This window comes from Xenopus laevis, chromosome 8L (assembly GCF_017654675.1).
Source record: "Xenopus laevis strain J_2021 chromosome 8L, Xenopus_laevis_v10.1, whole genome shotgun sequence".
Classification (NCBI taxonomy): domain Eukaryota; kingdom Metazoa; phylum Chordata; class Amphibia; order Anura; family Pipidae; genus Xenopus; species Xenopus laevis.
In genome coordinates this window covers 129,605,068-129,677,156 of record NC_054385.1, presented here as the reverse complement: position 1 = coordinate 129,677,156, position 72,089 = coordinate 129,605,068, and the positions used below count along the sequence as shown (strand labels likewise).

Sequence of the window (72,089 nt, the reverse complement as noted above, 5' to 3'; positions counted from 1 at the left end):
AACACTACTTCCTGCTTTTCAGCTCTCTTGGTTTACACTGACTGGTTACCCTGGTTACCAGGCAGTAACCAATCAGAGACTTGAGGGGGGGCCAAATGGGTCATATCTGTTGCTTTTGAATCTGAGCTGAATGCTGAGGATCAATTGCAAACTCACTGAACAGAAATGTACCATGTGGCCCCCCTTCAAGTCGCTGACTAACTCAGAGTTAGAGAGCTGAAAAGCAGGAAGTAGTGTTCTGGCTATTATGTTACACATCCAGTCACTCCAGCCTTTATACATTACATTTTTGGCTAACTAACTATATTAGAAATGTTTTTTATTTTGCACAGCCTATCTATTTACCCAGTTTTTATTTTCACACTGAACTATTCCTTTAATAGGCTTGTAAATCTGTAAATTCTTTGTAATTCCAGACTCATTCCATAGACTCAAACAGATTAATCTTGAAATGGAAACTATACCAAGACAAATATATTAATTTTTTAGAGCTCTTCTATTACCCACAAATAAAAGTGAGTCCAGATCAGGTAACAGAAGGAGACCACATGACCATAACATGTGACACAAAGCTCAGCCCACACAGAGAGACTACAGAGCTACAGTTTGTTTTCTACAGAAATGGGCACAATGTGCAGGGATTCAGTTTATCCAACCAATATGGAGTCCCCTCAGCTCAGCTAGAGGATTCTGGGAATTATTCCTGTGCAGCACAAACTCCAACCAGCAGTGTGAGGAAGAGGAGCAGCATGACGCATATCTGGATACAGGGTGAGCACTTCAGGAGGGAACTGCTTTCTGACAGGCTGTTGTTTCTCCTACTCAATGTAACTGAATGTGTCTCAGTGGGACCTAGATTTTACTATTGAGTGCTGTTCTTAGATCTACCAGGCAGCTGTTATCTTGTGTTAGGGAGCTGTTGTCTGGATACCTTCCCATTGTTCTGTTGTTAGGCTGATGGGGGGAAAGGGAGGGGGTGATATCACTCCAATTTGCAGTACAGCAGTAAAGAGTGACTGACATTTATCAGAGCACAAGTCACATGACTGGGGGCAGCTGAGAAACTGACAATATGTCTAGCCCCACATCAGATTTCAAAATTAAATATTAGAAAATATGTTTGCTCTTTTGAGAAACGGATTTCAGTGCAGAATTCTGCTGGAGCAGCACTATTAACTGCGTTTTAAAAAAAAAAATTGTTTTCCCATGACAGTATCCCTTTAATTTAGAAATGGTACTAGTATACATATATTCTTTTTTTATCTAGAGCTAATCTCTTACTCACAAATAAAAGTGAGTCCAGATCAGGTGACAGAAGGAGATCACATGACCATAACATGTGACACAAAGCTCAGCCCACACAGAGAGACTACAGAGCTACAGTTTGTTTTCTACAGAAATGGGCACAATGTGCAGGGATTCAGTTTATCCAACCAATATGGAGTCCCCTCAGCTCAGCTGGAGGATTCTGGGAATTATACCTGTGAGGTACAAACTCCAACCGGCAGTGTGAGGAAGAGGAGCAGAGAGGCACATATTGAAATACAGGGTGAGAGAAAGCTAACGCTCCTTCTAAACAATACTACCTTAACAGTAGTTTCCTTAATTCTGCTTCTGTGTGTGATGTCAAATATAAAGTAGAATTCTATTTTATTACATATGTAATTTAGACCATTACTTTCAAAATAAACGTAAAGCATTTCTGATGAAAATGTTCATTAATCAAACTCCATTGTAGACTGCAGGTTACCATACCTAAATTAAAACATGTTCAGTTCCTTTAGGTTAAATCAATCTTGTTTGTTATACATAACCAATGAGAATAGGCAGTGCAGAACATTTCAGTCTTCACAGGGACCTTCTTCAGGGTAAAACTAGATAAAGTAGTTGATAAAGAACACCCAACACCTTAACTGCTAAATCTTCTGAGGATGCGGTAGGAAGGATGTAACTGGGAAGTGTCATACCAAAAACTGGAAGTGGCATGATGTCACTTTCTCCTCGGTGCATCAACTATGGGGCAGATTTACTAAGCTCGAGTGAATAGTTCGAATCAAAAAATATTCAAATTTCAAAGTAATTTTTTGGATACTTCGACCATTGAATTGGTCAAATTCGATTGAATTCGATCAAATCGAATGATTTGAACAATTCAAAGCAAAAATCGTTCGACTATTCAACCATTCGACCATTCGATAATCTAATCTTTAAAAAAACTTTCGACTCAATACTTCGCCAAATAAAAGCTACCGAATTGAATGTTGGCCTATGGGGACATAGTAGATTGGTTTTGGGCACTTTTTATGATCAAATAAAAATCATTCGATCGATCATTTAAAATCGTTCGAATCGTTCGATCGAACGATTTTTATTCGATCAAACCTTTTGTGCTCAAATCCTTCGAATTCAATATTCGAATTCGAAGGATTTTACTTCGAGGGTCGAATTTGAGGGTTAAAAAACCCTTGACCCTTGATAAATCTTGTCATGCTGAGGTTTCTGGGATTTGATGTCCATTCCCTGACAGCATCCTCTAAAATAAAACTAAACAATACAGAGGTATTGTATGTATCTCATCTTGTTTTTTCTTATGGCGACTTTTTTATCCAAATGCATTAAAGTGAATGGGCGTTTTTTCTTATGGCGACTTCTTTGTCTTGGCAACAATCATGGCAACTTTTTTGTCATGTGGAATTTTTCCGCAGCAAACTTTTTCCACAGTTTTGCGAAAAAAAATTAGCAGATGGTGATATGTGAAATTTCACTGCAAATCCATGGCTGGCAAAAAAATACACTCATCATGAATGTTAAATATTGTCATCCTATCCTGATGAGGTATGGGGGCTCATGTAAATTTAATAGCTAGCCATAAAACAGTGGTAGCCTCATCCAAAAGACTGGCTGCTCATTGAATGCTTACCAGAGAATGTGGGATGTTGGGATGTCATATTTGTAATGTGGTACAGTAATAGGTGCAGGAACTGCTCTAAAGTATTCATGGTACCCATTCTCTCCTTTAAATTGATGTTCACCATTCTACCAAAAGTATTAGAGCAACAGCACTTTCCATTTTTACAATATGTCTATTATAATATATTATATCTATTAATTATTAAGTACTGGGGGCCCAATTTATCTGTTGGAAAGCTAAACAGCTAATACAATAATTGTTTGTGCATTGTTGGTTAGGCTAAGGCCACACTAGGCGATAGTGCCGCGATTTGACTCGCGGCGACTTTTCGCCGCGACTTTTAAGCCGCAATCGCTGGGGAAACTTTTGCGCTGGCGTCTATGGGGAATCGCGAAAAATCGCCAGTGTAAAAACACACGCGGCGATCTTTTCTCTACTGTCGCTCGAAATTGCCTCGCTAGGCGATTTCGAGCGACAATAGAAAAAAGATCGCCGCGTGTGTTTTTACGCTGGCGATTTTTCGCGATTCCCCATAGACGCCAGCGCAAAAGTTTCCCCAGCGATTGCGGCTTAAAAGTCGCGGCGAAAAGTCGCCGCGAGTCAAATCGCGGCGCTATCGCCTAGTGTGGCCTTAGCCTAAGAGGGGGTCACCAACCCTGAGCTCCATTTACTTATGTTATGCAGATCACATACATTGAGGGTAGAAGACTCTTTGGCCTCAAATGTGCACATACCCCTTCTTCTCCTCTCATCCCCACACTTTGACTGGCTGCTTTAGGCTTTCATACACTACTGAGTTTCTGCCTAGTAAGATAATGACAGGAAAAAGAAATGAACTCTGCTCCAAGGATTGTTTCGAGGGTTGCTATTGTAACCCCTTTTTGGCCAGCCCCTGTGCCATAGGTTATACAGGTTATATCATTACCTTCTTACCAGTTTCAGTTCCTGAGTCTGAATACACCTGCTGGTGGCTCCATTAGGAAAACAATAATCAAACACACTGTTGCAGTAAAAGTAAAGGCAAAGTAAATATGCAGTTCACATATTACTGACCCACTACCCTGGGGATGTGCAGTCCTTTCCTGGCACCTCCTTGCCAGGCAAAGGCCCACACTCCACTCCTGGTGGACAAAGAGTCTCAGTCCCTTTTCCCCAAAGAACTCTTAAAAATACGAAAAACTTTAACTATGCATTCGGTTTAAATAACCCAACCTGTTCCACCATGTTACTCCATTACACACTGAGACTTATTTATCAACAATGCATATAATTAGTAACCCATAGCACAGCACGGCTAGGGACAAGGCAGCCCATAAACAAACAATAAGTTCAGGGTTCTGCTGCATCTTTGAAATCCTACTATATACTGCATTCCTGAGCTAATCCCAGTTTAAAATTCAAAAATATAAAAATATTTCATGGTTTTCATGGATTAAAGCCAAATGCATAAGCAAAGGGGAATTAACATTTCTGTGAGACACAACAAAGCCTGGACTCAGCAAAGGTGTCCAGTGGGTTTGAAAAGTTGGTAGATAAACAACAGCTTAACAGGGTATTTATATTGTTTATTTCCTTATGAAGTTGTTCACATATTCCCCAGATGTCCATATTGTGCCCCTTAGGGCTCATAAACCTAAGAATGACCAAAATTCAGAAATTTGTTGAAATTCTTCCTACAATAATAAAGCTACGTTGATATTGTAATCAAAATGATTACTTTGTATTTGGATGCAATTTTATTTGTTCCTGTATAGGTGGATATCTGTCTTACCTGGTGCCATCTCTCACTGGGATACTGGCAGTGTCTCTTTTAATTACTGTAATCATTGCCTTCAAGTTCCGACACAAACCCAAAACAGGTAAGTAAGCAGTTTATTGAACTCTAACCGCAGATAACAAACTCCCATGTAAATAGTACAAGAACTGACCCTAAACTGACACACTGCTAATGATAATTGTAACGATTGACACCCTTAAGTCAGAACAGATGCTAAGCACCCTGGTCTTGGCTCGTGCTTCCGCCTGTAGCAGCCGCCTTTGGCCTCGGGAGGAGCCCTCAGCTACTCAGATGCCGCCAGGTCTTATAACGAGAGGCGCAAGGCGAAAGGTTCTGACCAGGCAAAAGGGATACTATGGTATGCAAAGTCTTTGGGCAGAAGGTCGTAGTACAAGGCAATAGGCAATAGAGTAGTCAGATCAGGCCGGGTCGGGGCAGGCAGAGAATAAACATAGTCAGGCAGGCAAGGGTCAAACCAGGAAGTCAATCAGAGGGTTAAGCAGAATCAAAGTCGGTAATCAGGCAAGGGTCAGGATTTAGAAGTCAGGATCGTCAAATAGCTAGGCAGGGGTCAACAACAGGAATCAAACAGGTTCAAACAGAATAGCACAAAGCTCAAATAGCACCAGGAACAAACTCCTATAACGGGCAGTGTGTAAAAAAGAAATTGTACCTTTAAATACTTTTAAATTTCGCGCCATTGCACACTGACGTCATACGTCAGCGCGCCTGCGCCTTTAAATCACCAGGAGACACGCTGCGCGCGCCCTAGGAAACCGGCGGTGCAGAATACAGACATGACGGGAGTCCCCGATTGGAGTGCAGCGGGCGTCCCCGCCGACCCCCACGAACCCCACCAGGGTAAGCTTTAATTACAATAATAAAGGTATTTCTAATGAAGGATGCTTAGGCTGATGGCACACAAAAATGAGTTTATTTTGTAGGCTGAGAGAAGTGGATCTGCTCCCTTCCCCAGCTCAGTTTATCTGCACTGAATAGTACAGCTTCTATGCAGTCACACAGAGCAAAGTGGAGGTTGCTCCAAAAATACCTGCTTTCGCATTTTCGGCCCATCTTCAGCCTTGGTATTTGTGAACATTGGCTGTTCTATGGCTAGGCTACATTAACTTGGAACAGGGATGGGAAAACCAAAGAAGCTGGCACCACATCAAATTGATTGGAATTTCTTTAACACTTTTTAGTGTTTCCAGCTCACCCAACCTAGACCAAACAAATGCATTTGCAAGTCTACCGTTCTTTATTAGCACATCAACAAAAGAGGAAAATATATGAAACACTGAAAATTATCATTAATAGGATTAGCAAAATTATCTAATTGGTTGTTAGAATTGAAATGGCATTTTGGTCTCAAGAATTGGTTGAATGATAATCTATGTTTTTTATCCCTATACTTTTCTAGATGAGAACTCTCCAAAAGCCTCTGTAAGGTAAGTTGTTAGACAGACTATTCAGCACACAAATACCACGATTCCCTTAGAATTAGAACCTTATTATTAAAAAAAAAAAACTTTACCTGACACATCTAAAAACCTCCACAAGATCACGTAGCTCATGCTCATAAAACTTCACAAAAGGAATAGATTAAAAGCTAGGATGAGAATCTTTCAAACATAGATCAAGAGCAATAATGAATATTGTAATTAATTGTGCCTTCGCACAGAACAGGGATTGAGGAAGAGATCCACAGCCCAGCAATGTTGTATGAAGATATAGCAGACTTGGGTAAGGAAATTAAAAACTTTAAATAAAGAGAAAATAATTCGGGATGAGCATTTTTTTTGCCTGATACAGTTTTGTAGCAGAATTTGCTTCTATGTCATTCTTATAAATTTGGCAAATCTGCAAACATTGCCCTGCATTTAGGATGTGGGACAACCATAAGCAAAATGCCAATGGCAGTATTATAGTTTTTTTAGCTATTTGAAAATCAACTATTAATTTTTTTAGCCAGGAGAAATGCAATTCTTTGCACCAGACAATCAGCAACAGCATTAGAATTACTTCATGCATTTATTTCACTGGGAAAAAGTAAAAAAAAAAAAACCCCACTGACTCAAATGCATTTGGTGCAAGAAAAATGCCCAATAAATTCAATGCATTTGGCGCAAAAAAAAGGGAAGGTAAATTGGCAAAATTTTGATGAAATTTTGCCATTTCACAATTTTTTTGTAATTTTTTCAAAGAAGCCAAACAGGACAATTTAGTTCATCATTAAAATAATGTTTTAAATGTCTTCTGATATTTGTTATGCTCTTAGTGGCCTTGGCTTGGGCCACACCAGATAGATAGGTGACATAAGAGTGTAGATTTTATGAAAATGGCAAAGATATAATGAAATAATTTAGAAAGTCTCTCTTGTGTCTGTGCAGCTAATATCGGCTCCCATATGGAAGAAGATATCTGTTATGCCTCCATTTATTTCAGTCATACCCAAAAAGGTGAGTTTTGCTAATATCCGTGTTTCCTTAAAGGGATACTGTCATGGGGAAAAATTTTTTCAAAATGAATCAGTTAATAGTGCTGCTCCAGCAGAATTCTGCACTGAAATCCATTTCTCAAAAGAGCAAACAGATTTTTTTAGATTCGATTTTGAAATCTGACATGGGGCTAGACATATTGTCAATTTCTCAGCTGCCCCAAGTCATGTGACTTGCGCTCTGATAAACTTAAATCCCTCTTTACTGCTGTACTGCAAGTTAGAGTGATATCACCCCCCTCCCTTTCCCCCCCCCCAGCAGCCAAACAAAAGAACAATGGGAAGGTAACCAGATAGCAGCTCCCTAACACAAGATAACGGCTGCCTGGTAGATCTAAGAACAACACTCAATTGTCAGACTCACCAGTATAATCCAGTCGTAGAAGGAGCTGGAACAGTAGATATTGAACCCACAAGCGCCTCACACAACCGCTACCCACCTGGAGTGGAACAGGGAGCAGGGTTGTGGAGAGTAGCCAATGAGACGATTAGCGAGGTACAAGGGATTAGGCAGAGTCGTAGTCAGGAGGTCCGACGTCAGAAGGCAGGCAGCGAGATTCGTAAATGATGAGACAGGCAGATAAGTTGAGACAGGCAGCAGTAATCAAATCCGGGTACAGGCAAGGGTTGATAATCAGGAATTCAGAAGTTCAGAGACGCTAGGGTTTCAGTTCAAACAACCTAATAACCAGGCAACGCATCTCAGTCAGAACCAGGTTTAAATATTGTTACTTTGGCGCCAAACTGGCGTCTTTATGCTGATGTCGCAGAACTGACGCCAGCACGTCCGTCATAGGCGTTTACGCGCGTGTCCTTGCGCCAGCGGCCGGCGCCTTCGCGCCCGCGTCCGTCGCCGGCGTCCCACGTCACGCGCCGGACAGAACGCAGGGGCAATTTCTCACACTCAATAGTAAAAACCCATGTCCCACTGAGACACATTCAGTTACATTGAGAAGGAAAAACAGCAGCCTGCCAGAAAGCATTTCTCTCCTAAAGTGCAGGCACAAGTCACATGACTGGGGGCAGCTGGGAAATTGACAAAATGTCTAGCCCCATGTCAGATTTCAAAATTGAATATAAAAAAATCTGTTTGCTCTTTTGAGAAATGGATTTCAGTGCAGAATTCTGCTGGAGTAGCACTATTAACTGATGCGTTTTGAAAAAAACATGTTTTCCGATGACAGGATCCCTTTAATAATCAATGTTCCAGTGGAATTATTTACTGTTAACAAATTTGATGGTCAAAGTTTTTTTACTTCGAAATTCGATCCTTGATAAATATAGCCCTTATTTTTACATAAACTTTTTTCTTGGGTATTTTTATTTACAGTCATTCACTTTAATACAAACACATACATATTCTCATGTATGTGTCCAACATGCAAGTATTATTACTTGTTTATTTATATATTGTAAGCTTTATATTTTTTATATTTTTTTTAATTAGATTCCTCTTTGCCAATGAATAAAACTGTAAGTATAACTTAAAACTTTTCAACAGGTTTTAGCTGAAATTTAATAGATCTGTTTCACAGGTAGTTTTTAGAATGTTTTCTTACAGTTTTTAATACAGTTATTTATTGTTTGTGAGTTCCTCGACCTAATGTTTTTGTCTGGACTTCATGTGGCAATTGTTGCACTAAAAGAATGCTGTGCTGAGGAAGCTCACTAATAAATCTTTTATATCTAGATATCTATAAGAATAAAATAGCCTTTTTGTGAAAATGATAAAGCTTTTAGTACAGTTTATTACATTTTATATTAATGGCTAATTTATTTTAGCTGTACTCAAAGTAAAAGGAGTAATAATTATATAAATATCAATAATACATAACAGAGTTACAACAAAACATGCATTTTGTTTTGTGTTGAAAAAAATGATAAAAAAGCCTCAACTCTAGGGATGGGCGAATTTGACCTGTTTTGTTTCGTCAAAAATTTGCCGCCGTTGAAATGACGCTGATGCCCATTAAAGTGTATGGACGTCCAAAAAAAATTTGACGTTTTTTTTTTTTACCATACAAGTATATGGGCGAAACAAGGCGAAAAAATTCGCCCATACCTACTCAACTCCAATGCATTTTGCACGGAAAAAAAAATGCAGGAAAAAACTGCTCATTGGGTAAAACACATTTAGCAAAATGTTTACAAAATTTTTAATATTATTAATGTTTCCCCAATTATGCTTATTTTTGGTGAAGCAATACATACAGTTTTGCTGATTACTAATTATGATTCTTTGTATTATTATTGATAATAATACGTATCATAATAATACAGATGTGGGATCTTTCATCCAGAATGTTTGGAGGTTTTCTGTATGAGCTATTTTCTTCTTTGTGGAGCACCCAGAACTAATGCAAATTAAGTGAATTAAATATTGGAAACATTTTATTATTTCTGGCATTATTGTATGATAAAATAATTTATGTTAAGAATGAACTTAATCATTAATATTATTAGGGTAATTAAAAATAATAATAGCGGGCACATTTACTATGGGTCGAATAACGAGGGTTAATTAACCCTCGATATTCGACCATCGAAGTTAAATCTTTCGACTTCGAATATCGAAGTCGAAGGATTTACCGCAATTCGTTCGGTCGAACGAATAATCCTTCGAATCGAAGGATTCGAAGGATTTTAATTCATCGATCGAACGATTTTCCTTCGATAAAAAAATACTTAGAAAGCCTATGGGGACCTTCCCCATAGGCTAACATTGTACATCGGTAGGTTTCAGGTGGCGAAGTAGGTGGTCGAAGTTTTTTTTTAAAGAGACAGTACTTCGACTATCGAATGGTCGAATGGTCGAATAGTCAAACGATTTTTAGTTTGAATTGTTTGATTTGAAGTCGTAGTCGAAGTAGCCAATTTGATGGTCAAAGTAGCCAAAAAAAACTTCAAAATTCAAAGTTTTTTTTTTTTATTCTAATCCTTCACTCGAGCTAAGTAAATGTGCCCTTAAATGTTGAGGTTAATAATAAAAATAATAATAACAACAACAATTATAATTTGACATTAAGGGGCCGATTCACCAAGGGTCCAATATCGAGGGTTAATTAACCCTCGATATTCGACTGGGAATTAAAATCCTTCGACTTCGAATATCGAAGTCGAATGATTTTAGAGCAAATAGTTCGATCGAACGATAAAATCCTTCGAATCGAATCGAAGGATTTTAATCCAACGATCTAAGGAATCGTTGGACCTTCCCCATAGGCTAACATTGAGTTCGGTAGCTTTTAGGTGGCGAACTAGGGGGTCGAAGTTTTTTCTTAAAGAGACAGTACTTCGACTACCAAATGGTCGAACGATTTTTAGTTTGAATCCTTCGATTCCAAGTCGTAGTCGAAGGTCGAAGTAGCCTATTCGATGGTCGAAGTAGCCCAAAAAATACTTCGAAATTCAACGTTTTTTTTTACTTCGAATCCTTCACTCGAAGTTAGTGAATCGGCCCCTAAAACAGTTATTACACTAAACTGAACTATTACTGTTTAATTATAAAGCTTCTGCATATTCCTTGGTGCTATACACTGAATTAGGAAGAATAAACAGACAAAGCCAAATAGAAGGATGACATAAATATAAATTGAGATCTATTGTCAATGTACAATCCATAAATTAAAGTAGTTCAATAGAGTAAGAACATGCTATGTTTGGAATACTATTGTAGAGACACTATCAGCAAAAATATAGGTTGCTTAAAAATAATGAGTATAGTTTGGTACAATAGGTTTTAAAAAAAAAAAAACATATGATTTATTCCACTGCTGGATATTGAGCCCTTAACAGGATTAATCAGGAGAACAACTGAAACTTTGCAGCTCTATAGAAATTGAAATAGAATTTGCAACTTTCTGGTACGGGGATTATTCAGAAACCCATTATCCAGAAAGTTCCTATAGACTCCATTTTATCCAAGCTATCAAATTTTTTAAAAAATAATTTCCTTTTTCCGTGTAATAATAAAACAGTAGCTTCTACTTGATCCCAACTAAGATATAATTAATCCTTATTGGAAGCAAAACCAGACTAGTAGGTTTATTTATAGTTTACATGATACATACCTGGATTTCTAGTTTTGATAAAATTGCACATATCTAATTAGAAAGGCATGGAATGAAAAATAAAATATTCAAAAATTTCAGAAATTTGGGATGAAAGCATCTGTTTATTAGGATAAATATTTTGACTCCCTGAATTTAGTTGCAGGCCAACTCTTACATCTCTGAGTATCTTGAGCAGTCAGGTTGTTCTATCTAATAACTGCTTGGGATTTTATTCAGGATAAACACTCTGTTACATACGCTACAGTCAAGTGGGGCAACAGCAAAAGAGAAAAACTAAAAACCCCCAACCAAGAGATCTCCAACACCTCCTGCATCTATGGGGACATCAGCTCCAAGTAAAGTCAAGAAAAGCTTATGTGCTGATATAAAGAACGGAATTCCTTGACTGGCCAACACATTTAACGTCTTTCTAAAACCAAATAAACACAGGAATAGTAATTATAAGTATAAAAAGGGGAAATAGTTTTATAATATTCACAAATACACGGAAACGTAAAAGACAATAAAAATAAATGAATAAACCTGTCGATTTTTTACCATTAATATAAACGAGAATGTCACTGTCATATAAATGAGGGAGCGATACAGTATTTGGGAAAATGTGTTTCAACATTAAGGGGCAGATTTATCAAGGGTCGAAGTGAAATCGAGGGAATTTTCTAAGGTAAAAAATTTGAAATTCAAAGTAATTTTTGGATACTTCGACCATCAAATAGGCTACTGCGACTTCCACCTTCGATTCAAAGTAAAATCAACTATTTGATCATTCGATAATCAAAGTACTGTCACTTTAAAAAAACTAAAAAACCCCAACCAAGAGATCTCCAACACCTCCTGCATCTATGGGAATATCAGCTCCAAGTAAAGTCAAGAAAAGCTTATGTGCTGATATGAAGAACGGAATTCCTTGACTGGCCAACACATTAAACATACAAACAAATAACAAATACAGGAATAGTAATAATTAGTATAAAAAGGGGAAATAGTTTTACAGTATTCACAAATACACGGAAACGTAAAAGACAATAAAAATAAAGTCATAAACCTGTCGATTTTTTACCATTAATATAAACGAGAATGTCACTGTCATATAAATGAGGGAGGGATACAGTATTTGGGAAAATGTGTTTTAACATTAAGGGGCAGATTTATCAAGGGTCGAAGTGAAATCGAGGGAATTTTCGAAGTTAAAAAATTTGAAATTCAAAGTCATTTTTGGATACTTCGACCATCGAATAGGCTACTGCGACTTCCACCTTCGATTCAAAGTAAAATCAACTATTTGATCATTCGATAATCAAAGTACTGTCACTTTAAAAAAACTTCGACTTCAATACTTCGCCAACTTAAACCTGCCGAAGTGCTACGTTAGCATATTTCTAAGTTTTTTGTATATGAAGGAATACGATAAAATCGTTTAAAACGTACGTTTCGAAGTACGATCGTATGATCGTATGAACGCACGGAATACGATCGTACGATGCGAAAAATCCTACGAATTCGACTTCGAGTTTCGTAGTATTCAATTTGATGGTCGAATATCAAAGTATTTTCCACTTTGAAATTCGACCCTTGATAAATCTGCCCCTAAAAGATGTGATAGGCTCTAGTACATAGACCCTCAACAAAATATAAGGCAAAGTGTGAGAATTCATTCATTTTCTTAATCTGAAGGGTAGCATGCAAGAATCACCCTGAAAATACTTAAAGATATTGCACCAGAGAAAAAGTGTAAAAAGGGTAACCTTTATGAGAAAAGTGTGTTTCAACATATTACATTGGGTTTGAACATGATATTAAATTGTGATTTTATTATAATAAAGTGTGTCTGGATATTTAATGCAATGCTGTCATCTTCTTTTCCTGAAAACATCATCCCTGGTTTATTTATTTTAAAAACATTTTAGCTTCTTTAGTCCTTGTTCTATGATAAATCTTTGCCTGTTTACTGTTTATGTAATTCTATCACATTCTCATCTAAAGAAGAATCAAGTCAGTGGGTTATTTTCTCCCTTAGGAGAAGACACATGGCAGAAGAAGGCATTACTTAAAATTTTGTAAAATGTTGCATGAAAGAACGCTAATTTTGGCCAAATTGCAGTTTTAGCCTATGGGGGACCTCCTAGAACCGATTTGGAGTCAATTGGTGGACTTTGAAAAAACTTTGAATAGAATTTGATAGAATGCGCTATTAATTTGATTCGTAAGATTCGAATTCGACCGAATACGGACCTATTAGATTGAAAACTGACCTATTCGACCAAAAAAAAAACTTTGACTTCATTTCGGTTTTTTGAATTCGAATTTTGAAGTTTTTTCAATTCGAAATTCGACCCTTGATAAATATGCCCCCAAGTGTGAATGTGACAGGGACCTTAGATTAAGCTCCACTAGGGAAAGGGCTGATGTGAGTAAAGTATAAAATCAGTAAATCACTGCAAAATATGTTCACTCTCTATAAATGAAGTATAATAATTATATTGCCGTAAAATACATAAATACACTACTTGTATAACTAATGGACTATTGGACAGCAACAGAAGCATTGGATTAAAAATAGCTAAAAATCTACTGATTATAGTATAGTAAGAATGTAAAACATTAGCTATCTCTATCCGTATGCACCATATAATGGTCATGCCAAACAGAATAATTATCCACCAGATCAACCTTTGCCAAACCCTGGCACCAGCAAAATGCTTGACTGTCTTTCTAATAATGGAGTGACTTATAATCACACATCCTGGTCTTATTCCTTCACACTCTCCAGTGTCTGGTCTCCTGACCCCATGTAGAACTGCTATTCCTGAGATCACACTTCCATGTTTCTTGCACAATCTGGGATGCACATACCTAGTATCAGTCTCCCTTTAAATGTTCCAAACACTTAGCGGCAGATTGATCAAAGGTCGAGGTGAATTTTTGAATGAAAAAAAATCGTAGTTTGAACTATTTTTTGTGTACTTCGACTAGGGAATAGTCCAAATTTGATTTGAATTTGAAAAAAATTTGAATATCAAAATTTATCATGTACTGTCTCTTTAAAAATATAACTTTGACCATTCACCATCCAAAACCTGCTGAATTGCTGTTTTAGACTTTGGGGGACCTCCTAGAACCTATTTGAAGTCAATAGGTGGACTTTGAAAACTCAAAGTTTTTTTGGGAAAAACTTTGAATCAAATTCGATCGAATGTGATATTCCTTTGATTCCTACAAATACCGACCTATTCAGTCGAAAATGGACCTATTTGACCAAAAAAAAACTTTGACTTAATTTTGGTAGGTCTTTTTAATTCAAATTTCGATTTTTTTTTATTTGAAATTCGTCCCTTCATAAATAGGGGCAGATTTATTACAGCTCAAGATGTTTTTTCCATGAAAATTTGAATATTCAAGTTGTATTTTTTCATCAAAACTCACATTTTTGGGGTTAAAAAAAATAAAACTCAAATGATCGAGTTTTTTTTTTTTTTTAAGTAACATGAATATTCGAGATTTATTATACCTCGGCCCTAGAAATAGCTCGAATTGGAAAATACACCACGTAAAACCTGTCAAGGTTCTGTAGAATCAATTAATGGCAGAGGTCCTTGGAACCATTTGAAGAGTTTAACAGCCTGTTTGATATTCAAGTTTTTTGGAGGGTTTTGGCCGAAAACTCAAATCGAGATCTAGATTCAATTTTCTTTCCACCAAAAACTCAATCAATTAGAGTTTTCGGGTTGCAGGACTCAATCTCGTAGAATCAGGTTCTTGCCATTTTTTTCTCTTAAGTAAGATACCATTCGAGTTTCGAGGTGATTTGAGTTCATTTGAATTAAATAAAACTGTAACACTCAATCATTGATTAAAAAAAAACCCTAAGTATTCTTAGTCTTGTTTAGCTAACTGCTTTATCTTCTTGCAATTGATTTCCATACCATGAACCTGTCCCAGCTAAGGACCCACTGGGCAATTACCACATCAGGACTTGCAGGACTTTCAAATGTGCTGATAGATATCCGGTCAATATTCAATGATGTATTAAATATGTATGGTTTCTTATGAGCACTCACTTTTTCTGTATGATTTATACAAATACATTAAGATTTATACATACTCTTTATAATGCCATTAGTCAGAAAAGTTACTGTTATATATATATATATAACCACCATACAACACACCCTGTGACTATGGGAGTCTTGGACCAAGAGGTCTACTATATACAGATGCAGCCACTTTGGTTTGTCTGTTTGACACAGAATAACTAAACACAGATATCCCATTTATCTCATTTAACACAGAAAACTGCGTCACAACATCCCATCTAATTAAGGCATTCACCATTGTTCACAATGGTGCTTTGGTATGCTAATGGAAAGGTTAAATGCATTAAATGAGTTAAGATGACTTTAGATAACGCAGTTTCTTCAATTAACCATGAGTCATGACGCATTTATCTCACAAATCCAAGTGGCTTCATCTGTAGTAGTCCCACTCCTCTGTTTGTTCTAGTTACAACCACAGGAAAGACAAGACAGAACAAGGTGATAAACATCTAGGGGCACATTTACTAAGGCTTGAATATCGAGGGTTAATTAACCCTTGATATTCGACCATCAAAGTAAAATCCTCCGACTTCGAATATTGAAGGATTTACCGCAAATACTTTGATAGAACAATCGAAGGAAAAATCGTTCAGTCAAACGATTAAATCCTTCGATTCAACGATTCAAAGGATTTTAACCCATCGATCGAAGCATTTTCCTTTGATCAAAAAAAGCATAGAAAGCTTATGGGCAAGGTCCCCACAGGCTAATTGATGCTTGGTAGGTTTAAAGTGGCGAAGTAGGTTGTCGAAGTTTTTTTTTAAAGAGACAGTAGCCGAACGATTTTTAGTTCAAATCGTTTGATTCGTAGTCGTAGTCGAAGATCGAAGTAGCCTATTCGATGGTCGAAGTACCCCAAAAAAAAAACTTCGAAATTCAAAGTTTTTTTACTTTGAATCCTTCACTCCAGCTTAGTAAATGTGCCCCGTAGTGCTGAAATTCTATATATAAAATGACTGCCACTGATGGTGTTGCTGTAGTATTGCTGGAGGTCATCTACTGACAAACTGACTGAAGCCCAATGTCCATAATAGTGATGGTCCTAATCTGTAAGCACATTTTACACTCAATAAAAAGCAAATAATCAGCTTGGTACTGCAATTGTCTGTTCTGTGTGCTGACTTGGTCTGGTATGAACTGTACAAATAAGGGGAGCTAATGTTTTCATCAGATTTGACAAGACTTTTTTTATATGAAACACTGGATCAGATCCAATTTACTGTGCTGGAATTTCATCTATACGCAAAATCGCCTCTGCACTTAAAAATGGACGGCCTGTATCCCCATGATACCCAGGTTGGGCAGGCAATTAGGACCCTATACTTCCCACCTGCCCTATGGCAGCAAGGAAGGGGTGCATTGTGTTGGATGAGACTTGAGCTTCTGATCACAACTCTCTTTTGTGCCCCTAAGTGCTCTTCCAATTCTGTCAGGTGTCATAGTAAATGACCCCTCATACACTGAATCTCTAGGCAAGTCTACCGCAAATTCATTTGGCTTGCTGATTTAAAAAACAAAACAAAATGTACTTACTTTCATTGAGCTTTGATAAATTTGCCCCTAAGGTAGTATCTCCTAAGGGGGTAATTTACTTTGACCCCAACTGCAAGTGCTATGGGAATAAGTGGCAAACCCTCAACAAGGGGGCAATATATACAAAAACCTAAAAAATTAAGCTGGCACCATTCCAGAACCCCAAAAAATTAATTAAGTAGTAGGAGTCTGAATATTTAATAAAGTAGTACAAAAATCTTTATTTACTTCTTGTATAAAAAATAATCGCCTGACGCATTTAGTGTCCACACAGAAGCCTATGATTAAGTGTCCTGTGGGGACACGAAACGCGTCAGGCTATTATTTTTTATACAAGATGTAAATAAAGATTTTTGTACTACTTTATTACATTTTCAGACTCCTGGATTCTACTAATTAATTCATTCATTTTTTGGGGTTCCGGAATGGTGCTAGCTTAATTTTTTAGGTTTTTGTATACAATATTGCATGCTTATTTCATGTATCATATTAGTTAGCAAAAAATAGCTTCACAAAAATGCAGGTTCTTAATATTTTTTTAGAATTATTTGGAATGTAATCTTTATATTATTTGCTCTCTGCTAAAATATCAAAGGTTTTAAAAAACAGACATTAGCAAGGTTGTGGTTAGAACACGTACGTTGCAGTAAAGCTTTAGTGCTCATGAACCGGTAGCCTTCCAACTGACTAGTAGAATTAAGCATGTAGATAAATAATACGAGTTGTTCCTATTTGTTATTGCCTCCAGATCTTTGTCTAGTGCAATGCTGTCCAATTGGCGGCCCTCTAACCCCTTGTGTGCCCCCCACATGAAAGTCTGCCTGCTGTGTCTGCTTGCCATGTGTAAGATTTAAAAGGTATCACTACAGAGATTAATTGGCCCCTGCCTTGTTTCCACCTCAAATTCAGACGGTGAGATTCACACTTGTAATTTCCCCTGCACTGTTCACATGACACCTCTATTGTTCACACCCCTAAAGGCCTGTACTGTTCACACCTCAGACCCAGACTGAAACGTCCCACATTGTTCATCTGTTCACGCCTCACAAACTGCTGAAGGGGCACCAGCACCGTGTCACTGTATGTAGTATAGTATGAACTGTTCATCTTAGAGTCCTGATAGGTTTCCATGTCTCCTGATGTTTTCTGCCTGCCCTATACTCCCTGTGTGTGCCATGCTCTGCCTGCCCTATACTCACTGCATTTGCCATAATCTGTCTGCCCTATGCTCCCTGTGTGTGCCATACTTTGCCTTCCCTATGCTCCCTGTGTGTGCCATACTCTGCCTGTCCTATGCTCCCTGTGTGTGCCATACTCTGCCTGTCCTATGCTCCCTGTGTGTGTCATAATCTGCCTGTCCTATGCTCCCTGTGTGTGTCATACTCTGTCTGCCCTATGCTCCCTGTGTGTGCCATACTCTGTCTGTCCTATACTCCCTGTGTGTGCCATACTCTGCCTGTCCTATGCTCCCTGTGTGTGTCATACTCTGTCTGTCCTATACTCCCTGTGTGTGCCATACTCTGCCTGTCCTATGCTCCCTGTGTTTGCCATACTCTGCCTGCCCTATGCTCCCTGTGTTTGCCATACTCTGCCTGCCCTATGCTCCCTGTGTGTGCCATACTCTGCCTGTCCTATGCTCCCTGTGTTTGCCATACTCTGCCTGCCCTATGCTCCCTGTGTGTGCTATACTCTGCCTGCCCTATGCTCCCTGTGTATCATACTCTGCCTGTCCTATGCTCCCTGTGTGTGTCATACTCTGTCTGCCCTATGCTCCCTGTGTGTGTCATACTCTGCCTGTCCTATGCTCCCTGTGTGTATCATACTCTGCCTGTCCTATGCTCCCTGTGTGTGACATATTTTAAATTCAATGCATTCAGTAGTTTGTGGAACAAATCCAGGGCAGCAACTTGTCTGCAAAGTTCTTTATTGGGAAACTGAGTTGATAAAGGGCGTAGGCCCAAAACATGTTGTGTAACTCAGTTTCCCAATAAAGAACTTTGCAGACAAGTTGCTGCCCTGGATTTGTTCCACAAACTACTGAATGCATTGAACTATTGGGTATTATACACAGAATACCTGTGGAAGAAGCCAACAACGAAATTTTGTGAGCTTGCTCTGAATATTATATTTGCATATTTTACATTCAACAGTTACAATATATGGACATACTTACTTTTTACATCTACATGAGCATGTGAATATTGCATTTATTCTTAGCAACACAATGTTGCATCGATTATTTTCCTCTCATACCCTTTCTTGTTATCTTTTGTTTAGTTTATTGTGTGGGCCACTACCTTCATAGTTTAAATTGCCCATTTTCCCACTGGTTGTTCAATGCATGAACAATTCAGTTACTTTGTCTTGCACAAATGTTACCGACAATCATGTAATGGTGCTTGAATGTTGCTGAACCAATGGAGACCACAAACCACATTTTTAGTTTTGTGCGACAATAAGTTTCCGTGCTGTGAAGTTGCCCATTAGATATACTGCATGTAAGAAGGCTGCAAAATGCTCTGACCATAGGAAAAACATTTTGACCTACATTTAGTTGCACAAAGTCAATTAAAAAATAATTTTTATAACATTATATTCTTTGTCATGCTATCATCATCTTCCTTCTATGTAGGCATAGCTTATTAACTTATCAAGGTGGCACAAAACAAGTCATTACCCAGAAGAACCGTGCCAAAGACTTTTCAAGAAAGCAGGAGACAGACCTAGCTGCAATGTGGAAAGATGTTTTGTGGTCAGATGAGATAAAAGGCCTATTGGTCAAAGAAGTAGGTAGAAATGTTGTACATGATGTTTTGTGCTTCTGTACCAGCCCAAGGCAACCACAGCCCTTTAGCAGTAAAGATCTGTGTCTCCAAAGATGCCCCAGTAGCTCCCCATCTTCTTTTCTGCTGATTCACTGCACATGCTCTGTGCTGCTGTCACTTACTGAGCTTAGGGAGCCACTCACAATATACAGTACACATAGAATAGAAATGTCATGAAAGGGATAATGTACCCCCTACTCTAAATGATAAGGATATTAGAAGTCACTGAGGGGTTGTTCTGTGACCATATAAAGGCACAAGGCTGCAGGCTGAGTTATACAGGGAACTCTGAGTATCACTCATGTATTATAAGGGATAATGTACCCCCTACTGTAAATTATAAGGCTATTAGAAGTCACTGAGGGGTTGTTCTGTGACCATATAAAGGCACAAGGCTGCAGGCTGAGTTATACAGGGAACTCTGAGTATCACTCGTGTATTATAAGGGATAATGTACCCCCTACTGTAAATGATAAGGATATTAGAAGTCACTGAGGGGTTGTTCTGTGACCATATAAAGGCACAAGGCTGCAGGCTGAGTTATACAGGGAACTCTGAGTATCACTCATGTATTATAAGGGATAATGTACCCCCTACTGTAAATGATAAGGATATTAGAAGTCACTGAGGGGTTGTTCTGTGACCATATAAAGGCACAAGGCTGCAGGCTGAGTTATACAGGGAACTCTGAGTATCACTCATGTATTATAAGAGATAATGTACCCCCTACTGTAAATGATAAGGATATTAGAAGTCACTGAGGGGTTGTTCTGTGACCATATAAAGGCACAAGGCTGCAGGCTGAGTTATACAGGGAACTCTGAGTATCACTCATGTATTATAAGGGATAATGTACCCCCTACTGTAAATGATAAGGATATTAGAAGTCACTGAGGGGTTGTTCTGTGACCATATAAAGGCACAAGGCTGCAGGCTGAGTTATACAGGGAACTCTGAGTATCACTCATGTATTATAAGGGATAATGCACCCCCTACTGTAAATGATAAGGATATTAGACGTCACTGAGGGGTTGTTCTGTGACCATATAAAGGCACAAGGCTGCAGGCTGAGTTATACAGGGAACTCTGAGTATCACTCATGTATTATAAGGGATAATGTACCCCCCTACTGTAAATGATAAGGATATTAGAAGTCACTGAGGGGTTGTTCTGTGACCATATAAAGGCACAAGGCGGCAGGCTGAGTTATACAGGGAACTCTGAGTATCACTCATGTATTATAAGGGATAATGTACCCCCTACTGTAAATGATAAGGATATTAGACGTCACTGAGGGGTTGTTCTGTGACCATATAAAGGCACAAGGCTGCAGGCTGAGTTATACAGGGAACTCTGAGTATCACTCATGTATTATAAGGGATAATGTACCCCCCTACTGTAAATGATAAGGATATTAGAAGTCACTGAGGGGTTGTTCTGTGACCATATAAAGGCACAAGGCTGCAGGCTGAGTTATACAGGGAACTCTGAGTATCACTCATGTATTATAAGGGATAATGTACCCCCTACTGTAAATGATAAGGATATTAGAAGTCACTGAGTAGTTCTGTCGCCATGGTAATAGCAATTAGAAATATGCATATGGCTATATCATAGACATTATTTATGGTTCATGTGTATTATATTGATATCTGACAGTGTGATGAAACATGATGTTTTGCAAATCACAAATTATTTTGCAGATGACAAAACACTGAAATAGTGATGGGAACAAAATGTCTCTAATCAATTGAATGCAAGGCCACTGAAAAATTATGCTATATTCTGTGGTAACAAAATAAATAGCGTAGGTTTGTGGTTTGTCTTTAACAGGAAGTTGCCTTAATGTTTCAGAGTTTTGTTTTACTTTTTCATTTCATGACATTCACTGGCAGTACCATGTCAGCCCTGGCATTGATCACCCTAATATGTAAGTACAATCTTTTATTCTAAATTATTTCTACATTTTTTTCAGCAAATTATTAATTATTTCACATTTATTTTGTTATATTTCAAAAAAATGCTATGTCAAGAAGTAAGAATACCGTTGATGTAATAATGCAGTTTTAAAAAGGAAGTAATGAAAATACTGCAAACTCATTTGAAGGCTTCATTATCCATAGTGGGTTTGCTTGGATTAAAATACTTTTTTATGAAATAGACAAAAATTAAAGTGATTGTTCACCTTTGAGTTAACATTTATCAGCAGATTTATCAAAGGTCGAATTTCGAATGTATGTGAATTTTTTACTCTAATAAATTCAAAAATACTCGTAACTCAAATGAGAGGTTATTTAAAAGGGATACTGTCATGGAAAAACATGTTTTTTCCAAAACACATCAGTTAATAGTGCTGCTCCAGCAGAATTCTGCACTGAAATCCATTTCTCAAAAGAGCAAACAGATTTTTTTATATTCAATTTTGAAATCTGACATGGGGCTAGACATATTGTCAGTTTCCCAGCTGCCCCATTCATGTGACGTGTGCCTGCACTTTAGGATGGAACTTCTTTCTGGCAGGCTGTTATTTCTCCTACTTTCTCGAGTTTTCCCTCTGAAAAAAAACTTGAATGTCGAGAAGGCAATTAACATATTCAAATAGTTCAAGGGACCTCTGCCATTGACTTGTAAATGAACGACACGTTTTAGGTGGTGAATATTCCATGGTTGAGGTTTAATAAGTCTCACATTCAAATTTACATTCAAATTGGGGGATTAAAATTCGAAGTGTAAATTTTGACACCAAAAAACTATTTGAAAATTCAAATTTGCATTTAAATTTACTATTCAACCCTTAATAAATATGCCCCTTAGTATGATGTTGAGAGGGATATTCTGAGACAATTTGCAATTGGTTTTCATTTTTCTGTGGATTTTGAGTTATTTAGCTTTTTATTCAGCAGCTCTCCAGTTTGCAATTTCGGCAATCTGGTTGCTAATGCCTGAAATCCCCTAGCAACCATGCATTGATCTGAATAAGAAACTGGAATAAGAACAAAAGATGAGTAATAAAATGTAGCAATAACAACAAATGTGTAGCCTCACAGAAGTTTTGGCTTAAAGGTAAATGTGTAACGCATTCTTAATGGCATATTTTAAAATGCATTCTGTTTATAAATGTTTCTTCTCTCATTTGCAGCACTTTATGCTAAATATATAGGTAAGGATAATATTATTACTTTACTGAATATTAGTATAGTCGTTAATACGAGTTGAATGTTTATAATTATTTTTTTACTCGAATAAATTTGAATGTACTCACAATTCGACAGGGAGGTTATTTATGAACAAATTTGATTGTCTAAAATTTGATCGAATGGGAACAACCTGAAAATTGTATTCAGATTTGATTTGAATACAAACGAAACTCGAATCAAATTTTCCTTAGAAAAAAACGTGAATGTCAGGAAGCCTATTGACATCTTCAAATGGGTCAACGGACCTCTGCTATTGACTTGTAAATGAGTTTTTAGGTCACGAATATTCAAATCAGAACTGTTTCCATGGCCGAGGTGTGATAAATCTCACATTCCAAATTACATTTGAATTGGGGATAAAAATTTGAATTCACTATTCAACCCTTAATAAATCTGCCCCTTAATAATCTTTTTAAATCTTTTCCCTTCCCTGTTTTTTTCTGCATAAATACAGGAAAAAATGATTGAATAAATTTGTACTGTCCCTTATCGGCAATACTAAATATTATACTGTATTGGACCTGTTATCCAGATGCTCAGGTCTTGAGGTTTTACAGATAACGGAGATTTTGATATTTGGATCATACCATTTGGATCATTTCATACCTTAAAGGGCACCAATCATGCCCAAAATCATTTACTAAGTAAATACACTATGTGAAAGTTCAAGAAATCCGATTTTTAAAACAGTTAGAATTGTTTGTATAATGTAAATGATCAGCTCACTATTCCTTCTGCAAGATCTCCCCTATCTCCCCTGCAGTTCTAGCTGAGGCAGCCATCTTGGATTTCACTGGCTCCTCCTACCTATATCTTCCCAGCCAACTGTAGCTCTGAAATCTCGCACATGCTCAGTTCAAATTCCTTGTTTGCTTATCAACCCTTCTAAGCTATTTTCAAATCAGCCAAACCTGTGTGTTAGCTGCTGTACAGTAGTGCTGCCACCTGCTGGAAGTTAGCAGGTGGCAGCACTTCTAGTGGATACTTCTAGTGGAGGAGTTTACTAAAACAAGGCATTCTGGGTAGAATACTCAAAGCAGTGTTACAATCTGAGCATGCTCCTGAAATTTGCATATTAGAGTCTCTGTTAGAGTCTCAATATGGCCTCCCTCAGTGAAAGAACCCATTTGACAAAGTAAGGGATTTTTTTAAAACCTGCAGTTTTTTCAAAAAACTATATATGTAGTTTGATTAAACGTGTTTAGCTTGTACTGGTCAGATTGTTAATATGTGTTTGATTTTGGCTGTGATTGGTGCCCTTTAAGGGGCCGATTCACCAAGGGTTGAATATCGAGGGTTAATTAACCCTCGATATTCGACTGGGAATGAAAATCCTTCGACTTCGAATATCGAAGTCGAAGGATTTTGTGCAAAAACTGCGATCGAAAGATCGAAAGAATAATCTTTCGATCAAAAAAACTTAGGAAAGCCTATGGGGACCTTCCCCATAGGCTAACATTGAGTTTGGTAGCTTTTAGATGGCGAACTAGGGGGTCAAAGTTTTTCTTAAAGAGACAGTACTTCGACTATCGAATGGTCAAATAGTCGAACGATTTTTAGTTCGAATCCTACGATTCGAAGTTGTAGTCGAAGGTCGTAGCAGCCCATTCGATGGTCGAAGTAGCCCAATTCGAAGTTTTTTTACTTCGAATCCTTCACTCGAAGTTAGTGAATTGGCCCGAAGTCTACCAGAAAATCATGTAAACATCAAATAAACCAAATATTTGATTATAATGGAGTCTATGGGAGACGGCCTTTCCATAATTCGGAAACGGGATAACGGTTTCTGGATAACTGATAGGAATACACAATTCCTGTAGTGTTAATTTTACTTTATGTTAGGAGAATTCCACTTCTGCCGTATAGCCCATAGCCATAAAGGGACATGAGCCGCTCATTGCGTTTCAGTGCAAAATTTGAAAATAAAAAGACCCCAGGGACCCAGGTTCAATTCCTGAATATAATGTAGGTTCTACTTTAGATTATTCCTGTGTATTCTGTAATTCTGCTGTTGACTAATTTCTGGATTGTCAACCTACTGCTTTCCTCCTGACTACGCTGATTGCTGTCTGCCCTTGAGTCTTTACCTGGATTTTGACCTTGAACTTGTTTATCCCCTTGTGTACCACAACCTGCAGTTTTGCCATAGGGATACCAGGAAAACTCCCTGTGGGCCCAGGTGTCAGTGGGCCCTCTTGCTTCAAAAAATTTGGCGTATTTCATGGTCATTACCTATTTCTATGAGAACAAAGAGACTAAATAGATTGAATAATAGATTATAGCATGTGAAAAAAAGAGACTAGCAGAATAGAGGTTGTGTGAGGAGAGGAATAATAATAGTACTGAGAGTGGGCCCCTGATCTAAGGTGTTTTGATGGGCCCCTGGTCTAAGATTTTTGGGTGGGCCCCTGGTGTCCCAGTCCGACACTGCTGATAACTTTCATAGAAACTTCCTTATTGGTCCTAACTCCAACCTACAAGTGCCACCAGGCTTTGACACTTCCTTACTAATCCATCACAAATGTCTAGGAAGGTTTTTCATCCATCTAGGTCATGATATACAGTATCTAGTAGTGATAAGTCTAAAGCAACTGCCTTGCTGAGTAATCTTAAAAATATTTCATCACACATCCAAGTGGAGATTACTCCAGTTGGTCCAATTGCTTTAGCCTTGTCACTACTAGATACAAATAATGCTCATTTAAAGCCCATGCATGTTTATATCAGTAATGCAGGTAACAATATATTATGGAGCACACAGACCATTATGTATTAACCACTCCCTGCATTGTGGCTGAACTTTAATAATTAGGACAATTAATCATCAAAATGCTACTGACTGTCTTCCTCAACCAGGGTAGAACTGTCTGTAGATGTCTAAAATGGCATGAAGCCTCTGGTAATTGTCATAATTCAAAGCACATAGACTTGCAACATATCATTAATATACCAACACTTTCTCTATATAAATCAAGGTTGAAGGAGACTGCACCCCCACAACATTGGTTTTGCCACTTCAACATTTTCTAAATCAAACTTGCCATTAAAGGGCAGGTCACTTCCTCAAGAAACAATGGTGCCAGCCATATGTCCTCAAATAGTTTGAGCTTTAATGGTTATCTATTTGTTTTGCAGGAGCTACAGTCAGACCAGTGATTTCCCTATCGCCAAACTGGGCCACAATATTTAAGGGGGAATCAGTTAATCTAACATGTAATGTAGACTCTGATGTGCAAGAGAATCAGTATTCTTGGTACAAGAATGGTCAACAGATACATTCTGCGAGGACCATTACAATCCAAGCCGCAAGGGAAACCAATAATGGGAATTATCAGTGCCAAACTGGTGCTAGTGAGAAGAGTGACGCCATTAGATTGGTTGTTAAAAATGGTAAGTCAATCCTTAGAGCTCCAGACAAAGAATAAAATGGCCTTTCTTTTTCTGAAATAATATTTATTTCGCTAAATTGTTGAATATATAGTTACCATGTCGCAAACAATATTATAATTTTAGGATAACTGCAGTTTTTTTAATCTTTCATAGGATCAACGGTACTTTGGGAGGGTATTTATTAAAACTCGAATTTTTCTCGTTATTTTAAAAAGAGACATTTGACCTATCTCCCAACTACGATTTGGCTTAATTTACTAAAAAAATGAACAGAATTTGTGCATGCAGGAAAAGCCTCAACAAAATTGTGAACAATTTTCGACAAACCAGCTCCAAAATATCCAAAACACATGAAGATCATGAAGGCAAGAAACATCTTCCAATTGTAAAAGGGACATCTGCAATTGACTTCTACATGACTACAACAGGTTTTAGCTAGTATTTTCGGATTTGGATTTTTAGCAGTGTTGGGTTATAATAAATCTCGAAAAGTTCACGTTTCTTTTACTCTAAAAATTCAGATTTGCCCCCTAAAAAACCTGACCAGCAAAATTCAAGGCTTAATAAAAAGACTCTTAAGTAGGCTTTATAGCAGAGGATTGGTGAAGTAGAGGGTTTGCCTCCTGTATTCTCTGTAAGCTTTGGGGGCCGATTCACCAAGGGTCGAATATCGAGGGTTAATTAACCCTCGATATTCGACTGGGAATAAAAATTGTTCGACTTCGAATATCAAAGTCGAAGGATTTTAGCGCAGATAGTTCGATCGAACGATCGAAGGATTATTCCTTCGATCGAACGATTAAATCCTTCGAATCTAGCGATTCGAAGGATTTTAATCCAACGATCGAAGGAATATCCTTCGATCAAAAAAACTTAGGAAAGCCTATGGGGACCTTCCCCATAGGCTTACATTGAGTTCGGTAGCTTTTAGATGGCGAACTAGGGGGGTCGAAGTTTTTTCTTAAAGAGACAGTACTTCGATTATCGAATGGTCGAATAGTGGAACGATTTTTAGTTCGAATCCTTCGATTCGAAGTCGAAGTCGTAGTCGAAGGTCGAAGTAGCCCATTCGATGGTCGAAGTAGCCCAAAAAACACTTCGAAATTCGAAGTTTTTTTACTTCGAATCCTTCACTCGAAGTTAGTGAATCGGCCCCATAGACTTACAAATAACTACAGAGTACTGAGACCATTAAATGCCAATCTTAATACAGCAAAACAAAGAATGAGATATTAATAAAGCAGTGCAACGGGACTTTTTTATACTAGAGGGAGCTTGGTAAAGGAATAAGTCAGGTTTGTTTATTAGAAAATGTAAAGTGATGCAATCCAAACCTTCTGACCAATATAATCAGTAAGCTTTGTCATTTTGCCATTTTTACTTATATTATAATGAACTTTATTTTAGATGACATCATGCTCCAGGCCCCTCCCCGAATTAACGAAGGAGATGTTCTTAACCTAAGATGCCACAGCCGACGTACAAAGGGCGCAATTGCAACCATCTTCTTCTACGAAGACGAGATTGTACAGCCCCCTGTCGCTGATTCTGTTTTTCATGTTGGAAAAGTGAGGAGAAATGTGGCCGGTACATATAGATGTGCAAAAAAATTTGATGACACTTTACTGTTTGCTGAAGAATTTATTTCTGTCAGAGGCAAGTCAACATGTGAAATGTTATGGGGAAATGTAATAAAATTTGCAAACAGAAAAAATTACACACAAATAAGAATACGTGAATGTCACAATGTAATATTCTTCTTTAGACTTTAATTGCATTGCAAATTTTAATTGTGCACACCCTCATTTACTCCTCCCAGACAGTGCCCCTTCGCCTTCATGTTCGTTTATAAAAATGAGACCCCCTAGTGTTTAAATTCAACAACAACATATAACTCCCACTTTTCTCTTTGCAGAACACAAAAATTAAAAATTCGAATAGCAAAATTAGTTTTTAGTTGAAGGGTATAAATATAGTATAATGTTGTGGGAAATCACATAAGGTGATGAGAAGGTAATGTAAGAGAATAAGGGGGCTATTTATCAAAACTCCGATTTTTGTGGTTGGGCTTTTTAAGGGGAATACATGAATTTTTTATGGGAAAAAAACTAGAATTTTTAGAGATTTATTATACCCGGAGGCTGCTAAAAGTCTGAATCCAAAAACACTCCATCTCAAACCTGCCGAGTTTATGTATAAGTCAATCGCAGATGTCCCTATCCAAATTTAAAGATATTTAGGTTTGTGTTCATCTGATAATTTTGAAGAATTAGAGCATTTTGGGCGGCAAACTCGATAAATTCGGATTTGTTGGGCTACAAGCTGAAAAAGTCAAATTATTTGAATTGATGCACACATTGTTTGTGTTTTTTAAACAGTATTAGTAAATAAAATAAATTTGTGGATGGCAGTTTGGTCGAGTTTGTTTTTATTAAAACATGGGAAAAAAATTTAAGTTTTAGTAAATAAGCCCGTAAATGTAAAAGAGAACAGTATTGCTTAACAGAGAGAAAGAACCAATTCAGCACTACATTTATTAAATGTAGAGTAACTTCATTCTACTGTTTGTTTTTAGACAGGTAGCGATGAGCTAATTTGCCCCATTTCGCTTTCCTGAAAGGTTAAAAAATGTAAATTTGAGTCTATAGGCAACTTTTTTTCTCCTTAATAGTGATGGGTGGATCTGACCTGTTTCAATTCACCAAAAATCAGCGAAACCTCAAAAAATCACCAAAATGCATTGAAGTCTTTGGGCGTCAAATTGTTTTTTTGTGCGATATTTTTTTCCACCGATTGGACTCTACGAGCATTTTTGCATCAAAACTCCAATTGCATTGAAGTCAGTGGGTGTGTGTTAATCCAAAAGCATTGTCAATGGGCATTTTTTCCTCATTGCAAATGTATTAAATTTATTAAATTTATTAAAAGTCAATGGGCGTTTATTTAAGTTTTTTTCTCACTCCAAATGCAACTGAAGTGGACGGGCATCACAGTTTGGAGAAAAAGGATATGCTGAATTTAAGAATTTTGCTGCAAATCTATGCATGGAGAAAACATTTGCTCTTCGCTAGAGATAGAAGTTCTAATTCTGTGTTTAAAACTCCCTCTCCAAAGCAAGAGAGGGATGTTTTTTGCCAGAAAATTAATACATTAGTTCCTAAAAAGCAGCACCCCATATAAATTCATGGATTGTAAATCGATAGAGAAGTAAAGTGAAGAAAACATTTCCAAAAATGTACACATTTTGGTATCAGAGAAAAAATGCTTGAAGACCTTGTTACATAGTTACATAGTTACATAGTTAAATTGGGTTGAAAAAAGACAAAGTCCATCAAGTTCAACCCCTCCAAATGAAAACCCAGCATCCATACATACACCCATCCCTACTTTTAATTAAATTCTATATACCCATATCTATACTAACAGATTTAGTTAAACCTTTTTTTTATTTCTATAGTAGAAAGTCCGTTTCCCTGGTAGACTCTTGGGCTTCAGTCTAATAGTTAAAACCTTCTTATTTTAAGAACATATCCATACAACAGAATTCCTGTATATTGTTTGCATTTTGTATTTGCCCCAAGGCTAAATATTTTTGCATATCTACCAAAAAAAATGCAACTATTTCTGAAGTTAGGTGAAGAATCTAGATCAGTTTATTCATTCTTCTTATAGTACCCAGCTGATTAATTTTCATATGTCTGTAGATTCTGAAGTCAGACCTCTGGTGTCCTTATCCCCTAACTGGGTCCCTCTACTCACTGAAGACTTCATACAGCTAACATGTGACTTAGCTTCAACTCAAGGATGGAAACAGACATTTTATTGGTACAAAGATGGTGAAAGCTTGGAGTGGAATCAAAAGAGCCTTATTGTGTCAGCAGATGAGGAAGACAGTGGGAGTTACCAGTGCCAGACTGATGCTAGTGAGAGAAGTGACCCTCTCAGACTGGATGTGAGAAATGGTGAGTTATGTATGTAGATAAATCTATGTCAGTGATATTGCAAACTATATACCGTATATACTCGAGTATACGCAATCCCGAGTATAAGCCGAGGTACCTAATTTTACCTCCAAAAACTGGGAAAGCTTATTGACTCGAGTATAAGCCTAGGGTGAGAAATGCAGCAGGTTCTGGTAAGTTTCAATCAAAAAATTGAGGGTTTCTGCTCCCATTGGAGGTGCCGGCGTCTCGTTTTTGGATGCCGGTGACCATTCTTGGACGCCGGCGAATATTCTTGGAGACTATTCTTGGACGCCGGTGACTATTCTTGGACGCCGGCGACTATTCTTAGGCATCGGCGACTGAGTATAATCCAAGGTAGAGTTTTTCAGCATATTTTTGGGCCTGAAAAATTCGGCTTATACTCGAGTATATACGGTAAGACAATTTTTTTCATTTGCTCTTAAAGTGCATTCTTGGGTGTCAGTAAGAATTACTCTGACTAAATGGTGGCTGTGTTTGCAATCAGTTGACCATTGAGGAACATCAACTTGCTCCACTATAACTCAGTAACATTTATATGTAACATTTCTTCTTTTTTAAGATTTCCTTATCCTGCAAACACCCCCTGCAGTTCATGAAGGAGACTTTCTGAAGCTCAGATGCCACAGTCGGTCTGGATACAATGAAATCAACACAACATTTTACAAGGACAGAAATATCATACAATCACTGATAACTGACTCTGTTTCACACTTAGGAAGAGCCAACATTTCTGCATCTGGAAAATACAGATGTGAAAAACAAATATACTTTAATAAATTGCATTACAACCTCAGTGCCGAAGTAAACATTTCAATCTCGGGTAAGATCCAGTAAAGAAAGGGGTTGGTGGTATCTAGTAACGAATATACATGCAAGGTCTAATGAGAAGATCTCATGGGAAGAATTGGTCCTACCTGATTGATATTTTTGTTTATTTACCAAGATTATTATATATCTTAGAAAGGTTTTGGCCATTTTAGAATCAACATTGTATTCCATTCATCGTATGGATTGACTTAAACAGTTGAACATGGTGGATTTGATGTTAAGTGTGTCTTTTTCAAACTTACTATGTTACTATGTATGTTTCAACCCAAACATTTGCCATCAATAATAAGTCACTTGTATGTATATATTTTCTTTAGAAAGTGCTACAATTGTTTCATAAAAAACCTACTTCCATCAAAAAATAAGATGGACACAACTTTCAAAGTGATTTTTCTCCAATAATTTATTATCCAAGCCCTGCTCTTTGTCATTTGGATGACACACCCCACTGGCTAAGGGTTTGGGGGAAAAGGCAGGGTCTGAGGCCGTGCCTTGATTTTATTCCCCATTGGTGGCTTTTTGAAAAAATGTTATATATGCAGATTAAACCAAGAGGCAGGCTGTAACTAGGGGTGGGCAGAAGAGGCACGGGTATGGTTGCCTAGGGATGCTTAGCCGGTTTGGCTTGGCTCTGACAAAAGTAATGAGATTGCGGTATCCTGCCAAGGTAGCTGTTTCCAAAGGCTGATATTGATGCGTCAGGTCCAGTTGGCATAATATCACTTCTAGTAATGTCCCACTTCTACCCTTATTTAAAATCATTAAGCAAAATAAAATGTTGAGTGCATTTTTGGTTTATTGGTGAAAAAACCCTTTTGAGTAATATAGACCAGAAACATGAAACCATGCTTATCATTTACGTTTTAAAATCTCAGTATTTGACCAAAGAGTAGTGCTCTAGGTCAGAGAAAACATAGATTAATTAGAGTTCCTTTAATGTACTAGTTTGATATTGCTGAAAGATATAATTCCAATAAGCATAAACAATTTGATGTCTAAATTAGTTATTTAGCCTAGTAATTGCTTAGATTAAATAAATTTTAGATTATTTCTCTTTTAGAGCTCTTCAGTACCCCACAAATAAAAGTGAGTCCAGATCAGGTGACAGAAGGAGATCACATGATCATAACATGTGACACAAAGCTCAGCCCACACAGAGCGACTACAGAGCTACAGTTTGTTTTCTACAGAAATGGGCACAATGTGCAGGGATTCCATATATCTAGTAATTTCACAATCTCTTCAGTTCACCATATGGATTCTGGGAATTATACTTGTGAAGTTCAAACACCTACTGGCAGTGTAAGGAAGATGAGCAAAGGGACATATATCCAAATGCATGGTGAGTGTTAAATTACTGAAAAAATTCATGACAAATAATGTATCTATGTGTCTTCATGTTGCATCAATTTTATTTAGCTTGTTTACCTGAAATAAGGTTATAAACAATGATTTCATCAAGATATCCTTACCACATGTCCTAAACTGATAATTATCACCACATGCCTCACTTCAGCTGAGCTTGCCCTTGAATATGACATTAATGCATCTAATATTCTTAAAAAATCCCTTTAATTTTTCAGGTAGAACAGCTCTGGAGAATAAAATTCGACTTGGGTTTTCCGGACTCCTATTATTTATTATCTTATGGCTTCTGTTTCATCGACTAAAGCCCCACAGAGAGGTATATTCTGAAAAAGAAGAAGAAAAAGAATGTTCCATTCCTCTCTAGTCTGCATACAGTTTGAATAAGCATATCTTCATTTTAACAACCCCTATAGAGATGAATGAATATTTGCTACAAGAGGTTTTCCTCAAGACTGGCAGGTTATTGTGAAAACTTGAAACCATTAATGTCATCAAGATCATTAGAAGTTACATATAAGTTAAATATGAACAATCAGATTCGTCTGCTGGCAAAACGCTTTAATCAGATTGCATAAATGTAATATATATTTTGTATATAACATGCATATTCCCTATACTGTAACAATGAAGCACCACGAAATAGGTAAATATTATGTGACTGGCAAAATGTAAGTCTGAGAGAAGAAACAATAATTTTGGTGTGGATTATGATATGAAATATTAGCAGGGTCGGACTGGATCCTAGGGGACCCACCAGAGCTGCATCACAAGGGTCCTCTTGGCAGTCCCGGGGGCCCTCTCCAACCCTTAAAACAGTTGTCACACTCATGCATGAACACGCCGCATGCATGTGCAACATACAAGCGATGCACATGTGCAGAAGATGCGCCACATAATCATCGTCTCAGCGAAGTTCTTTTTGGGGCAGCCAATGGAGCCAATGTAGCAGGTTTTGGCCTTCGGGGACCCATGAGGGCCGGGGCCTACTGGGGTTTTTTCCCGGTGTCCCCCTGGTCCAGTCCAACACTGCATATTATATTATAAACTATGATTTATTTAAGTCATGCAAAAAATTATTAAGGGGCCTATTCACTAAGGGTCGAATATCGAGGGTTAATTAACCCTCGATATTGGACTAGGAATTGAAATCCTTCGACTTCGAATATGGAAGTCGAAGGATTTAGCGCAGATAGTTCGATCGAACGATCGAAGGATTATTCCTTCGATCGAATGATTAAATCCTTCGAATCGAACGATTCGAAGGATTTAAATCCAACAATCAAAGGAATATCCTTCGATCAAAAAAAGTTAGCCAAGCCTACGGGGACCTTCCCCATAGGCTAACATTGACTTCGGTAGCTTTTAGATGCTGAACTAGGGGGTCGAAATTTTTTTTAAAGAGACAGTACTTCGACTATCCAATGGTCGAATAGTCGTGCGATTTTTACTTCGAATCCTTTGATTCGAAGTCGTAGTCAAAGGTCAAAGTAGCCCATTCGATGGTCGAAGTAGCCCAAAAAAAACTTTGAAATTCGAAGTTTTTTTTACTTCGAATCCTTCACTCGAAGTTAGTGAATCGGCCCCTAAGTGTAGAAACCACAAAAAACATTAATACAAAATTTCACTAAGTCAAAGTTGACAAGGTCCTATAGAAGTCAATGGGAGCTGCACTGATCATATAGGACCAAATCAATTTGGACTTTTAGAGGTTTTCGGGGGTTTTTTTCACTAGGAATTGAAAATTATTTTAAAGATTTTCGAGATATTCATATTTTTTAGCGCATCTTTGAGAGTAATTTTCAGTTTATACTATTTCTATTCTGATTTTTTATAAATATCAAGACATGTGTAGTTTTAGAGTTTGTGAGTTTAGTTGTGGCTTCAAAAACCTCAAAAAACACTAAAATCTAAACTTTGTTAAATAGGTCCCCATATGAAATGTTTGCAAGCAAAGGGGAGGAGTGGCTAGTGAGTTCAATAGATATGGGGGTTGCTCTGGAGAAGTCCTGGAGACATAAGTACATGGTCGCAAAAATGAAAGTAGAAGTTGATGTATGGAAAGAAAGTGAAAGTTTGGAAGAATATTTTAAACAAGAGTGTGTTGAATATTTAGAGCTTTAAAATGTAAAATATTTGGCATTTTAGAGTACTCCACGAGAAGTGACAGTGTGGACAGATACTCCTCATTAAAGTAATATAAAATTGCAGCTTGTAACCTTGGAATACAAGCTATGGAATACATTCTCATAAACAGATAACTTACAGCAAATTATTTCTCCTCAACTTTCCCTGACACAGACTGATGTCCCTTGCTCTATCATTGCCAAACTGACCACCACATTTCCTGTTCCTGTTTGCTTTATTCACTGTTACTACCACCAATCTCACACTATACAGTTTTACTGCCACCTAGTGGCCAATCTCATATACATTAACCATTAACTTAATTCACATTTTGCCTCCTCACAAGCTCTTTCAGTTTAAAAATTTTTTTGATTGACATAGAGTTTAGGCACCTTTTGATCTATGGTGTCCTGTAGCTCTTCCCGCATCATGCAGGATAAGGAGTCAACTCTACCTGCTGATAGGCTTTGGGAAAATAGTGGGGTTTAAATAAATTGGTAGCTCAACCAACAAAGGTTCCTTCTATCTCTCTATTTAGAAGGAGTTATAAGAGTAGGGTTTTATAATTAATTTTATGAATCAAATTAGTGGATTGTAATAACCAATACAACAATAAAATATAGCAACTAATAACAATAATAATACTTTTACGTCATTGTTGGTCATTAGTATTGGTTATTACAAGTATAGGATCAATTATTTGAAAATCCAATATCTAGAAATCTCCATATATGGGAATTTTATTTCCTATCCCAGGGAGGCACATTTATTAAAAGACGAATTTTAGCTTTTTGATACCACAATTAGCTCTATTTCTCTTAAATCATGACTGCCATGAAAGTTATTAAAAGATCAGAATAAAAAAGAATACTGAAAAATTTTGAAAACCGCCAATTTTTTTGTGTGCAAATGGAAAATTAGGACAACATTTTCATTTTGTCTTTAGTGGTCTTATGTCATGTTGCTACATGTTATTCAATATACCCCTGTCAGGAATTGCCTGTGTTAGAACACTAAACTATGTGGTTTTGTGGTAGTCCTTTATCCTTTTGAGCCACTGGACTGGACTGACAACCCCTAATCAAAAAAATACCATGTTGCAAGACTTTTGGATAATAAAGACCATTAGTGATGGGCGAATAAATTAGCCAAGCACAAATTTGCAGCGAATTTCCACATATCGCTGCTGGCCAATAAACTAGTGACACTGCCACGAAAATTTGCCAGAATCAATTGTGTTGGAAAAGTTGCTTGTGTTAATACCATCGCGCATCAACATTACCCCTGACTCCTCTAAATAGATTGTACTGTGTTTGTCCTGTATATGTGGTGACAGTCTTGCATGTTATACATGTTATGCATGTCTGAGCAATAATTCACACAGAACCTTGCGTAGTTTAAATTAAATTTTCATTTGCTTCCTCTTATTTGCTTTTCTATTTCAGCATGATGTCTCAGGGGTCAGCACTTTTGTTTTCAAGTTTGTGGGTCCTCAATTTGACCAAGGAGTTAAGATACTCTCTCTATTCAAGCTCTTTTGTGCAGGGTGCTCTTCATCTCTTGTATTGGATATTGGTTGCGATGTATGTAATGCTGTATGTTCATTGCATAAAAACCCATGTATTGTACAGAGCTGTGGAATATGTTGATGCTTTATAAATAATAAACATAATAATCATGTTTGTAATCTTTATTAGAGCATTTTAATAAATGTGCATTGGAAAATTGTTTACAGGACAGATGAATAAATTCTGATTCAAATAACTCTGGTTTGTGAGCTGCCATGTAATATGAATCTGAATTAGTTACTAATCAAATTTATTTTATGATGTTCATGTTGTGCATATGTAGGGACCCATAGGGTTAATGTGCCCCTATGGCTTTGAATCGCTACACTTCCTGATCTCCATAGTTGCTGGGCAGATGCCCTTGTAGCTAGTTATAATTTACATATCCCAGTTATTGGCCAAGAGGTGTTGTGACCACTCCCTGTCACACTTTCGTATAGTGAATGAGAAGGGTTGGATCTTCCTCTTTGGCTTCTGGTGTCTGACCCAGCTGGATGTTTCCAAGGAGCCTGGATGCACAAGACCAAGTAAAGCCCCATTGCCCTAGAGCAGGAGTGCCCATACTTTACTAATGTGAGATCTACTTTTATTGACATTGTCCCATTACGATCTACTTCCATAAAAGAGTTGTTAGCATTCTGTCCCATGCAAAATATTACTTGACCATGAATGAGGCCAGTCAGAGATAGGATACTACCTGTAATAGGACTCTCTAGGAGAGTAAGATAGGCAGGTTAAGTAGCAAGAGTAGCTTGGCTCCAACTAGGGGGGAAATTTACTAAAGGGCGAAGTGGCTAATGCTGGCGAAAATTGACCAGCGTGACGTAATTTCAGCACTTCGTCGATTTACTAACGGCGTATTTCACTGCCGTAATTTTGCCAAAAAGATCAACTTCGCACTCTAACGCCAGGAGAATTTTTGCTCTGGCGAAAGAGTGTTACTACGCAAATTCACAAAGTTTTTTACTGACCTTTACCTCTATCACCTGACTTGCCTTCGCCACCTCAGACCAGGCAAAGTGCAATAGAGTAGATAGGATTCCTAAAAAAAAAAAGCTGAACATTTTTCTAAGTCCCAAAAAACGCTGGCGTCTTTTCCTTTTTACAGGGTGATAGGCTAAAAAAGATCGAAATTTTTTTATGGGGTACCCTCCTTCCCCCCTACATTTGATAACATATGGCACCTAAACTATACTGTGGGCACATGTGTAGGACAATATAACACCTCTATATAATTTTATTAAGGTTCCCTGGCAGCTGCAGCTATTACGGCCATTGTACTTTAACTGCACGCCGTATGCAAATTAGCCAACGCTAGTGTAACTTCCAACTGCTGAGCATATTTTTGCTAGCACAACTTCCCCAGCGTTCGGTACCCAGTGCGCTACTTCGGATCTTCGTGAATTACCGTTGTTCAGGCGAATTTACGCTTGACAAAGTGTTTCGATTATACATCGACGCTGGAAATAGCTTGAATCCGAAAATGCACCACCTAAAACCTGTCGAGGTTCTGTAGAAGTCAATGACAGAGGTCCCTTGAACCATTTGAAGAGGTCAACAGCCTGCTTTATGTTCAAGTTTTATTTGGAGGTTTTTGCGAGAGATTGAGGGTTTTTTTGCTAGAAACATGTTTTTCACATTTGAGTTTTTTCTTAAACTCAAATGTGTGGTACTTTTGTACCACATAATGTGCACAATTGGCAATGTTTATTAACCCAATACCAATCAAACTCAAATGTCCCATCTGACACAAAAGATCAGAGATTTTAGTGAGGGTCTTTTAATTGTAGGTGGAAAACTTCATTTTCCTATTAACCCCTCACTTGATACAACAAAAGGTACCTCCACCACCCCTCAATACAAAATAAAATTGGCCTTAAATAGTGTTCAATCTCTTCAAATTAAAGATACTTGGAGGTTTTTAAATCCCCCTTCCAGTATACTCATTATCCTGCCCCACAAATCAGATACACTAGACTGGATTATATTTTCATATCACAACACAATCTACAGTGGATTAAAGAGGCCTCCATTGACAGTATATATTAGTCCGCTTATGCAGCGATATCGGTCTAAATTGATGTTCCTCAAAAGCTCAGTGTATCTTGGCAATGGAGACTTAATGGTAGTTTACTAGATGATGTAGAATGTGTAACAGATCTAAATAAAACAATTTTGGAAGATATACAAAGCATAGGAACAGATAACTCATCTTTCCTAGCTAAATGGCAATCATTAAAATGTGTAGCCAGAGGGGAACTTATAAAACACGTGTCTAGGATCAAAAAATGACATAAGGAAAATATGGAAAAACTACTTAATAAATTGCAAATCAAAATACGTTATATAAGGATATCCTATCCAAGCTGATAGAAAAACGAACATAACTAAAAACACTAATATATAATAAAACTAAAAATGCTCTTACTAAAATAAAACAAAAATTCTACGAATATGGTAATAAAATAGGCAGACTCATGGTGATGATCTATTATTTGTAATTACAAACCCACATATCTCTATTCCTAATTTGCTCCAAGAATTGAAGAAAGACCATGACTATCAAGAATCACCCTATCCAAACCTAAACTAGCAGGAGGGATGGGACTACCTGACTTTTTTACCTACTACCAAGTATGCATTTTAACTAAAGTGTTAGAATATATTCATTCGAACTCTACAATCCAATGTTAACAGCTTGAAGAAGCATGGGTACAGTCCACACCTTTAATATTGTATGGAAGGAGTCTCCTCTACATTACCCAGAACTGAAATCTAACCTGCAGATACATGCTATATCAACAAACTGGGACTTTATAAAGAAAAAGTATGGCCTTACATCATACCCAACTCCATGTATGCCAATGGGACACAGTTTAATCTTTCCCTCTAGCATACTGGATACTGGATTATCCTAATCCTTTGGAATTCCAGGACTTCAGCTATGTCATGCAGAAATAAAGATCCAGCAATTTTACAAAATAAACAACGTTGGACCATTATGGATAAATGGATATATATGCAGAAAACTCACTCACAGATAAATCTTTGATTAAATAAATAGATCACTCACTGAATATGAACGGATCTGTGGCCGAGAAAATACACTTCTACATAGCATATCACTTATGTATAAGCTACTATTGGACAAAAAATATGCAAAACTTCAAACTATACCAAATCATGGGAAACTGAAGTTTTGCTACATCTGGAGTACAAGAATTTTCAGACTTAATGCTACATTTCCATAAGCAACAAATATCAGGAAAATTCATATAAATTGCTGACTAGACAGTATAGGACTCCAGAGAAATTATACAAGATGAGAGTGATACCTAACAATTTATGCTGGAGATGTGGAAACACTGTCACACATTTGGTTTGAGTGCCCTGTGCTACATACGTTCGGGGAGACAATAGGTAAACTATGTGCTGAGATTACAAGATCATTCAACTCAATAAAAAAAATGCAACCTGTAGTAAATATATATATGGGATATGGCTTTATAATTATGTTTTTTCATTCTTTGGATCAACATACTATAGAATCGTTTTACAGCAGTAAGACTCAATGAACATGTGGTGCACGGTGGAAAAACACAACAGTAATAAATGACTCCTGTACTGTAGGTACTTGTGTAATTACATCTCAACTAGTGATGGGCGAATTTATTCGCCAGGCGCGAATTCGCGGCGAAATAAATTCGCGAAACGCCCGCGAAAATTCGCGGGAAAAATTCGCCGGCGTCAAATCTTTTTTTTCGAAAAAAACGGACGCCGGTGTCAAAAACGGACGCCAGCGTAAAAAAAACGGGCACCGGCGTCGAAAAACGGGCGCCGGCATCGAAAAACGGGCGTCGCGTCAAAAACGGGCGTCGGCGTCAAAAACGAGACGCCGGCGGCGTTTTGCTAATTTTTCGCCGTTTCGCGAATTTCGCTAATTTTTCGGCGAAACGGCGAAAATTCGCCCATCACTAATCTCAACTCATCTCATTTGCCTCCATATACTTTATCACAACTTCTCTGTCCTTCTCTTTCTCCCTTTTTCTGTTAGATTTAATCTCTGTCCAATACTTGTGGGATGTTCATGTTCCCTCCGTTTTATATGTTCTATATTTGGTATTAATTTTTTCATCTACATTACCTTTTTTCATCTACCATAAAAAACATTTTTCCTCTAAATAAGCTGAAATAGAATTTATTTACAAAATGTCCATTTTGCACCTTAAGCCTTTCCTTTACTTGTTTCTAATAAAAGAGATATGGCTGCTTGTGGTTAACACTTCACTATTAATGTACCCACAGAGCAGGAGATAGAAAGGAGAACAGGAAGCAGAGAGTGAATAAGATTGTTTGTCATAGTTTGATAAAGTCGTTTTTGCACAGGTGTTCTGGCATTTCTGATCCTTATCTGTAAGTATAATGGCATGACTTTTCTATCCTCATTAAAATGCATTATATTTTGCAGGTTTTCAGGTCTCCGAGACTCTGACTGTACAATCTTTTAGAATTTTACAATTTGAACATACATTTTCTTCTATCATAATGTAAATCAATTTATATGGAAAAAGTATGTATATTACTTTTTATCATTTTACCTTTGATTTTTGTGTAAGAAAAGATATCCAAATGGCAAATATATATTATTCCTGGGGATTTAGTCTGAAGGCTAATTAGAGAAGAACTGAGGAGAATAGCCATTTTTTCTCCTAGATTCATCGGAAACCCCAGAGAAAAGGTCTGTTAGGGTTTGATTTGGGTAAATACTCTATGCACTTGCTGTTCTAAATATTGTCCGACTGATTTCCCTACATCTTTACCCTTTTCATGAGCTAAAGTGGACCCTGGCCTAAGGTTGGATCTTCATGTGGGGTATTGACAAAAAGGTTGGACTTGAACTGGAAGCTTTCACAATCCTCAACTGAAGTGGTGTATTTTGACACTTTAGTGATATTTCTAGTGAAACCAAAATGGCTACATATATTTATGAAAAAACAAATAAAAACAGAATAGATGAGCTTTTTGACTGGAATGTGAGCCCTTGCAGAGCAAGATTCAAAGATAACAAGTAGTAAAGTGATTGCAGCTAAAACTGGTTGTTGACTATAGCTAAATATACTTGTATTCTCTAATGCAGACCTTTAAAAAGACAGATATAATTTAGTAATGGAGGAATACATCAGCTGGCCCAGAATAAAGTTGTTTAAATATTCTTTGAAAATGACTATTGACTGAAATGTCATAACCACACCTTGAGATTTATCTGTTTCCTTTAGACTGAGCCACTGAATTTTGAAATGGTTTCTTCCTGTGCATTTCCAGGAAGTTCATCCAAATATCCAGCCATAATATAACCAGTAAAACTTCATCATGAAAAAAACATAATGAAACCTGGTTACAAACATATATATTTATATTATTGGGATCATGAGGTCCCTGTTGATTTATTCTAGACACCTTATAGAGTGATAGTCATAACAGGTTTCATGAGGATATCTTCAATTCAGTAAACTTCTTATAAACTTGTTCTTCTGAGGACCTTGTTGGTCTTTAAGGAGATGGAGAGACATTTCTTGTGATATAAAGATAATATAAGCTATTATTGCTTATTCTCTCTTGACTGGATTGACAGCAGATCGTTCCATGAACAGAGCCATTTGAAATGCCTTGAAAATTAACATTTCCGAGGTTGTGTAGAAAATGTGCTCAGCAATGAACAATTCACTTTTCTCTAGTTAAATCTATTCTCTGTAAGTAGTATGAGCGATGATCAATGGAAGTGAGCTGCATCCATAAAAGAAATGGGACATTTAAAAAATAAATCACTTACTTGCTTAAAGTGGATGCTATGGTATACTGGCTTCTTGTAACTCACAGATTGTTGTATACTGTATAGGATCTTTGGATTTTTTTAGATAGTATTGTAGAGGAGTGTAGAAGATGTATATTGCATATATATCAATAAACACACTGATAACTACTTTCAAGGTCCCAGATAACTGTAAGGTCTTGGAACTTCCAAGAAACACATGGACCAGCAATGCAAGTCAGCAAGTAAAAAATATCTAAGACTCTCACAAGAGTCAGAAATTAAAAATATGTAACTTATGGGGCTGCAGAGAAAGCCAGAGAAAGAAATCTTGGGTCAACCCTCAAACACAAATGGAATATCAAACATCAGGAAATACCTCACCTCAGTTTAGATGTTTGAGGTCAGTGGTCAACATGGAGTTAAATTTACATTTAAATTGATATGAAATTGATCAGACAGATGAGTGACAGATACATGTGTGCTTAAACTGTAAGATATTCAGCCAGGATGCCAACAGATTCATTGTTTTGCCAAACCAAACCAAGTGTATTCCAGCTTTATTGCTTGATATAAAGGAGGTACAATACATGAATTTAATTAGCAGAAAGCATTGTCAGACACCATTGGTTAGATATTAAAAATATTACATTGAAAGACTGTACAGAGATGTGGAAAAATAAAATGTGTGCTCCTGTATTTTAGATACCATATCCCATACAGAAAAAGTTAATACACCTAGGGGCACATTTACTAAGGGTCGAATATCGAGGATTAATTAACCCTCGATATTCGACCCTCGAAGTAAAATCCTTCGACTTCGAATATCGAAGTCGAAGGATTTACCGCAAATACTTTGATCGAACGATCAAAGGAAGAATCGTTCGATCAAACAATTAAATCCTTTGAATCAAAAAAAGCTTAGAAACCTTATGGGGAAGGTCCCCATAGGCTAACATTGTAGCTCCGTAGGTTTAAAGTGCCGAAGTAGGTAGTCTAATTTTTTTTTTAAGAGACAGTACTTCGAATATCGAATGGTCGAATAGTCGAACGATTTTTACTTTGAATCGCTTGAATTGAAGTCGTAATCGAAGGTCGAAGTAGCCTATTCAATGGTCGAAGTACCCAAAAAAAAACCTTCGCAATTCGAAGTTTTTTTACTTCGGATCCTTCACTCGAGCTTAGTAAATGTGCCCCCTAGAGTTTTATTAATGAGCAATTAGTTTAAAAGAGAGAATGAGGAATCCAAGCAATGGGTAAATCCTGGTATTCTCCTTCCCCTTGAAACGTATGAGAACATGTCCAAAAGTAGCCTTAATGCTGAATGTTGTGAGTTCTGAGATTATTATTTGTATGAAGACAATTCTCTATATATTGTATATTGTTGCACAGTGATATACATTTTCTTTGATTAATAACCAATGACATTGCTTCAGGAAAGTCTGGAGCCTAACAATGCTAAATATGTTTTAAAACCCCTTGAAGCAGAACTTTCCCCAAAGTACCTCTACTTGGAAAAAAGGCAACACAGGTATGTTTGTTGTTTGTAAAGTTTGTTAAGTGACCGATTATACAATGATGGAACTCCAGATCTCTTCTTCTGAGTTCAGCAAAAGCAGTGCTGTAACTTAATGAATCCCAAACCCAGAAAAACCTCCAAGGTCCCGGCCTCAGCTCACACTTCCACCCTTCCAGCCTTCGTCTACTCGGATGCATTATGTACCTGAATTATGTACCCAATTTAGTAGAAAATAGAAATATTCTTACAGAATCCTATCTGAAACTCTCCAACATCTGCACGATCTGGTGTAAAGCTCTTATACTTCCCTTACTAGAAAACTGTGGTTAAACTTTGAGGTTTTCATGTTTTCAGTTTCATGTTGCTTTTTTTAGCACATTGTGTAAAACCCCAACAATTGCACAACATGCCAGCACTATACTGTATAGTAATCTGAATTATTTATGGATGAAAACATCCATTGATTGAAAGATTTCTTCTGATTACAATAAGGCAATAATATTAGCATTGTTTCACATGTCATAAAGAGTATTGCTATTGGTACACGTTGGTGCACAAATAATGTACCAATTCATTCAAATACACAGCATGCAGACATTAGCACCCCACACTTTGCTATTTAGTGCTATTTTATTCTATAAAAATCATAGCATTTTCTAAATAAGGTTTTGAATAATGCGTGTGCACGTTGCACATTCTTCATGAATAATAATATATACAGACAACCACCACTGAGATTTCTAAACTGCACAAATCTACAGGGCTCTTCATGGCCTGAACAAGGGGTAGGCAGAAGAGCCACCTGCCAAGGACACAATAATAGGGGGCACTGGGCAGCTGGGCAGGTGCCTGTTCAAGGGTCTTCTGCCTACTCCTAGTCCGGATTTACTCCTCTATCAATCTCCCCTTCCTACCTCCCTCCACTCTGATGTGTGCCACTGACTTCCTCCCCTTCACTCCCCTCCCCCTCCATTATGAGACATGCCAATTTCGTCTTGTGCACATGCGGGGGAGGCCAACCGTGTTGCCTATCGCCCCAGTCGGCTTGGCCCGGCCCTGGTGCTCATATGATCTATAAAGCTAAAATATAACAACATGGGTATCTCTAAAAGATAAGGGAAAATAAACCAGTAAACCATATAATTTAATATAATTTAAAAATGCAATTACAAGTTTTAGGAGTAAATCGTTTGCCTAGCTCCCCAGTGCGCCCACTATGCCTATCTAATCTACCTAATCAATTTGTTTGTACTTCAAGACTCATTAGATTATGCCACTTAACACATTTTACCTTTAACAGGCTTCTTTATTGGACTAATATGTTGCATATCCATTGTCACTTTATACCCTACATGGTGTCCAATGTCCATGCCCAAAGGGAACATCAATTCCTAAAGGAATGCTAATTATTTTAATATAAAATATATAACATACAATAATTTTAATATAAAATATCTATTACGCATCTCCATTATCTAGAAAGTAATTTTTATGCAAATAGATTACCAGTGCACAGATAATGCCGTGTTATAATGGACTCCTGCTGTCACATCAAAGGAAGGGGTGTACACTGATAACCTGTGTATATACCTCACAAGGATCAAACATGGAGTAGCTTACATTTTCCCGTTTCCTTGTTCAACTCAAGCTATAACAAAAAAAACCCAGATTTTTTATAGTTCAAAAACTATGACTTCAGGCTTCAAAAAGTATGTTCAGCTCAAGTCTTATTCATTGTGCTTGTGTTAATTATAAGGAGAGACATAGAAAAGATAATCAAATGTAAATCAAATTAATGAATACAATCTGATGGCAATCTGGGTAACAAAAATGTATAAATAGACATTGTGACGTTCTGCAGAGAGATGAAGAGTATTTTTTTCATAGATTTGCACTTGAGAGCTAATATAAAAAATTGTGTAGTGAAGAGCTATTTTAGAGATTGATAAGGCAATTCAGTTGGCAAGTTCATATGGTTTTAAAATGAATTAAATCAAGAGTAAGGTAAACATAGGGGGTTATTTATTAAAGTATGAATGCCAAAAACGCAAAAAAAAAAAATCCAAGCTTTTTTTTTACTATAAAATCTGAATTTTTTGTGAAAACAAAAACTTTTATTTTTTGGAATTTATTATATCCCGAGGATGGAGGGAAGAACAAGTGAAGGGCCAGTGTGGGGCATAACTTACTCCTCAAACTTTTAAATGCAACTTTACATTATTTTAATGTTAAAATAAATAATCTCTTTAGCTTTTATCTTTGGTGTTATATCATACCTGTAGGGATTTGGCTGAATTCAAGATTTAGGTGCACACTGAGCTGGAAAAAGAACAACGGTGGTTCTATTTCTATATTATAATTACTATGCATGAAGTGAGCGTAATCGGCATAAGGAGATTTTTTATGGAATGCTTAGAAAAATAGGGTTGCAGTAGTAGTGTATAGGTGGAACACTACACACATTATATTGTGTATTTGTTTAAGATGAATTTTCAAATCAGTTTGTGTTTAAGGCCAATGAACTACTATGACCTCTAGATGGAGTTGTAAGACACTATTGCAATAAGATTGGTAGATTTGAAGTTTGAATTGGAAATACTACATTTTCTTTCTCCTTCTTCCTCTCGCTTTCTTTGGGTTATGAACTCTCTTCGATACTTATTGAGAGTGCTGCTCAATAACATTTGTTATTTTTGTTGTTTTATAGGTAGAATTTCAAATGTATGTATTGATAGATGAGTTTAGTACTAGCAATGGTTGTGTTTGTAATGTATAGAGTTAAGTAACTCCTTCCTTATGAACCATTATATACAGGTATGGGACATGTTATCCAGAATGCTCAGGACCTGGGGTTTTGTAATTTGGATCACCATATCTTAAGTCTATTTAAAATGCTTTCTGGCAGGCTGTTATTTCTCCTGCTTAATGTAACTGAATCAGTCTCATTGGGACTTGGCTTTTACTATTAAGTGCTGTTTTGAGATCTTCCAGGGAGCTGTTATCTTGTGTTAGGGAGCTGTTATCTGGTTACCTTCCCATTGTTCTGTTGTTTGGCTGCTGGGGGGAAAGGGAGCGGGTGATATCACTCCAACTTGCAGTACAGCAGTAAAGAGTGATTGAAGTTTATCAGAGCACAAGTCACATGACTGGAGGAAGCTGAGAAATTGACAATATGTCTAGCCCCATGTCAAATTGAATATATTTAGGGGCCCATTTACTAAGGGTCGAAGTGAATTTTCGAATTCAAAAACTTCTAATTTTGAAGTAATTTTTGGGTACTTCGACCATTGAATAGGCCAAATTCGACTTCGATTCGAAGTGAAAAATCTTTGATTATTCGACCATTCAAATATCGAAGCACTGTCTCTATAAAAAACTTTGAATTCGACACTTTGCTACCTTAAACCTGCTGTTTAGCTCATGGGTACCTCCTAGAACCTATCTGAGGCTTTTGGGCAAGTTTTTAGAAGTATTTTTTTGAAAAATCATTTAAATCGTTTGATTAGAACGATTTAATAGTTCAATCAAACGATTTTTACTTTGATCGAAAACAAAAAACTTCAACTATCGAAGTATCAAATTCGATCGTCGATGGTTTTTTAACTTCGAAATTCGACCCTTAGTAAATGTGCCCTTTAATTTCATGTAGTATGTGAGAGACCTAAACTTAAGGTGCCAATTCCAAAAAGGTCACATTTTTTTTTATAAACTAATAAAAAAAAAAATCGGTGAAAAAAATTTTGCAAATATACTCGGGAATATTATTTGGAACCATGAATAGTCGCTAGAAAACACTCGGCTAGTGAGGTTCAATTTGAGTCAGTGGGTATTGTCTCTAACAGCTTTAATTATATATTTATTTTCCCAGTTCATTAAAACAATTGAGTGAAAGTGAACTGAGCAATATCATTTACTAAGCTCGAGTGAAAGATTAGAATAAAAAATACTTTGAATTTCGAAGTTTTTTTTTTTGGCTACCATCGAATTGGCTACTTCGACCTTTTACTACGACTTCGACTTCAAACTTCAAATTTTCTTACTTTCCTGTTTGCCTTGTGCTCTAATAACATTAATTTGTTTTACAGTATAGTTTGCGTAATGGTGTAATGAATTATTTGCAAAATACACAGTGTAATATAGTGTATTAACTACACCATAAAATTCATGAAAGCATCACTGTAATGTGTAACTGCTGAATGACATTTTTCGCAAACACTTTCATTAGTTGTAATTAGCTGTAGCTTGTTCGTGTCTGGGCTTATTGCCATGGCTTGGACATATCCCAAAGCTTTCTTTAATGTTCTCTAACAAGTCCTCAGTACATATTAGGCATGGCGTTTGTTCTAGGATAACAAAAAAGCGACTCAGTATTCTTTATGGACTCACTATACCTGTTCTACATTGTGTCTTCACTCTATTACTCTGAATCATCAGGACCATGTTTCATACAAGGCAAAGTCCTGACAGACCATGATTAAAGAGAAGAAGAAGATAGTTATTATATTGGAGTCCAAAGTGTGTATATCTGCATGTTACATTTCTATAATACGTTTTGTTGTTCCCTTTCCATTGCTTAATATTATTTGTTTTACACTATCAAATCCATTTATAATACCCCAGAACACGGCAGGATAAATACCGTGTCAATTCCATGTATAATACCCAGAACCCACAGCAGGATAAATACAGTGCCAATTCCATGTATAATACCCCAGAACACACAGCAGATAAATACAGTGCCAATTCCATGTATAATACCCCAGAACACACAGCAGGATAAATACAGTGCCAATTCCATGTATAATTCCCCAGAACACACAGCAGATAAATACAGGGCCAATTCCATGTATAATACCCCAGAACACACAGCAGATAAATACAGGGCCAATTCCATGTATAATACCCCAGAACACACAGCAGGATAAATACAGTGCCAATTCCATGTATAATACCCAGAACACACAGAGGGATAAATACAGGGCCAATTCCATGTATAATACCCCAGAACACACAGCAGGATAAATACAGTGCCAATTCCATGTATAATACCCCAGAACACACAGCAGGATAAATACAGTGTCAATTCCATGTATAATACCCCAGAACACACAGCAGATAAATACAGTGCCAATTCCATGTATAATACCACAGAACCCACAGCAGGATAAATACAGGGCCAATTCCATGTATAATACCCCAGAACCCAAGGCAGATAAATACAGGGCCAATTCCATGTATAATACCCCAGAACACACAGCAGGATAAATACAGTGCCAATTCCATGTATAATACCCAGAACACACAGCAGGATAAATACACTGCCAATTCCATGTATAATACCCAGAACACACAGCAGGATAAATACAGTGCCAATTCCATGTATAATACCCCAGAACACACAGCAGATAAATACAGTGCCAATTCCATGTATAATACCCCAGAACACACAGCAGGATAAATACAGTGCCAATTCCATGTATAAAACCCAGAACACACAGCAGGATAAATACAGTGCCAATTCCATGTATAATTCCCCAGAACACACAGAGGGATAAATACAAGGCCAATTCCATGTATAATACCCCAGAACACACAGCAGGATTAATACAGTTCTAATTCCATGTATAATACCCAGAACACACAGCAGGATAAATACAGTGCCAATTCCATGTATAATACCCCAGAATACACAGCAGCAAAAATACAGTGCCAATTCCATGTATAATACCCCAGAACACACAGCAGGATAAATACAGTACAAATTCCATGTATAATACCCAGAACACGCAGCAGGATAAATACAGTGCCAATTCCATGTATAATACCCCAGAACACACAGAGGGATAAATACAGTGCCAATTCCATGTATAATACCCCAGAACACACAGCAGGATAAATACAGTTCCAATTCCATGTATAATACCCCAGAATACACAGCAGCATAAATACAGTGCCAATTCCATGTATAATACCCCAGAACACACAGCAGCATAAATACAGTGCCAATTCCATGTATAATACCCCAGAACACACAGCAGATAAATACAGTGCCAATTCCATGTATAATACCCAGAACACACAGCAGGATAAATACAGTGCCAATTCCATGTATAATACCCCAGAATACACAGCAGCATAAATACAGTGCCAATTCCATGTATAATACCCCAGAACACACAGCAGGATAAATACAGTGCCAATTCCATGTATAATACCCCAGAACACACAGCAGGATAAATACAGTGCCAATTCCATGTATAATACCCCAGAACACACAGCAGGATAAATACAGTGCCAATTCCATGTATAATACCCCAGAACACACAGCAGGATAAATACACTGCCAATTCCATGTATAATACCCCAGAACACACAGCAGGATAAATACAGTGCCAATTCCATGTATAAAACCCAGAACACACAGCAGGATAAATACAGTGCCAATTCCATGTATAATTCCCCAGAACACACAGAGGGATAAATACAAGGCCAATTCCATGTATAATACCCCAGAACACACAGCAGGATTAATACAGTTCTAATTCCATGTATAATACCCAGAACACACAGCAGGATAAATACAGTGCCAATTCCATGTATAATACCCCAGAATACACAGCAGCAAAAATACAGTGCCAATTCCATGTATAATACCCCAGAACACACAGCAGGATAAATACAGTACAAATTCCATGTATAATACCCAGAACACGCAGCAGGATAAATACAGTGCCAATTCCATGTATAATACCCCAGAACACACAGAGGGATAAATACAGTGCCAATTCCATGTATAATACCCCAGAACACACAGCAGGATAAATACAGTTCCAATTCCATGTATAATACCCCAGAATACACAGCAGCATAAATACAGTGCCAATTCCATGTATAATACCCCAGAACACACAGCAGCATAAATACAGTGCCAATTCCATGTATAATACCCCAGAACACACAGCAGATAAATACAGTGCCAATTCCATGTATAATACCCAGAACACACAGCAGGATAAATACAGTGCCAATTCCATGTATAATACCCCAGAATACACAGCAGCATAAATACAGTGCCAATTCCATGTATAATACCCCAGAACACACAGCAGGATAAATACAGTGCCAATTCCATGTATAATACCCCAGAACCCAAGGCAGATAAATACAGGGCCAATTCCATGTATAATACCCCAGAACACACAGCAGATAAATACAGTGCCAATTCCATGTATAATACCCCAGAACACACAGCAGGATAAATACAGTGCCAATTCCATGTATTATACCCCAGAACCCACAGCAGATAAATACAGTGCCAATTCCATGTATAATACCCCAGAACACACAGCAGGATAAATATAGGGCCAAAACCATGTACAATGGAATAATACCAAAGACAACACAGTGAGATCAATACAGGGCCATTTCCATGTATAAAACCCCAGAATACACAGCAGCATAAATACAGTGGCAATTTCATTGATAATACCCCAGAACACACAGCAGGATAAATACAGTGCCAGGTCCATTTATTATACCCCAGAACACACGTCAGGATAAATACAGTGCCAGGTCCATGTATTATACCCCAGAACACACAGCAGGATAAATACAGTTCCAATTCCATGTATAATACCCAGAACACACAGCAGGATAAATACAGTGCCAATTCCATGTATAATACCCCAGAACACACAGCAGGATAAATACACTGTCAATTCCATGTATAATACCCCAGAACACACAGCAGGATAAATACAGTGCCAATTCCATGTATAATACCCCAGAACTCACAGCAGATAAATACAGTGCCAATTCCATGTATAATACCCAGAACACGCAGCAGGATAAATACAGTGCCAATTCCATGTATAATACCCAGAACACGCAGCAGGATAAATACAGTGCCAATTCCATGTATAATACCCCAGAACACACAGAGGGATAAATACAGTTCCAATTCCATGTATAATACCCCAGAACACACAGCAGGATAAATACAGTTCCAATTCCATGTATAATACCCAGAACACACAGCAGGATAAATACAGTGCCAATTCCATGTATAATACCCCAGAATACACAGCAGCATAAATACAGTGCCAATTCCATGTATAATACCCCAGAACACACAGCAGGATAAATACAGTGCCAATTCCATGTATAATACCCCAGAATACACAGCAGCATAAATACAGTGCCAATTCCATGTATAATACCCCAGAACACACAGCAGGATAAATACAGAGCCAATTCCATGTATAATACCCCAGAACCCACAGCAGGATAAATACAGTGCCAATTCCATGTATAATACCCCAGAATACACAGCAGCATAAATACAGTGCCAATTCCATGTATAATACCCCAGAACACACAGCAGGATAAATACAGTGCCAATTCCATGTATAATACCCCAGAACACACAGCAGGATAAATACAGTGCCAATTCCATGTATAATACCCTAGAACACACAGCAGGATAAATACAGTGCCAATTCCATGTATAATACCCTAGAACACACAGCAGGATAAATACAGTGCCAATTCCATGTATAATACCCTAGAACACACAGCAGGATAAATACAGAGCCAATTCCATGTATAATACCCCAGAACCCACAGCAGGATAAATACAGTGCCAATTCCATGTATAATACCCCAGAATACACAGCAGCATAAATACAGTGCCAATTCCATGTATAATACCCCAGAACACACAGCAGGATAAATACAGTGCCAATTCCATGTATAATACCCAGAACACACAGCAGGATAAATACAGTGCCAATTCCATGTATAATACCCCAGAACCCACAGCAGATAAATACAGTGCCAATTCCATGTATAATACCCAGAACACACAGCAGCATAAATACAGTGCCAATTCCATGTATAATACCCCAGAACCCACAGCAGGATAAATACAGTGCCAATTCCATGTATAATACCCCAGAACCCACAGCAGATAAATACAGTGCCAATTCCATGTATAATACCCAGAACACACAGCAGGATAAATACAGTGCCAATTCCATGTATTATACCCCAGAACCCACAGCAGATAAATACAGTGCCAATTCCATGTATAATACCCCAGAACACACAGCAGGATAAATATAGGGCCAAAACCATGTACAATGGAATAATACCAAAGACAACACAGTGAGATCAATACAGGGCCATTTCCATGTATAAAACCCCAGAATACACAGCAGCATAAATACAGTGCCAATTTCATGGATAATACCCCAGAACACACAGCAGGATAAATACAGTGCCAATTCCATGTATAATACCCCAGAATACACAGCAGCATAAATACAGTGCCAATTCCATGTATAATACCCCAGAACCCACAGCAGATAAATACAGTGCCAATTCCATGTATAATACCCCAGAACACACAGCAGGATAAATACAGGGCCAATTCCATGTATAATACCCCAGAACACACGTCAGGATAAATACAGCGCCAGGTCCATTTATTATACCCCAGAACACACGTCAGGATAAATACAGTGCCAGGTCCATGTATTATACCCCAGAACACACAGCAGGATAAATACAGTTCCAATTCCATGTATAATACCCAGAACACACAGCAGGATAAATACACTGTCAATTCCATGTATAATACCCCAGAACACACAGCAGGATAAATACACTGTCAATTCCATGTATAATACCCCAGAACACACAGCAGGATAAATACAGTGCCAATTCCATGTATAATACCCAGAACACGCAGCAGGATAAATACAGTGCCAATTCCATGTATAATACCCAGAACACGCAGCAGGATAAATACAGTGCCAATTCCATGTATAATACCCCAGAACACACAGAGGGATAAATACAGTGCCAATTCCATGTATAATACCCCAGAACACACAGAGGGATAAATACAGTGCCAATTCCATGTATAATACCCCAGAACACACAGCAGGATAAATACACTGTCAATTCCATGTATAATACCCCAGAACACACAGCAGGATAAATACAGTGCCAATTCCATGTATAATACCCAGAACACGCAGCAGGATAAATACAGTGCCAATTCCATGTATAATACCCAGAACACGCAGCAGGATAAATACAGTGCCAATTCCATGTATAATACCCAGAACACACAGCAGGATAAATACAGTGCCAATTCCATGTATAATACCCCAGAATACACAGCAGCATAAACACAGTGCCAATTCCATGTATAATACCCCAGAACACACAGCAGGATAAATACAGTGCCAATTCCATGTATAATACCCAGAACACACAGCAGGATAAATACAGTGCCAATTCCATGTATAATACCCCAGAACACACAGCAGGATAAATACAGTGCCAATTCCATGTATAATACCCCAGAACCCACAGCAGGATAAATACAGTGCCAATTCCATGTATAATACCCCAGAATACACAGCAGCATAAATACAGTGCCAATTCCATGTATAATACCCCAGAACACACAGCAGGATAAATACAGTGCCAATTCCATGTATAATACCCAGAACACACAGCAGGATAAATACAGTGCCAATTCCATGTATAATACCCCAGAACACACAGCAGGATAAATACAGTGCCAATTCCATGTATAATACCCCAGAACACACAGCAGGATAAATACAGTGCCAATTCCATGTATAATACCCCAGAACCCACAGCAGGATAAATACAGTGCCAATTCCATGTATAATACCCCAGAATACACAGCAGCATAAATACAGTGCCAATTCCATGTATAATACCCAGAACACGCAGCAGGATAAATACAGTGCCAATTCCATGTATAATACCCCAGAACACACAGCAGGATAAATACAGTTCCAATTCCATGTATAATACCCAGAACACACAGCAGGATAAATACAGTGCCAATTCCATGTATAATACCCCAGAACCCACAGCAGGATAAATACAGTGCCAATTCCATGTATAATACCCCAGAATACACAGCAGCATAAATACAGTGCCAATTCCATGTATAATACCCCAGAACACACAGCAGGATAAATACAGTGCCAATTCCATGTATAATACCCAGAACACACAGCAGGATAAATACAGTGCCAATTCCATGTATAATACCCCAGAACCCACAGCAGATAAATACAGTGCCAATTCCATGTATAATACCCCAGAACACACAGCAGGATAAATACAGTGCCAATTCCATGTATAATACCCCAGAACACACAGAGGGATAAATACAGTGCCAATTCCATGTATAATACCCCAGAACACACAGCAGGATAAATGCAGGACCAATTCCTTATATAATATCCCAGAACATACATGAGTTTAAACAGGCACAGATTTGAGAAAAGGCCACAAAGGCTGGGCCTAGAGATACAGAATTTTAGAGGGGTGACCTGCTGCCCAACCACACCCTGGTTCAGAAGCACTGGGGATTCACTGAAGATACAATAGTTTTTCAAATTTCCTGTGGACCAATGCCCAGAACTCCAGACCTGATGCTAAAAATCTGTCCATTTATACAAAGGGAGGGGACGATGAATGGCAGCAGGCCTAGGGGCGCATGCATGTAAGGATAAAAACAGCCATGTATAATACCCCAGAACCCACAGCAGGATCAATACAAGGCCAACATCATGTATAATACCCCAGAACACACAACAGGATAAATGCAGTGCCACTTCCATGGATAATAATCAAGAATATGGCAGGATAAATAGAGTACCAATTCCATGCATTATACCCCAGAACACATGACAGGATAAATACAGGGCCAATTCTAATTTTAATACCTGTGTGCCTGTTACTCCCCTCACTAATACAGTGCATCCTCCTTCCTGCCCCCTACCTTGTGTGTCATTCAGAGGGACAAGGTGGCAGAGCCGTAAGGTAGGGCTGAGCTGCACCTCCTGATCTTGATTTCTGCTCAGTGCAGAGACGCACAACCCCAGGGACAAATCCATGTCCAGTGGTTACTATGGATAGTTTAGAAAATCTTTTGATTAAAATAAAACCTTTCAAAGGGACAGTAGCACTGAAAACATCACAGGATAATAAAGACAGGTATATAAAGATAGATCACAAAGCTTGACCAGATCTTGGAAACCACAGCAACCATTTAGAGGTATGTATTAGAAAACAATCTGTTTCATTCCTTCGGATTGGTTCCTATGATTTAATAGACCAGCAAACCTGTTTTTTTCTTACTATGCTCGTCATGATGTATAATTCTAATTATGACTCAGCAGAAGTTGGTTCCTTTATTAACTTGTGTCGGCAAGCAGTGCCCTGCCAGTCAGAAAAGGTTCCACAAACTGAACATTCGGACACCCATTCCATCTTCTCCCAACAAGTAAGTTTCTGTTTTATTTCTTGACTCAATGCTTATGGGTCTATTTTTCACTATTTTGTGTTTTAACCTAATTCAATTTTTATATAGAATGGTGTGGGTAGAGGTTCCACAAGGGTGCAATGTTCATGCCTTCACTGGTCTTTTCAGGGTTTTTTACAGAAGAGTGAAAGATGGTGACAAACACAACATAGGGTGGTTGACTCTCTAATTACAGGGATCATTCCTTTAAACCTCTTGTTCTTACACTGCTAACATCAATGGGTCAGAGCCGGTTGCAGGCCCTGGTTCAGAAGAGTTTTATTTAGTTTCAGAAGTTTGTGCAATAATAGCTCTAGGAACACAATTTAATGAGCCGCTTTCTGGCTCCAACAAGGAGAGTAGTTGGGGTTAGTGTCCTTGCAGTGAACAAGCCACCAGACAGAGATATGAGTGGGTGAGCTCAGGTTTAAGGAAAGTGCCTGGGAGCAAGATACGCCATGGGATCCCTAGTGTTGGGGAATATTTACCAAAACAGACTGTACCACCCTAAGAGAGACTGATCTGAGTTTGCTAATATTAAGTGTATAAAAAGCACTGTATTCATGGGGGAGGCTCAGGTCCTTGAACTCATTCTGAAATGCAAAGACCTGTACCTCCTGTCTTGGAGCACAGCTGTATGGAGACTTTCACCTATATATTGTGCTTTGCACCCTACATCTTAAATTAACCCTATATTTTGTGTAAAGCACACACTTTTCCATGTATTTAGTATATTGGGCAAAGAAAAGCACATAATGCAAATACAGTTGGCATATAGTATTGCCCATTGAATAAACTACTACTCATTTCTTCTCCTTAGTGCCTGACTACATCTTGACTTATTTCCCTGTCAGAGGTAAGTACAGCTACCAGAATATGTATGTCTAAATAGAACACTGTGCCTTTTGTAATTATATGTATGTACCAATTCAGAGGTCTGGGCTTCACTAACTGTCATATTAATCTGTCCATCCTCCTATATGATTGAGTCTAATGCTGTTTCTTTTAGCTACAAGTGGTAGATAAATGGGGGTTCCCTGTATCCACCAAGGCACCAGGAAAGATGCAGATGGTTCCCAGTTGGGGGATTTTGAAACATCTAAAGTTTTTTTGGAAAAACTTCTAAGTGAATTCGATCTAATGCGCTGTTACTTTGATCTGTATGATTCGAATTCGAATGAAAACGGCCTATTCACCTGGGAAAAAAAAACTTCAATTTTGATAAATCTGCCCACAATGTCCATTATTCTGCTTCTGGCTATCCTCCTAATGTCTTGTGCTTTCTCTTAGGGAGGGGGGAAGCTATCAGGCTGCTGTTGGCAGATCAGGGCATTGAATGGAAAGAGGATGAAGTACAAATTTCAGACTGGGTTTCGGGAAAAGATGACAGAAAGAAAAATGCGGTGAGTTTTTTAAATCTATGAATAGTTTAATGGGCTTTATGTAAAAATAACATAAAAATGTATTTCACAATACAATATGTTTCCTTATGTAGTTATTATATTTGCAATTTTAATTGTGTAGGGTGGGTGCTGAACTAAGTAGAATTGCCTTGGGTGCAATGTAATCTTCTATTTCCCATACTGTATGTTGCCTAGATTTGTTGTTGTTGTTGTTGATATAAGTTTTATAGGACAATGACAAGGTAACTGAAGATGAGACTATGAAAGGGATGTAGAGGTTTAATAATTCTCATATTATAGTCAGTACAGGTTTGACCACACACAATACTAGAAAGTGTACTGGCATTAGTGTTCTGACATATTTTTTTCCAACTATCAGAATTTTATTTTTTAAATTTCTCAAACTTGAAAAAAGTTGAAATTGATGTCTTCCTTCAGAAGAGATAACCAGGGGATATTTCACGCATACTGCAAAATGAGGCAAACAATTACGTTGGGAAAAATTCAAAAATGCTGGGTTATTACTGTACATAGTAGAAACAAATACACAACTTATTATAATGACTTTTGATTTTTATCAGCCTTTGAACCAATTACTTTTTATTAGGTTTTTGGTCAGCTGCCTCGGTTTCAGGATGGAGATTTTGTCTTGTATCAGAGCAACAGTATTCTCAGGTACTTGGGAACTAAACATGGTAAGTATGCTCCCTTTAATACTTAAACCATTTTTAATTAAATAATAGAGGGATGACTTTTTAAAATTGGAATTCTCTTGTTAAGCTTTTTTTTTAAATAAAAAAAACTTTTTTTTAAATGTTATGCTTTTATGATGTTACATTTATGAGTTTGATCAATTGAAAAAAATCTTGAAAAGTCAAATTGAACAAGTTAAACGCCAGCAAGCTTTTCTGGACGTCAATGGGAGATGTATTTAAAAAAGTTCACCTATTTAAAATGTAATTAAATTAATTAATTGCAGACCATGAAAATAAATAGTAGAATGTGATTTTAGTGTGTATTTCTTAATGATTTTTCGTGACTTCTTCACAATTTAAGTTTATTGCAAGCAAGCTTTGTGACATTTTTACATTACCCCAATCACAGCTTCAGATCAGGGGAACGAAGTATAAATATTTAATTAAAGAAAGCAAAACTAATTATAAATAGTGTCATAGAACAATTAGCATTTACTATTTTAGTGGTTCTTCATTTGAAAGTATTTCAAATATCTTTATAAATAGGGCAAAGTGAGGGCAAAAAAAAAAAAACGCTGGTGATGAACCAAAATACAAAATGAAATCTTTCCTTTTGAACCTTTTAAAGCTGGCAATATTTTACATTTCAACTCATTAAAAATATAAATCTTCATTTCAATCCATTGTAAACTCCTGCCAGTTGTTAATATAATCATGCTGGGAAAGGGATCATGGGGGTCCACATTGCCACCAGAGGTATGTTCTCACTTCACTAAATTTACTAATACTTCCCTTTTATTTTTTTAATTCTGTGTGAAAACCAAAATGACTGAAATGTATAAGACTACTGTACAGACTGTCAAAGCGATTTTCTACTTTGGATCATAAATAACGGACAACCACTGCATTGGGTGTTTTTGCAGGACTGGATGGAAGTAATGGTCAAGAAAGAGCTCTCATAGACATGGTGAATAGTGGTGTGGAAGATCTGAGACAGAAATATGGGCGTCTTATCTTTTTTGAATATGTAAGTATAGACCTATATGAGGCTTGAGAAGGTATAAGATTGCCTAAAGTTTTGTATTTTGTATCATATTAGTAGAAAATCAGCAGAACCTATCAATCTTGTGCTGTAAAGCAAAAATTTATATTATTTATCCCTCTATCAGCCTTTACCAGCAAAGATTTTATCAAGCTCTCAGAAATCTTGCATGAATGCAGATAATATAAAATCAGTTACATTTAGACTCTGGGAAACTATGTTTAATTTGGCAATTAATCAGCAGGCACTTTAAAATATTGTACTACACTAATCATTTTCAGTATGCCTGCAAAATTTAGCTTGAACTTCTACAGAAGCTCATCGGATTTTAGCTTCCTGGTTTTTGAATTTGAGTCAACTCTACATATTCAGTAGAGAGGGAGATGATGACATCAACTGATATGTGAATTAAGGTGGCATAATAAAGCATATGTGTGTACAGTACAGTATAAGTAGACAAGGCAAATCTACATATAAAATTCAAGATAGTGGTCACATAGTCAATATATGATGCCATTACACTAAGCAAATGTCAAGAACTAGGGGACAACTTGGACCATTAGGAGACACTTGTCCTTTAGGGCTTGAGGGAGCAGTACTGGGATTAAGGAAGGAAAATTTGCAACATTTGGAGGCACTGGTCCTTTAGGGCTTGAGGGAGCAGTACTGGGATATAGGAGGGACAACTTGGACCATTAGAAGTCACAGGTCCTTTAGGGTTTAAGGAAGCAGTACTTGGATTAAGGAGGGACAGATAGTGGCCACATAGCAGGAAAATAAAATTCACCCATGCTGCCATTACAAGAAGATGTCAAGAACTAGGGGACAACTTGGACCATTAGAAGGCACTGGTCCTTTAGGGCTTGAGGGAGCAATACTGGGATTATTGATGGACAACTTGGATCATTAGGAGGCACTGGTTCTTTAGGGCTTGATGGAGCAGTACTGGGATTAAGGAGGGATGAATTGAATATGGGAATGATTTTACAGGCACAAGGGATGTCAAACAATGTAGGGAGGTAGGCACTAAAACACAAAAGAAGACAAGGCAATCTAGAAGGCAAATCCAGGCAAATTCACAGAAAGACACAATAGGGATTAATCAAGATCAGCTGTAGGGTCAGGAAGAGACTGACAGAGATAACTGCATCAGGAACAGTGTGGTTACTCACAGATAGCAGCAGGATCTACCACAGCAAGATGACCATACAAATTGGTGCAGTTATTGGTGTGAGTGAGCATTTAACTTTAAAAAGCTGATATCACTGGCCTGACATGTTCAATGATATCACTGCCTGTGGCAGGTAAGTGCCAACCTCACAAACGTACAGTAAGTAAAAGCTTTGAAGTAACTTTGTAGTATTTTAAGAGGGATGGGGGACAGAGATAATAATTGGAACAAATCACGCAAAATAACTTGAAATTCTTCTTTAAGTTGTTTTGTATTCCACAGGAAACGGGTAAAGAAAAATATCTTCAGGATCTTTCTGGGCAATTAAATCTGTTTGAGAGGATCCTTTCTAACAATGCTAATGGATCTACATTCATTGTGGGGAATAAGGTACTTATTATTTGTATGTGAAAAATTAATAGCAGGAATGTCAAATGATATAACAGCCAACAACAGGAAAACATACTATGATTAACAGTTTTAAACCTAGACAGACCCTGCCCATCCCTGGATAATCACAGTTAATGCTGGAAGGAAGAGGGGCAACACTGTCCTAGGTGGTTATGTACAAAGACTTTTCCATGTTGGGTGTGGTTGGAAGCCAATGCCTAGGGTAGTGCTACTTGACTAATTGACAGTCATTAATAGTCTATATCTTCTTCCAGTGGATAATAGTGTTATAAGGACAATATGTTTTCAATAATATATTAGTTTTCTAGTTATTTTTATTAATATGAACTATGAAGTGCCAACATATTTTGCAGTACTATATAATAGGAGATATACATCATACATATGTCTCCATCTCCATCATTTTATTTATAAGCTGGTCAAGCACAAGCTGACATTGGTTGCCTTGAGCAGTAGCCTGTTGGTTGCTGAGTAGGGAGACCTAGCAAAATAAGTGCATGAGTCCTATATCATGTAGAAGACAACATACTGTGATATATCCAGCATTGGCTCAGCTGAATCAGCTAAGTGGGTTAGTACAAGGTTTGAACTTGTCCATGCTCCATCTTGACAACAGAACACAAACAAGTGTTTTTATAAAATTAATTTTCTGCTATTGTTTCCACAGATATCCTATGCAGATTTTAACCTTCTAAATATTCTTCAGTGTCACATTGATTTGTCTCCGACATGCCTTTCATCCTTCCCTTTGCTCTCTGCCTATCTTGAAAGACTTACTTCTCGACCAAAACTCTCCATCTACTTAAAATCTGATGCCTGCATGAAACGGCCTATCACCCCCAAGCACAAATAAATGATATGTATCCATGATTTTACATGCAACATCTTATAGTAGCTGCAACAGTGAAATCTATGCAGTACATAAATAAATATAATGTATACACAAATAAATGCTTAATTTAACTTGTTTGATTTTTATTTAAAACAAATCCTCGGTTTTGCTGTTTATCACTGGACAAATATAATATAGGTATCCATTTATACATACAGTGCTGTACAGTTTATTTATGTACAGTATGTATATTTGTATAGTGCTCCTTGAGGGTAAAGCACTGTACAGCAGAACAATAAATTAGTAGAACAAACTGGGGGTCTTTGCTATAATAGATACCAATAAGTACATTATTAAAATACAATTCACATAAATATAAAGTATAGTTCAACTACAGATTAAGTTCTCACTGTCAAGGAGACAAAAGGATGGAGGTCCCTGCCCCTTAGGGCTTACAGTCTAAATGGGAGGGTAACTTATAGACACAAATAGGGGGATATTAAGTGCTGTAGGTTACAGTGTGTGAAACTGTCATATAAGTGCCAGTTTAGGTGTAATGCAAGTGCTCCAAGAGGTAATCTTTGAGTTTAGATCTGACGGCATTGAGTGGGGATTCTCTTCAGAGAGATTCAGGAATGGATTCGAAATATAAGGAGCAACAAGACAGAAGGGTTTTGATATGGGAACATCAGTAGCAGTGGAAGGTTCAAACAAGAGGTTGCTCTGAGAGAAGCAGAGGATTCGGCCATGAACATATAGAGAGACAAGAGATGAGATGTAGTTAGGTGTAGAGTAATGAAGGTTATGAGGAGGATATTGTAAGTTATTCTTAGTTTTATGGGAAGCCTTGGGACTTGCAATGGAAGGGCCTGTACTCTCCTGGATGAGGAGAATTCTGGCATCATATTTAATACAGACTGTAGAGGGGCGAGACGGGTGTTAGGGAGATCAGTTAGTAGATGATTACAGTAATTTAGTCGGGATAGAATGAGAGAATATGCATGAGCATCTTGGCCATAGCAGGTGAAAGAAAGGGACAGATTTTGGCAGTGTTGCTTAAGAAAAGGTGACAGGTTTTGACAGTGGTGTTAATATGATCAGAGAAAGAGGAGTCGAAGATTACCCCCAGACAGCGTGTTGAGATGACAGGATTAATGAGCCATCAATAGAGAAAGTAAATAGGGAGTAGGGCCAGGCTTAAGTGGAAAGATGCTCAGATTCAGAGGTCAGATTTTGTTTGGTTGAGTTTAGGGTGGCAATGGTTCATCCAGTTTGGATAAATATAGTTGGGTTTCATCAGCATACAGATGATAAATAAAACCAAGTGACAGGATGAGATCTTCCAAAGACAAATGGGGAAATCATAAAAGTGGAGACAGCCTATTTTTGGAGTAAAAGTGGTGGTAAACTGGTGTAAAATACATTTTCCATATTCACAAACAGAAATCCGCTTAAATTCCGACTCAATTTACATCTTTTTGTGAAAGAAAGACAGTTTACAGACACTTTTATGAATTTGTCTTTCAAACAACATAAAAATGGTGCAAAAAACATTTTAAATGACATTTTTTCTGATATTTAAAAAATGGCAAAAAGTTTAGTATAACTTTAACAAAACAATTAAAACACTGATTAAACAAAAAAAAGTGTATTTTATACAATTTTAGATTTAAAAAGTTTTTAACTCACACTCATTATTTTGCTAGTTTTAGCTTAATGAATTGAGGCATGACAGTATAAATTTATAGAGAATAAAGTCTGTTTGCCACATACATTCTACAGATCTTGTACAGGAGTGTAGGAATCTGATTTGTGAATTCAGCCAGGGTTGTGGGTTTTGAACACAAGTACACTTGGGGGAATTTTTTATCAAGGGTCAAATTTCGGATTTGAAAAACTTCGAAATTCGAATTCAAAAAGACCAACCAGATTTTTTTGGGCGAATAGGTCAGTTTTCGATTGAACAGGTCCGTATTTGGTCAAATTCGAATCGTTCAAAAATTCACCTCAACCTTTGATAAATCTGCCCCTTGGTCTGTAAAGGGGTAGATTAGTCAATGGTGGAGGATAGTATGGGATTATACTCATTTACCAGGGTATCAGGATCAGACATCTCCTTAAAGGAAGTGAGACTGGACCTGAAAGATTGAGCTAAGGCCAGGTGGTCAATGTCGCATGTATCCAGAACTAAGAAAGTTGGGGAAGGAGCAGGTGGGCAAGGGGAATGAGAGATGGAAAATGTAACCAAATCATGATCAGAAAAGGGGATGGGGTCACTGTTTAAACCAGAGAGAGAGATAATTTTTTAGTAAAGACCAGATCCAGAAAGTGGCCATCCTTATGAGTAGGGGTGTTTGTCCACTGTTGGAGCTCAAAAGAGGAGGTTAGGAGGAGAAAACAAGAGGGCCAGGGTTGGGAAGCATCATTCATTTGGAAGTTAAAATGCCCAAGGATGAAGCAGAATTTACTGTAGATCTTAAAAATGTTCTAGAAGAAAATAAATGGAGAGGTTCTTCCTGCATACAGAAGGAAGTAAATGAGTTGATTATTCAGACATAGAAATGAAAAAGAAAGGCAAGATATGGCTCATGTAGAAGCCTACACATGATATAGTATAAACAGCCAAATACTTTCACAAAGCTGTTTATAGCTTTCCAAGAATACACTCAAGCTCCTTGTCATGAAGGAACTACAATCACAAAATGTTTCAGAAAGGTATTCCACAGCCTCAGTATCCTCACTATGTACTATTCAAAGCTACATCATGAAAATCATGGCAGTATCACTTTAAATAATCTTCTTTACCTACTTATTTCAATGCTAACCTTTCTGTCTACTATAGTACAAAGGCTTTGTTTGATTTGCTATGTCTTCCAGTGTCTATTACGTTAATATACACAGTAAATATCTGTCTGTATCTAAAGTGGTAGGGGCACACCTAATACAAGCTCATGGCCAGGTGCTATGATATAGTGCAAATGAGGAATGTTCATGGGTCTTTATAAAAAAGAAAAATGCAAATGTATTAGTTGCATTCCGGTCCTTCCTGGAACCTATAAAAACAAAGTATCACAGTGGTAAACAATAAAAGAAAGAAAAGGCAAGTGGCTATGCCTCCAAACACATAAAACTTATGAGGAACAGAGACGCCAGACATGTCTGTCTGGCGTCTCTGTTCCTCCTAAGTTCTTCTGTTAACACCCTTCCATTATTTTGCTTGCAAATCCTGTGAGTGCTGTTTTTATTTTTGGTGATTGTACTCAAGTTTGGTACTGGCACCCAGGATCTATAACTATTAATGATGTGCACTTTATTGACTGTATTATATATAAATATTGTGGTAGAGTGAAATGGGTAAAAAGGTGTGTTTTTTGTGTTCTTTGCTTTCTTCCCAGGAAGGGTTTTAATAAACACAGATGGGTTTCTCTGTTTAAAGACTTTGGTGGCTAGATCTTGGAAGCTGGAGTATTCTGAAAGGAACAGGCAAGCCAGGTACTCCAATCCAGTAGTCCAGCTCATGTGTTGGAGCTCACTCTCCACAGGAAGGTTGCCCTGTCTGAGGGAGAAATCGAGAAAAGCCAGGAGGTTGAGCAATCCCTCAAAGAAGGAAAACATGAAAACAGGGGTGACCCCAATACAAGTGTTTTCTTACTGGTGGTTCACAAGGGGTCCGGTTTAGTGAGGGAACTTATCAAATGTGTGAAGGTAGCGCCCAGTGGGCAGGATTAATTTTTATGATTTGTGCTTTGTATCCTGAAATGGTCACCCCTGTGTGTAAATAAAATGCCTTAAAGAGAAGAAAGTGTCTGTTGCGGATCCCACAAGCTTACTATATGTATTGTGAGGCGGATCAGATGAACAGACGGTTCTGTCCAATAATCAACACTAGTGCAGTGTGGAAATTAAAATTTTCAGATACCGTTTTTACCCATAATGCAATGTTTTTTTACTCCAGAATGCCAGTGAAATGGCATCTGCTCTCCAAAAAGCACGCGATGAGTCATAACAAAAGCACATGCATTTTTATGTGATTCGGGCAGATAGGCAAGTTAGGACTAATATTTTCAATATTTTCATATTTTCATTGGTATTGTGCCGCTTCTGGCACATGGCACTATAATAGCATCATCATGTAATTCATTTAGTGCTAATTTGTTTTGCTTATTGAAACAACCCAAAATACAAATAGACAAATACAAGAGTTCTCTGCACTCAACCCAGTATGTACAAAATGTCTCTGTCTTAAATATATTGATAATGGGTTAAGTGCAGATTACTCTTGTATTTGTCTAGCCCTCATACTGATGCCTTTACTCTGTACCATTCATTCCATTAATCTCCTGCCCTTTCAGAACTCCATTTAGGCAAAAATGATATCTACAACAGTTTTCCCTTAACTTGTATTTTTCTTGTCTTCTTTATGTGAGAGGAGGAAGCAGAAAGACAACGTTGACTCTCAACTTACAAGCACCAAGATCAAAACTCTTTCAATTTGGGGAAGTTATAGGGTAGAACTTTTAATATAAAGCATTACAAAAGTTGTGTAACTAATTGGCTTACTAGAATGATAATCCCTGCTATCTTCCAGAACATTGCAGTTCCTTCTTCAAAGCTGATTACAAAGAAGCAATGTTGGCACTGACATATATACAGTATTTTGTTGGGGGACAAAAGGAGAAACAACACAAGGATAATTTGTATTATAAGCAGGGACAGACTTATAGGGAGGTGGGTTATGCAAAGTAGCCCAGACCAGGCACAAATTGGACCTAAGGTGTGAAGTAGATAACAGATTCCTGTGGTAGTTTGTTATCTCCACAGAAAAAAAAATATTCATCTATTTCTAGTTTTGGTAATTAGTCATAAATCCATGGCCTAAATGCAGTCCTGTCTCCAGACTCCTAAAGGTTTGCATACGTTTGTATTCCCACACTTTGCGTTTATTTTCTGTTTTGAAATTGCCTTTGATGACAGAAATTTGGAAGTCACCCAGACTGTGGTTGGGACTATTAAAATGTTTTCCTACCGGTGTGTCCATTTTTTTTATTGTTTATTGTGAACTGATGGTGATTGGTCATTTTTCTGAGGCTTTGTCCAGTTTCTCCAATGTAAATGCCTCTTGTTGGACACTTTGTGAATGTTATTGTATAAACCACATTGCTGGATGAGCAGGTGTAGTGGCCGTGTACAGAGTATTCCTCTTTTGTGCCAGGAATTCGTATTCTGTCTGCGGAGATGATATATGGGCTTGTCTTACGTCTCTTTCTTCCACATGGGTGGGTCCCATTGCTTATGGGCCTGAAAGTGAACTTCTTATAATGAGTTTCCTTAGGTTTGGGAATTGCCTAAATGCCAGAAGAGGTGGATCAGGAAATATAGTATGTAGTCTTGTGTCTTTTTGTAGTGTGCCTTGTAACTCTCTAGCTATTTTTCTAAGGGCCTTTATCTTTGGGTTGTTGGATGTGACAAGTGGCACCCAATCTTTTTCTCTTTTTTGTTTGTATTTTAGCAATATGTTTCTAGGAACCCTGGTGGCTCTGTGTATGCTGTGGTCTACAACACTTGGGTTGAAGCCTCTGTCAATAAAGTATTTCCTGAGTGTTTCAAGGTGCTGGTCCCTTTCTGAGGTGTTTGAACAGATTCGGTTATAGCGTAAGGCTTGGCTGTAGATGATGGCATGTTTCGTATGGTCTGGGTAGAAGCTGTCATACTTCAGGTAGGATGGTTTGTCTGTGGGTTTGTCTTTGATATCAATAGTTCTGTCCAGAAAGTGGATGTTGCTTGAGGAGTGGACTATATGGAAGTTGATGGTGGAGTGATAGTTATAAACTGTTCATAGAACTGGTTGAGTTTTTGCTCAGTATCTGTCCAAATGATGAGGATGTCGTCAATATATTGGAGATACGCTAGGGGTTTCGTGGTACAGGAGGGACAAATTTAATTTCATGAGAAAAACGTATCTCCAAATTTCCCTATAGACTTCCATTGAGTTTTCATGGGATTAACCATGAGTTATGGTTTTCTCATTGACTTGTTTCCGGCCCTGAAGTCTTAAGTGCTAATCAGATGAAGTGTAAGGGAATAACAGGGGAATACGAGAAGTTGTTTGCAGCTACATAAGGCATACAGTAGAGCATATTAAGGGGAAGATTTATTACAATTCAATCCTAAAAATATTCTCAGCATTACAGATTTTATCACAGATATTGAACATTTTTCTATCAGGAAACTTTTCTTGAAATTCAGGAAATTGTTTCAGTGAATTTGCACTTTAATCCAAACCCTTTTGCTTATTTAAATGTGCGAGAAGTTTTCACAATTTATTTCAGTTCAACAATAACACCTGAGAATTCTGTAGGTCCCACCGTGTTCAATTCAATGAAATAAAAAGTCTACAAGAGACTCTCTGAATTGGTCAAAATCATTTTCTGTGTTACTATGAAGCAGTAGCAATGCAGAAACGATGTGCAATATGAACTACTAATTCATTTTTTACAATAGCATGTTACCACTTGTATAAACAATGTAAAAGAAAGGGTTGGCCCATACTTGTAAAAACAAATCTTTTAATGATATAGCTAATTAGTTAGTTACATTAAAGTGAAGTCATCAAAGGATTGAAGATGTTCTTTTATTAAAAAAAATGTTTGCTTAAGCATATAAAGTATAATTCAGTAATTGCAATTACATTTACCATTTTTTTTTACCATTAACAATATTTATTTGATGTGCAGTGAAAAAGTGCTTTGAATTATATCCTTTTATGATGCAAAAAATGTGTTTTTGGCTAGAGTCCCCAGTATATTTAACAATACTTTTTATAAATGTATTTGTATCCCCTTTGTATATTATATTTATTCTCTGCTGTCTGGAGAGTTTGGTTATAGCACCTTATCTTATAGTACCTTACCTTATTTTTACCCCCCTTAAGGGGTTGATTTTCCAGGAAGGACAACAAAACCTTAAATATATATATAAACTGTAGGTCAGGGCTACAGAGCTTGACTAAGTTCAAAGTTGATGCTTTAGGTTTCCATGAAGATGACTTGGCCTCTCCTGTGGACCACATGTTTTTACTTAAAGGGATACTGTCATGGGAAAAAAGAAATTCAAAATTAATCAATTAATAGTGCTGCTCCAGCAGAATTCTGCACTGAAATCCATTTCTCAAAAGAGCAAACAGATTGTTTTATATTTAATTTTGAAATCAGACATGGGGCTAGACATATTGTCAGTTTCCCAGCTGCCCCAAGTCGTGTGACTTGTGCTCTGATAAACTTCAATCACTCTTTACTGCTCTACTGCAAGTTGGACTGATATCACCCCCTCCCTTTTCCCCCCCAGCAGCCAAACAAAAGAACAATGGGAAGGTAACCAGATAACAGCTCCCTAACACAAGATAACAGCTGCCTGGTAGATCTAAGAACAACACTCAATAGTAAAAACCCATGTCTCACTGAGACACATTCAGTTACATTGAGAAGGAAAACAGCAGCCTGCCAGAAAGCATTTCTCTCCTAAAGTGCAGGCACAAGTTACATGACCAGGGGCAGCTGGGAAATTGACAATATGTCTAGCCCCATGTCAGATTTCAAAATGGAATATAAAAAAATATGTTTGTTCTTTTGAGAAATGGATTTCAGTGCAGAATTCTGCTGGAGTAGCACTATTAACGGATGCGTTTTGAAAAAAACATGTTTTCCGATGACAGGATCCCTTTAAGCTAAATCCATCTAACATAATACAAGATGGCGGGAAACACCCTAATTAGATGGGGGGAAGAGGTCAGTGACAGCATGAAGGGAATAGGTTACCTCATAGCTCAGATCAGGAACATCAACTTCTCCTTTAACATTAGGGAACATGTTTATTAATATTTGAGCAACTGATATTTTTCTTTTTTGTTTTTTTTTTCAAAAATTTACCTGATGTTTTTTTTTTTTTTAAAACATAATTACTATATTGTAACTTAACTTAGTTTGTTTAGTACACAGTTCATCAACTAGGAATTCATTTTAGTGGATACAGCTTGTAGGCTTATCACTACTGACTTACACTACCTGTCCTGATTTTATTTTGTTTTTTCACCCCTGAAACCTATGTTCCCAAATTTTTTGGTGAATTTATTAACTGCAATGAATTAACTGCCATTATTATTATTTTTTTTTTATAAGATTCGCCTCGGTATTATCCTTCTTTGTGTTACTGCTATTCATGATTGGTAAAACAATTCAAACAAATGATTCCACTGTCATTTCTCTGAATATTTAGAATAATCACGGAATTTGTTTATCTGAAATGTTGATGTAGTTAATAAATGCCTACACTTTTTGTACATTAATGTGCCTCAGTATAAGAGAAAATGTGAATATTTCTGATAAAAGAAATTCTAATTCCTAAAATTCTGCTTTATTGTTGTAAAAACTTTGTACTTCCCTTATATGAAAATGTCTGTGAGATGAATTTATCTTTTTAGTATGTTGTGTAAAAGCTATACTTGCACAACATGAAGGTTCTATATTGTAATTAGACTGTGCAGGGAACATTTTCTGATGAAAGTGGGTAGAAAGATGTCACTATGGCAATGCCTCCAGTGGTTTCACAATTTCCCATTCACTGGCACCACTATGTAATGCAATGCACACAGTTGGATATTAGTTTACTCATTACATAGGAAATAATGTCAGTTGTATTTTTTGGGACACAACCTGGGCTTTAACATGCATAAACACTGGATTTTGAGTTTTTCTCAACTAGTGATGGCCAAATTTGACAATCCGCTGGCGTCAAAATTGACAATTTCGATGTATATTAAAGTCAATGGGCGTCCGTTTAATTGTCGCCGTCATCGAAACTGTCGCCGTTGTCAAAATTTTCGCGGCAAATTCACAAATGTATTTGCCGGTGGCGCAATATGGAAATTCGCATCGAATTTGCGCCTGGCGAATAAATTTGCCCATCACTATTCTTAACCAATAAAAACTGTTTTAATCGAGATATGTAAGAAAATAAAGCAGTGAAAAAAATCATATTTTGAGATTTTTTTTAGTTTACTAACTATATTACTGTTTGTAAAAGTTCTAATTCTCCAGAATACAGCAATGCCAAATATGGGTTTCTAACCAATTTGCTTTTTGGATACACTACACAAAAACAACAAACAACAACACAAGCCCACCAGGATTTTTCCCCGTATCCTAGTAGACTAGTCCAACCCTGATCTCTAAGCTTTGTTTTAATGGGGAAGGGTTATAGAAGAGAAAAAGGGGGAAGGGGAAAAGGGGTGAGTTACAGCAGCAGTGATATCAACACACGTGTACATCCTGTTAAATAGCATTCTTCAATCAGCATGTGAGCCTCTAACTATGCGCCCCTTATCCGGCTGTCCCCTGGCTTTGTAAGTCAATTTAATTAATGGGAGCATCTTGTTAACATAGTCCAGGGATCCCAGGGGAGCAACAAAAGAATCCTTGTTCCTGAGGATGCCAACGAAGGGCTGTGATTGGCTATTTGGTAGCCCCTATGTGGATTGAAAGCCTACATGGTGTTATGTTTGGCAGTACATCTGGTTTTTATGCAACCAAAAGTTTCATCTAAGCCTGTAATTCAAAAAAAAGCACCTGCTTTGAAGCCACTGGGAGCAACATCCAAGGGGTTGGGGAGCAACTTGTTGCTCATGAGCTACTGGTTGGGGATCACTGACATAGACATTCCATTTTGCTTTCTTAGGGGGAAGGGGGCCATCCATTACATTATTATTAATACCTTTTCATAGAAGATTGGGGATCTCATTAAGACTCTAGTATCATCTAATAGGCCTAAGAGGCATGTTTCAGGGGTCTTCAATGGAGGTAATGTCAGGTTTGCTATGTGGTAACTTTCACCCAGTACCTAGATATGATAGGGCGTCCATACCATATGCCAATATGATCCGTCCCTCTCTCCACACCACATTTTACATGTGGGGGAGGGTAGTTTTACCATTTTGTTGAGCCTGTTAGGAGTGAGATGAATTCTCATCAAAAATTTGTACTGAATAAGCCTGTCTCTTGAGCTTATCAAAAATTGATAGTCTGTCGGTCACCTCCTCCCACTGATCTTCACTCTGGTTGAGTACATCTATCAGCCACTGCCTATAGGCTGACTGAAATGGTGGTGAGTTAGTGGATTGCAGATGTGCATAGAGATGGGAGACCATTTTAGTGGGATCCACTTTCCTAAATTGCATCAGCAACCCTGGTTCTCCCATCGCCAGCCCACCCGATCCAAATTGTGCCATATAAATGTGCCTCAGTTGCAGGTATCGATACATAGGTAAATCTGGGGTTTCAATCTTGTCCCGTAGCGTTACCATGTCTATTAAGCTTGAGTTTAATATTATGTCTCCCAAATACTCGTTTTTCGAGGTCCAAAACATATGGCCTCCGATTTGTTGCAGGTGGGACTTTCTCCAGAGAGGTAGTGCTGGGTAAATGGTAGGAGATTTACTTTTTTTTAGGAGGAGATTTACTTTTTTTTAATTTACTTTTTTTTACTTTATTTTCATAGAAGCTACTCAGGCCGTGTATGGGCTGCCCTGCAGGGAGGCAATGGCAAGTAGTCTCTCAATTTCCTAAAGAGGTAATTGCTCAGGGCTTCCAATGACCCCCCTCTAACCGGGCCTGTAGGATCACATTTG

The 72,089-nt window shown here is 37.5% G+C and overlaps 4 protein-coding genes across 4 annotated transcripts in view; all 4 read left to right on the top strand.

The window, feature by feature from the left end:
* Positions 1–11,939, top strand: part of LOC108699141 (Fc receptor-like protein 2) — a 30,025-nt gene extending 18,086 nt beyond the window's left edge. The window contains exons 4-11 of the mRNA XM_041573991.1: positions 490–771; positions 1,268–1,549; positions 4,666–4,770; positions 6,109–6,136; positions 6,370–6,431; positions 7,079–7,147; positions 8,633–8,658; positions 11,475–11,939. Of these exons, the coding sequence (XP_041429925.1) occupies positions 490–771; positions 1,268–1,549; positions 4,666–4,770; positions 6,109–6,136; positions 6,370–6,431; positions 7,079–7,147; positions 8,633–8,658; positions 11,475–11,597 (977 nt within the window). The 3' untranslated portion in view covers positions 11,598–11,939. The remainder of the gene's footprint in view (positions 1–489; positions 772–1,267; positions 1,550–4,665; positions 4,771–6,108; positions 6,137–6,369; positions 6,432–7,078; positions 7,148–8,632; positions 8,659–11,474) is intronic.
* Positions 11,940–21,427: 9,488 nt separating this feature from the next.
* On the top strand, positions 21,428–28,416 carry LOC121397247 (Fc receptor-like protein 4). Its single transcript, XM_041573720.1, has 4 exons — positions 21,428–21,640; positions 22,850–22,870; positions 26,043–26,297; positions 27,705–28,416. The coding sequence occupies exons 1-4, from the start codon at positions 21,556–21,558 to the stop codon at positions 28,067–28,069; spliced, it is 726 nt and encodes a 241-aa protein (XP_041429654.1). The 5' UTR covers positions 21,428–21,555; the 3' UTR covers positions 28,070–28,416.
* A 1,575-nt stretch (positions 28,417–29,991) lies between these two features.
* LOC121397352 (high affinity immunoglobulin gamma Fc receptor I-like) lies at positions 29,992–33,582 on the top strand. Its single transcript, XM_041573990.1, has 4 exons — positions 29,992–30,259; positions 30,843–31,103; positions 32,172–32,453; positions 32,695–33,582. Exons 1-4 carry the CDS (start codon positions 29,992–29,994, stop codon positions 32,841–32,843), a joined length of 960 nt encoding a protein of 319 aa, XP_041429924.1. The 3' UTR covers positions 32,844–33,582.
* Positions 33,583–55,752: 22,170 nt separating this feature from the next.
* On the top strand, positions 55,753–61,542 carry LOC121397248 (glutathione S-transferase P 1-like). The gene is made up of 7 exons (XM_041573725.1): positions 55,753–55,839; positions 56,678–56,713; positions 57,148–57,260; positions 57,868–57,955; positions 58,879–58,982; positions 60,451–60,558; positions 61,247–61,542. Coding segments are annotated over exons 1-7 (636 nt in total). The 5' UTR covers positions 55,753–55,838; the 3' UTR covers positions 61,433–61,542.
* The last annotated feature ends 10,547 nt before the right edge of the window (positions 61,543–72,089 follow it).

Bases quoted from the DNA above. Each gene is read 5' to 3' on its own strand.
- LOC121397352 (XM_041573990.1), top strand. From the start codon at position 29,992: ATGTCTGTAGATTCTGAAGTCAGACCTCTGGTGTCCTTATCCCCTAAC. The intron at 30,260-30,842 runs GTGAGTTATGTA...TTCTTTTTTAAG, and splicing joins CAGACTGGATGTGAGAAATG to ATTTCCTTATCCTGCAAACA. The intron at 31,104-32,171 runs GTAAGATCCAGT...TTTCTCTTTTAG, and splicing joins AGTAAACATTTCAATCTCGG to AGCTCTTCAGTACCCCACAA.
- LOC121397248 (XM_041573725.1), top strand. The intron at 56,714-57,147 runs GTAAGTACAGCT...GCTTTCTCTTAG, and splicing joins GACTTATTTCCCTGTCAGAG to GGAGGGGGGAAGCTATCAGG. The intron at 60,559-61,246 runs GTACTTATTATT...TTGTTTCCACAG, and splicing joins CATTCATTGTGGGGAATAAG to ATATCCTATGCAGATTTTAA.
- LOC121397247 (XM_041573720.1), top strand. From the start codon at position 21,556: ATGTTTCAGAGTTTTGTTTTACTTTTTCATTTCATGACATTCACTGGC. The intron at 22,871-26,042 runs GTAAGGATAATA...TTTGTTTTGCAG, and splicing joins ACTTTATGCTAAATATATAG to GAGCTACAGTCAGACCAGTG. The intron at 26,298-27,704 runs GTAAGTCAATCC...ACTTTATTTTAG, and splicing joins TAGATTGGTTGTTAAAAATG to ATGACATCATGCTCCAGGCC.